The sequence below is a fragment of the Pan troglodytes genome, chromosome 13, assembly GCF_028858775.2.
Source record: "Pan troglodytes isolate AG18354 chromosome 13, NHGRI_mPanTro3-v2.0_pri, whole genome shotgun sequence".
Taxonomy (NCBI): Eukaryota; Metazoa; Chordata; class Mammalia; order Primates; family Hominidae; genus Pan; species Pan troglodytes.
Genome location: NC_072411.2, coordinates 34,673,873 through 34,728,196, shown reverse-complemented (window position 1 = coordinate 34,728,196; position 54,324 = coordinate 34,673,873). Strand labels below are relative to the sequence as shown.

General features: G+C 44.5%; 2 protein-coding genes and 1 long non-coding RNA gene across 5 annotated transcripts; 1 reads left to right on the top strand and 2 right to left on the bottom strand.

Annotated features, from left to right (window-relative positions):
• The first annotated feature begins 505 nt into the window (after positions 1 to 505).
• Positions 506 to 31,032, top strand: LYPD1 (LY6/PLAUR domain containing 1). 2 transcript variants are annotated; one of them, XM_009443343.5, is made up of 4 exons: positions 930 to 997; positions 1,125 to 1,163; positions 2,505 to 2,642; positions 29,602 to 31,032. In XM_009443343.5, exons 1-4 carry the CDS (start codon positions 937 to 939, stop codon positions 29,835 to 29,837), a joined length of 474 nt encoding a protein of 157 aa, XP_009441618.1. In that variant the 5' UTR covers positions 930 to 936; the 3' UTR covers positions 29,838 to 31,032. The 2 variants fall into 2 exon arrangements, with proteins under 2 accessions (XP_016805210.1, XP_009441618.1); XM_016949721.4 differs by having other exon boundaries at positions 506 to 1,163.
• LOC107973774 (uncharacterized) lies at positions 4,046 to 14,759 on the bottom strand. Of its 2 annotated transcripts, none has more exons than XR_001716205.2 (5): positions 13,937 to 14,759; positions 13,235 to 13,291; positions 12,111 to 12,203; positions 10,463 to 10,631; positions 4,046 to 4,376 (listed from the first exon to the last, which is right to left on the bottom strand). It is a non-coding gene; the product is annotated as an uncharacterized LOC107973774 (long non-coding RNA). The 2 variants fall into 2 exon arrangements; XR_001716204.2 differs by having other exon boundaries at positions 14,368 to 14,759.
• On the bottom strand, positions 30,278 to 30,751 carry GPR39 (G protein-coupled receptor 39). The gene has a single exon (XM_054679004.1). The coding sequence runs from the start codon at positions 30,749 to 30,751 to the stop codon at positions 30,278 to 30,280; it is 474 nt and encodes a 157-aa protein (XP_054534979.1).
• Positions 31,033 to 54,324: the final 23,292 nt, after the last annotated feature.

Below are 54,324 nucleotides of genomic sequence, written 5' to 3'. Positions count from 1 at the left end.
AAGCAGAATGGAGCCGGCTGGCGTTTGGGAGACAAGGAATGGAGGAGAACAACCCTCTTCTTCACCCTGATTTGCTTTCTGGTAGGACCTCACGGCAGGTGTCCCCGGCACGGCGTTCTCCTAGGCTAGGCGACCAGGGCGGTGTCAATGCACCCTCCAGCGGTGCGCGCAGGCGGGAGAAGGGAGGGCGGCCCGGGCAAGTGAGACAGTTAAGGCAGTGTCCCCACCACACCCCCACCCAGACTGGCCACGCCGAGCTGGTTCTTGACAGAAGGCCTTCGCGGAGGAAGAGGGGGCACAGCTGCACAGGACACCCTACGGAGCCTGCGGTCGTGGAACTTTGCCAGGCGCACGGGAACGAGCGCCCTTCCTGTCAGCCTCCCGGGGCGCCAGGCTCCAGCGGCCCGCAGCGGGACAGCCTCAGTTGTGTGGGCTGGACCCAGTCGCTGGGGTACTGACCAGTCCTGGAAGGCGCAGAGGACGTGGAGTGGGGAGGCTGCGTTCCTACGTGCGAAGGGCCAGCCGGGCACGCAGTCCTCAGACCCTAGTCCGCACCCGGCAGGTCCCCACGGCACCTGCTGCGCCGTCCTCGCCGCTCCCCCAACCTCCCCACCTCAGAAAACTACCAGTTCTCTCCCGTCCCCCGGCGCCCCTTTCCCAGGAACGTGCGGAGGCGGGTGAAGAGGAAGACAGGAAGGGGGTGGGGATGTGAAGCGACCGTCCCAGCCTTCCCCGCCCGCCACCCCCACCCCAACTCGGCAGCCGTCACGTGATGCCTGGAGTGGGAGGTAGGGAGAAAAGGCGAGACTTTTGTGGGTGCTCCGGATCGCCAGTAGTTCCTTCGGTCTCAGCCGCCAACTCCGGAGGCGCGGTGCTCGGCCCGGGAGCGCGAGCGGGAGGAGCAGAGACCCGCAGCCGGGAGCCCGAGCGCGGGCGATGCAGGCTCCGCGAGCGGCACCTGCGGCTCCTCTAAGCTACGACCGTCGTCTCCGCGGCAGCAGCGCGGGCCCCAGCAGCCTCGGCAGCCACAGCCGCTGCAGCCGGGGCAGCCTCCGCTGCTGTCGCCTCCTCTGATGCGCCTGCCCTCTCCCGGCCCCGGGACTCCGGGAGAATGTGGGTCCTAGGCATCGCGGCAACTTTTTGCGGATTGTTCTTGCTTCCAGGTGAGAATTCCCAGAGGCCAGCAGCCTGGGCCAGGTGCGCACAATCCATCTACCCGCCAGCCCTTTTGCCCCCAAGGCGCCCACCTCGGGGCCAGCCCTGCGCTGGGGCTGCCCAGCGGGAGTTGGCGGCCGCGACTGGTGCCCCGGGGCGCGAGGCTGGGAAAGTGTCCAAGTCCCGCGCTGCAGGAGGAGAGCGGGGAGCGGCGGGTTTGCGGGACTCCGGGCTGCAGCTTGTCCGGCTGCACCGTCGGGAGAAGCTGGGCTTGAGAGGAGGGAGGGTCCGAGCGGTGCTGGGTTCTGGGCGAGGGAGAGGGGGCGACATCTCCCGAACCCTGCCAAGTTGTCTGGCGCCTCCGGCACCCCGTGGGAGTGGCGCCGCCGACAGGTGAGCGATGCGCGAGGCAGCCTGCGGCCACGCTGAAGCTGGGTTGCTGCGCTCAGAGTGCGATAGACGTGGGGCTGCGGGAGCGCGGGTAGTTGGGTCTAGACAGGAGCGCGTACACCGAGAACAGCCAGGCTGAAGCGTCCAGAGGCGCAAAGGTCTCGCGTCCTCTCTCCAGTTCGCCTACTGGCTCCTGACTAAGCTCTGCAGAGCTGGAACCCCGACCACCGACCCTAGTCGAACGGTTGTCCTGAAAGCCGGGGCCTGGAAGAAAGGGCTGCGGGGTCGGGGATCCAGGGTGCGCGCGCTCACAAACGCCGTTTCCCACCCTCTGTGGCCATTCGGGTCGCCGCGGGGACGGCCCCGGAGAAGGGCCGCCGACCCGGGCTCGGGGACTTGCGGCGCAGCAGCGCTTGGCGTCTGGCACCTCCACCCTTGTTCCCAGGTGGTCGCTCAGGGATCCTCAGAGCCCTGGCACAGAAACGCTGACTTTAAAAATTAAATAAATAAAAACTGAAAAGACGTCTGCGAATGTAATCACGAATGGTGCCAAAATAGTAATTAAGTAATTTGTAACCAATTAGCAATTAGGCAAATCCTTTGGCTTAGGCTGGAGCTAACGCACGTCTCCAGAGCTACTTCGCTCTTGGCGGTGGTACCGTCCCCACCCTCCCTTCAACTTCTTGGGAAAAGGCCTGGGGTGGTAATGGATGGGCGCTTTGTGTCTAGAGCCGGGGTCCAGGGGTGGCGGGCACTATTCCACTTTCTTCCGTAGGACCCTAGGTACCCGCGCCGCCCCCTGCCGGTTTCAGCCACATCCAGCCCTACCCGGAGACCCAGGAGTGGTCTAAGCCTGCCAGAGGCTGGGAGCCGCCTGGCTCTGAGGCGTGGGATGGTCGTGATTTCCGGGGTGGGCTCTGTGGGGGCCGGATCTGAACCCGACTGCGTCTGTCTCGCAGGCTTTGCGCTGCAAATCCAGTGCTACCAGTGTGAAGAATTCCAGCTGAACAACGACTGCTCCTCCCCCGAGTTCATTGTGAATTGCACGGTGAACGTTCAAGACATGTGTCAGAAAGAAGTGATGGAGCAAAGTGCCGGTAAGAGCCTGGCAGCCCTCCCCCTCGCTCTTAAGCCTGGGCTGTGGGGTGGGAGTGAGGGGGCCATTAAATAACAAGAAAAAGGACTGACTTTGATTTAATGCCCACACACTGGTTATCGCAGATTTAGTTTTACAGTGCTGGGAAAATGAAGAGTTCCAAGTTACTTTAATCTCATTAGAGTTAATTACCAAGGCCTCTCCCCAAGGGTCTTGGGAGGGGAAGTGCATTTAAATTAGTGGCTCTCCTCTTTTTATTTACTCCCTTCACCTCCCTATGCTAAAAGCTGATGGAGGTAGAAAATATATGGCTAACCAGCCCTGGCTTGGGCAACTAGACAGTAGCCTGTGAGCATTGTCAGCCTGAAATATGGAGCTAGTTGAAGTTCCCAGAGGTCAGAGCTTGAAAAATGTGTTTTGTCATAGAGGCACACCATATTTCCTTGAAGAACACTACAGGATCTTTATTTAATTTTAGAACTAATGCATCAACTTCCAGGCACAAATTGCCAAGATCTTTCAAAGGAATGCCTTTCTCAGCCCTACCAGCTTAGCTGCTGGCTGGCTGAGAAGAAGTCCTGAGCATCCTGTGGGGGAAGGGGAGGTCTTGTGGGATAGCCCTCACTCCCTCTAGTTGACCAAGAATCTTCTCGCTGAGGTAGAACTTTCCAACCCTCTCCTCACCCCCTATCCCAGCTGTCTTATCAGAAGTCAAAGTTCCCCAAAGTATATCTGGAACTTTGGGAGAATAGGTAGAGCTCTTACTTCAGTTTCAAGGTCAAAACCATAAACACAGACCTTGCCATTTTAAGGATATTAAAAAGATGGGAAATAGCATAACTTGATGGCTGATAGTGAATGAACCAAAGCCCCCACTTCCTTTAGTTCTGTGAACTGCCTGCAGAGCCCGGTGAAGTGATTAGAACTGTTATCTGATTCCCTTTACCCACTGGCAAATCAATGCAAGGACTCTAGTTTTAAAGCCAACACCTTGGGAAAGTCATTTCTTCTCAGAGAAGGGCCTGGAAATGTCATATTGCTATCCTCATGGTTATTTGGAAAGCAGATGTTAGCTTGACACTCTGCTGTGTTGTGTGTGTGTGTGCAGTTGTAAGGGCTGGTTTGTATAGGTCATTATTTGTTGCACCAAAATCACTCTTCTGGGAAGCCTGAGACATACTGGCTCTCAAGGGTAACTTGTCCCGAGAAATGCAGTAAACATTATTTTGGCACGTGGGATTTGGGCTATTAATGATGCAAACCAAAACAAACTTGGCGATAATTCTTTAGTTAAGATTGATAGGGATAATTTGAACAAATGGGATTTTTTTCTACTTGTGTTTCTTTCCTACGTTTTACCTGAGCAAAGAATTTACTGCCTTTCTACCAGAGGGACTGCTGTGATTTTAGTCAGAATTACTGTTAACACTTTATTGTTACTTTCAAATATTTGCAGCTTTCTTGAGACAGTAGTTTAGAGCCAGACAAAATGAGAATGTACTGTGGACACGTTAAGAACTTCTTCAGAGTCCACAAGGCCACTGCTTACCTGGGTGTCGTATTTTATCACCTGGGATATGGTTAAGAAGGGGATGTAAGCTAAATTTGAGTCAGAAGAGGTCCTTTTTCTGAGACACATTTCTTCTTCTCTAAAAGTGTATCTAAGATGAATACCACACACTCCATTTTCAAAGTGCTGTTTTTCATCTTGCTTCATTCTGTCCTCAAAACCACTCTGTAAAAGAAGCAGAGCAGGCATTTTAACTTCCATTTTATCCACAGAAACTTCAGCACAGACTTCAAGTGCCTGGCCTAAGGTTGCTCGTTTTCTATAAGCTCAGACAAGGTAGGTACCTTGTCTCCAAACCAGGCCCCTCTGGCCACAGGTCACAGCCCAACAGGTAGAGACAGAATCAAGTAATAAGGCAGTTTCAATTGTGAAGTTTGACAAACAGAAGCAGTTGATGAACTCAAAGGAAAAGATTATGAAGGGAAGGATGCTAGGTCGGGGTGTGTGCACATGGAAGCAAGGCGTTCTAAGCCTAAACTCCACAGAAACAAGCCAAACGGATCTGTTTCTGCATCAAAAGAGCAATGTCCAGGGGGGCCTTATACCTCCAAGGCACTTCCATTTTTATGTCCATGTACTTATTAGGGACCAATTTAATTTTTTGCCAACGAGGATAGAGAGCAAACCTAAAACGTTAAGTGAACACAGTTGTAGTGTAATCATCATAGTAACAAGAGCTAACTGTTGTTGAGCGCCCGAGGCATCTGACTCTTTTCTGTGGGTTGTACATATAGAATCTCGTGAAATCTGGTGGTCCTCTTTCAGGATCTTGTTTCCTCATGCCACAGCCAGTCAGCATGTAATTCTATTACATGGTCAACATCTCCTCTCCAGAGAAGGTAATGCCTGTTAAATGATGCTATTAAGAATTGAAGTCAGAATTTCTTTCAAGTTTGATCAATAACATATGTTGTCCTGATAATCTCAGCATACTAGAGCTGAAAGAGCCCAGTGACTCCTAGTTAAAGATGCATGTTGGAATCTTGCTGGGAGTTTTGTTCAACTCCACATGCCTGGGTCTCTGCTTAAAGAAGCCCATTTCATAGATCTGTGGTATATCTGGCCATGGGTCTTTTATAAACTTCCCAATGATTCTGGGGTGACCCAAGTTGAGAACTGATCTGGACAAAACTTTTTGTGTTACAGAGGAAGAAAGCAAGGTCCAGGAAAATTAGATGCTTGGTCCAAGTTCACCAGCCAACTGTTACTAAGAGGCGCTTGAAGCCTGCTTCTCAGGCCAACACCTTTGCTGTAATACCACACAGCCAGCATGTAGTAAAATATCCTGCCAGGTCTTCCTGAAAAGATAGTCCAGGCAAAGTTCAAAGAGCTTAGGCCATTTTTCATATCCACCAAGTTCACCTAACAGTCCAGGTAGACAGGCCATGAAGTGGATGTCAAAAGAATCTGAGAACCAACCAGTGAGATTTTTAAGTTTGAGTGCTATGTGGACTGGCATTTTTTCATAGATGTGGAAAAACCAGGGCTTTAAATCGACTAAGAAAATTTAATGAACTAAGCCAGTCTGACATTAAGCAGTAACGAAAGGTGTTCTCTTTCCAAAAAATACCAGCCATGCAATATGCATAGGCCTTCAGTTTTCTGGACTAAGTCTGTAAACTCAGCTCTTAAAAATTTTGAGGCAGGTACATTTAATTTTCCATTGGGAAGTACGTTTGAAATTAACCTTTACCTGTTCCCCAGAGTGACATTCCTATTAGGTGCTGAGATTATTATCCACCACTCTTGTTCCCTTTGGTCATTTCTGGAATAATAAGGTACTGGCTGTGGGGAAGGGAAGGTTCATTTCAACTTCTTTCATTGTCCTTACTAATTGATATTTAAATATTTGCGTAATGAATGACTTGTTCTCACTAACTCTGCACTTAATGAGTTGGTGTCTATTTACTAGCACCCTTGATAATGACACTTCTTTTGCTCTTGCTTGTCATTGCACTCTGCAAAATATTTCAAATATTGATTTTCATTTCAGAATAGAAGCCCCCTCCAGTATGAATTTTTAAACCAGGGAATAAAGAATGTGAATTTGCATTTGTTTGACAGTGCAATCTTGTAATTAGAGTTTTTCCTCTTGACTAGATACAGTGAAAGGGGCATAATTTAATTTTTATAGACTAGCCAATTTCTGCCCTTAGTAAAATATAGCTCTGTCAGTGAGCAAAATGTTACAGGTTCTCCTAAACCTTATTTAAAAGTTAAATGCAGTATATTGAGAGAAAGTTCACGGTCTGAATCAGTAACCTAATCGATCTCTTCACCCATCCTTTGCAACATGCATTAATCTATTTGTCTGTTTTGCAATACAAGAGTTACTGATTTATATGCCATGTTGCATCTACATTATGACTGTGTAAGTAATGGCTATTTTCCTTTTGGATTAGTTAGTTGCTCATTAAGTTGGGCAGGGATGGCTTCATATCTTGGATAGTTTAGTTTTACACCTTATTTTCTCATGAGCTAACTAAGGGATAGCAACAGAGGACTAGATGTCCCAAAAATGCTTGGTCATCCACTCTTAGTAGAAAGAAGTGGAAAATTAACCACAGCCTGTGTTTTCTTAAGTCTATGTCTGCTTAATTTCCCCGAGATCTAAAATAATAGGCTCTAGTTTGGCCTTGGGATGGGCTTGGCAGGAATGAGGCCCAGTGCTGCTAATCATAGTCCCTTTATTCCTGTATTCCTGTCATAGTCCCTGTATTCCTGTATTCTTCTGAGTGCATGCACTCAAGCTCAAATGCCTGTGCACACACATATGCGCATGCACACACACAGTCATATATTTGTGTGTGTGGATATACTTTTCCATTTTTGCCTGTATATATATTTGCATATACCCACATATGCAATGCTTGTAAGAAAAATGAAAATATTGAGTTAACCTTTACAGATACTGAGATCACAAATTCCTTAATCCATGCTATGTTGTAGGCATGAAGAACATTTTCTAAGATTTTTTTATTTTATTTTTGCAGAACAACTTTGTTAGAAGTAGCAGGGGTCTCCGCTAATCTTCCAGCGTCCTCCATTTGTCCCTGTCTCTCCTCCTCCTACCAGGCCTCTCCTGTTAGCTCTCTTTTAGACACCCCATCTGCAGTCCTTAATTTCTCACTGTTAACCCCATTTTGAATCAATCAGATGGGCTATGGAATATGCTCTATGAATAAAGTGCAAAACAAAAACAAAGTTCCACATTCTATCTTTGGCAAAGGAGACTTCAACAGCTTAAAAAACTTTAAAATGAAGCTGGGCACGGCGGCTCATACCTGTAATCCCAGCACTGGGAAGCTTGAGGTGGGTGGATCACCTGAGGTCAGGAGTTCGAGACCATCCTGGCCAACATGGTGAAACCTATCTCTACTAAAAACACAAAAAATTAGCTGGGCGTGGTGGCACATGCCTGTAATCCCAGCTACTCAGGAGGCTGAGATGTGAGAATTGCTTGAACCCGGGAGGTGGAGGTTGTAATGAGCTGAGATTACTCCACTGCACTCCAGCCTGGGCAACAGAGTGAGACTCTGTCTCAAAAACAAAACGAAACAAAAAAACCTTTAAAACATATTTGGATATCAAAAAATATATCTTCATATATTAAAACCAGCTCCGCTAAAAGGGTTTCCATATCAACTTCAATGAAGTTAGGAATTACACAGGAAGGGATTCTATTCCGTGAATGTTCACATCCCTACCTCCTTTCCTTTCCAGACACTAAAAGAACAAACACCTTGCTCTTCGAGGTGAGACATTTTGCCAAGCAGTTGACCACTTAGTTCTCAAGAAGCAACTATCTCTTTCATGTGCCTTCTGAGGAAGTATTCAGAGGGGGAATATCAAATGTCTTTCCCTTGGACTCTCCCAGTGAGTGAAGTATTTGTTTATGTTAACTTTCCAGCTGAACAAGCAGCTGGTGCTGACCTCCCATCTCCATAGATGAAACATTTGAAGATTGATCCAGCTCTCCCATAACGCTAATTCCTCCCACTATGATTGCATGAAAGCTGCTGTCATTGATGGTTTTCCTAATGAGTTTAAACAGAGAGGCTTCAAAGCTGGGGCATTTTTCCCAAGTGAAAATGAAACGAAGTATGAAAACAAAACATACCATTTTCTTTGAACTTTGAAAAGGAAATCTGCCTCCCTTACATACTCCTGAAACAAAAATTCTGAATCTACAGCCTTTGAGAGAGACAGTGTACCCGTGCCCGCCCTCCCTCTCTCCCGCCCGCCCTCCCTACCTTCCTTCCTTCCTTCCTAATTGATCAACTTAGGTTCTAATGTCCAAACTAAGCAAAGGTTTATTAGCACACTGTGCAAAAGGACTCAACACTTCAACCCCTATTTTTTACTTGTCCAGTAGAAAGTGTATTGGCTCCCTTAGGGGAGAGAACCCCTATGTTCTAGGTTCTTCACATTTGGTAACTTGAAAGAGTTTACTTAATATCCCAGGGGCTTAGCCTCCCCCCTTGTAAAATGTAGAAACAGGCTGACTGTTTTCTTATGAGATACAGCAAGAGAATGAGAAATGCGGTCAGTATAACCATCTTCAAGGAACCAGTGCTAGACATGGAAACCTGTCTTGATGCTCACCAGGAGTTGCCCCATTCACTATCCATACCTGCTTCTGAAGGGTGGCCCAGATATTATAGTACAAGTTACTTTGTACACTGTTTCTATATTTCTCAGAATGAGGGAGTCCTTGAATTCAGCCTTTAGTTCCTAACAGTAGTATCCTCATAGTTAATTTAGAAGGTTCACAAAGAGATAATATCCCCACTTGATAGTTGGTGAATCTAAGACACAGAAAAGTCAAGATCACACAGCCAGTGGGACAGGAATTCAAGTACCTTTCACTTCTCCAGATTTTTTTTTTCCCCCGCTATGGTGCCATTTTCTATGTTTTCCCGCTTTTTTTGTATTTTTAACAACAATTATATTGAAATATAATTCACCCTTTAAAGGATGCAATTATGTGGTTTTTCGTTTATTCATAGAGAAGTGTAACTATCACCACCAGTTCAAGAACATTTCGTCACCCCAAAAGAAACTTTATTTTATTAGCAGTCACCCCTCATTTTCCCCTTTTCCCAGCCCCTGGGAACCACTAATCTGCTTTCTGCTTCTATGGATTTGCCTATGCTGGACATTTCCTGTAAGTGAAATCTCATACTGTGTGGCCTTTTGTGGCTGGCTGCTTTTGCTTAGGATCATGTTTTATGGCTCATCCATACCACTTCCACTTTTGTTTTGTTTTGTTTTTTATTCCATAGGTAGATGTGTCCTTCCTCTTGCTGGGGCAGATATCTAAAAAGAAAGCTCAGGTTTAGCAGATCCCTACCTTATGGAATGGGATAGAATGAGATGGAATGGGATGCAGCATGGCTGTGAATCTTAGAACTCCACTGGCCAATTAGCCAATTTGCTGAATTAAAGTAACAACATGTGCCAAGAGCAAGCCATTCCAGTGAGTTTTTGGCAAAGGAATTGGTGTTCATCAAACATCTGCTTGGTGCCATGTACTGGACTGTCCATTTTTGCCCATCTATTATATAATTCATCTGTTTTCCCTTGAGATCTTGAATTAGTTTCTTTTAAACACAGGAATCCTCAGGCACATGGATGGGCTATTCCTGAGGCCCCTGTTGGTGGTCCCAGATGCCCAGCTCCACATCTGGCCTCACTCTTAGGCCACTGTCCTCAAGAATCCCACACCTCTAAGGCTAGAAGAGACCCTAATCTCTCTGGTCCACACTTTCACTTTACAGAGGAGTACACTGTGGTGCAGAAAGGAGTTTTCTTTCCTGGGGGGCTTAAGCATCTTGATAAGTCCATTTCTCTCTCTTCCCTTGAGAAAGCTTGAGGGTAAAGCAGGTTGAGAGAGGTTGTGGAGAAAGGTTTTGGTTAAAGAGATCAGATGCTGGCATGATTTGGTCATCTACAATGAATACCATGTCCATGCACAAGCCTAGCTTTTGTCCCCCAAACCAAATCATTTGATTACAGCCTTTGTATAGGCAGAACTCCTTACTCATTTAACTGTGAGACATATCTTTTCTTCTCTGTTAATTTTTTCTAGAAGACTAAGCTGGATTCTCCCTTGCTTTGTAGTTTTCATGGTGGTAGAAGTGACTATGTTTCAGGGAGCTGGAGCAAAGTTGCTGGTAGAAGACAATGTGTTTCCTACCCTGGGAACACCAAAAGAGGCCATACCTGTAATGCAGGATTTTCAATCATACCTGGAATGAATCAGCCAGCAAATAAAAGAACTATGAGATGTGCCATTAATTCTTTCTAGAATTTGACTTGTGGCTACATCATGATTCTGAAACTCTTTTCACAGGCCAGAGCTGTAGGGTATGTTCTCTTATTAGTAAATTGCTTCCAGTCTTCTGATTGCTTCCAACACTACAAAGCAAAGCAGGAGATGGACTGAATTAAGTGTTTTAGATAAGGTGAAACCATAGAGAGTTCGTAATAAATTGCTTTCTTAGGATGTGTTTAAATAGAATAGAGCAGCGATGGCTCAAGCTATTGATTTCAAGGGGTTTATGACTTTGCAAACCATGAGCAGGATCAGATGCAAACGTGATAAAATTGTATTATTTTAAGGAAGTTGTGATACTCGGTCCAGTGCATTTCATTTCTCACTGGACATGGACAATAGCTTTTTATGTTTTTCTATTTCTTGGACTTCTTCGTGAGCGCAGTGGAATGACTGGGGACAGTGCTGGAGGCGGGCGGCGCCAGGCACGTGGCTCTCAGCCTGCAGTGGTCCATGCATACTGCACACGGGTTGAATATGAATGTGCAGAGCAGTTTGCGATGCCCTCCACGGAGGCATCTTCAAAGAGCATCAGCAGAAGCAGGTGTATTAAGTGATGCTGGGCAAGGGGGTTTATGCACTGTTCTATTACTTATGCAAAATGTAGCAAACCACTTGGGTCTCCAGTAACTTCAAAGAACCTGTTCAGAAATAGCTAGAGCCTAGCGGGTTGACTAGTCTGCCACCCAGTGAAGACATCCAAAGTGGGAGTGCAAAGGGGTCTCAGCTCCAAAGCCAGCTCAAGATTCTCTCAAGAGTGTCTGTGCCTTCAAAGGGAAAGGCAGCCAATAGGCCGGAGCCACACCTGGAGGCTGATGAGTTAACATTCTCTGAGAGGCAGGACAACTTTCCACTCAGCCTGTCACTGACTGTTGCAAGGGAAAGAGGGATAAAGCAAGTCAGGAGACATTCTGCATAAGAGTGAGTTAAGGTCCAGAAACAATTTCATCTTTGTTCAGTGTTCTCCAGCCAGCAGCTCAGTTTGCCTGGCATCACATCCTCTCAGTATTTTAGAGTGTATTTTCCTAATCAAATTGAACTACAGCTTCATTCACGGCTTTCATTTCTATATACAAGATCCTGAAAGGATGCTGTTGGCTCTCTCTCATGCACACTCTCTCATGCTCTCTCTCTTTTTCTCTCTCTACCTCACCTTCCCTCTATCTTACACAGACACACACACTCACTGGTATGGAGACACGCAATAACTATTTGCTGACTGCGTATATTGAAGAAATCAAGTTTCAAGCTAAAACAGATAGATTTATCACCATTTCAAAATATTATAGCAGAGATGAAGGAGCTTAAATGTTTAGCATAAGAAGAAAAATAGAATAAAGACAAGTTGAATATACCTTTTACTTTTTAGTTAAACTAGAAATAGCTGACTTATGCCTGTTAGTGATAGTTGTAATTTAAGGAACCACTCTGAAATGTAATCCACCCCTGGTTTTATAGTTCTTTTTGTCAGCTTGCTTTTAAGGCTGACCTGGCTTTGCTTTGAATAGGAGTGTTTTCAAGAAATACACACACACACACACACCTCTACAACACCAGCTTACATGGTGGTTGAGGAAGCTGGGGTCCAGGTTACCGCTGGCCAGTCCTCAGCTGGAACTCTGCTACCTTGGAATTCAGCCTTGGTCATCAGCTCCCTTGGGAAGAAAGAAAATCCCCCCACATGGTTTTATGCCCCCTAGTCCTCACCCACACAGAAGATGCAAGTTACAAATACACACAGCTATGTTCCACAAGACACAGGCAGTTAGACTTTCAGCTGAGGGATGTACTTCTAAACCATTCAGTTTGGGCAAATTAAACCACAAAGGGAAGCAAACAAACTTTGTTTTTACTTTCCTGCTGTCTGCTTTGCCCTTACACTCTTTCACTGGGCTCTAAGAATTCAACTAATTGCTTGTATTCTTGCCCCCTTTGTTGAATATCATTAATATCACTGTCATGATATTGACAAAACCTGGCATCATCCTCAGGTGGAAGGCCAATGCAGCTATGGTTGCAACAGCTCCTAGGCATCAGGCAGCATTTTCCATCCCTTCATTAGTCTCTGGGGCAACACTTCCTAACAGAATTTACCAGCCGTTACTGCTGCCCCCGTCCTTTCTGTTCTTGCCTCCACCCTAGACCTTGCTTCCTGTATCACATAAGAATGTTTTTGGCTGCAAGTAGTAGGGACATAAACCATAAAGACATTTCTTGTTTATGTAACAAGATAGTTTACATAGGTGATCTTGGGGTTGCTCCTACAGCCCAGTGATGTCATCAAAAACTCAAAATTTCTCCATTTTTCTTCTTACTTCCCTAAGCATGTTGGCTTTTTGTCCTCAGGTTTCTTGCCTCTTGATCACAAGATGATCACTGTATTCAGGTTCAAGGGAAGGGATGGCACCAAAGAGCTTGTGTCTTAAGCTTTGCCTTTTAATGAGAACGCAAAAGTGTTTCCAAAGTCCCCCCAGAAATTCTCTTTACATTTCATGGGTCAGATCACTGTCCCATGGCCGCTAGTAGCTGTAAGGGTAGTGACTGAGTGGCCAACTGTGATTGTCTGCCAAATCAGCTTTTGAGAAGTCCATGCACAAGATTAGAAAAATTCAACAAAGTACCTCCAGGGACCCCTGGAAAAAGGACAGGGATAATTTTTCTTTCCTGAAAATCACCATTATTTTACCTCAATTGAACGCTGAAATGTATAGTCAAAGGACCTTCATCCTGGATCACTGTCACCCTTTGGAAGAAAAGAAACACATATACTAACAAATGTCCTGAACTTTAACACAAGATGTACATGACATTCTAGAATTCTAGTTCATTGAATGCTGAGATACAAAACTATAACTAAATTTTAGTGTGAGGACATCATGTTCATGGTGACAAATATAAGGGTGCTTTGGGTTAAGTGCTTAGATGTTCTCAGTTCATTCCATCTGGAAGTCGTTATGCCACCAAGGACTCTCTCTTCCCTACATTTGGGTGAATTTGTATGCAAGAAACTGATTAAGAATCTTTAGGCCCCACTGTGTTAATCTTACCATTTGAGAACAATAATCAGAAGGACATCAAGGTTAGAAATGCAACAGCACAGCTTCATAAATCATTGAGGGGGCACTGTTAATACTGAGATAATAAGTCATAAATATCTGTTCCCTCAATCCCCCATGGCAAACTGGAGAACAAAGACACCAGCTAAGGGAAAGCAAGTGACTGCGCAGAAACCTTCCTCCCTCAGAAAGTTATAAATGAGCAAAGAAATCCAAGTCTAATGCAAGACTAAAGTAAAACCAACAATTGGTATCATACATTGTGGGTTGGTTGGTTGCTTGCTATAATTAAGTTGACATCAGTGGTTAACAGCCTTGAAAATTAAACTCACCAAAAATCTTTGAAAAGGGTAATCAAAGTCCTCTGAATAATGAACTTAATGCATCCCTGTTACAAGGAAAACAAATGTGTTCTTGGGTTATCTTGTTTCATGTCTATTTCATTGTGGATGTGGCTGTTGTTTTCAGAAACACATTTATTTTTACCCTTAGGGATCATTGCAGCCCCTTAATATTATTCTCAATTTTCAGTTCTACCAGCTAGGCCAAGATGGGCTCAACATCAGTATGAATATGCAGTGTGGAACTTGGCACTTCCTTTCTTTTTCTCTTTTTAAAATGAGTTGTTAGCATTCTTGTTGGGTTCCTGTGGCCATCTGCAACTCAAATGGAGGGGGCTTTTTTGGCCTTTAAAATATTCACATTCATGGCAAAGCAAAAGTACTTAAGAGCCAGAGCACAAAATTCTCCAGAAAAGAACTACCTTCTGGATCTTCTCTCTTTATTCCTGATAAACGGTGCTCATCGTGGCGGCAATGAGGCAAATGTATAGATAAGCCTCTACTTTCCAAGTCATTTTCATTAGAATGCAGAGAATGTCAAAATTCCTCACACAGTGTTCTTTCAGACAAAAAAAAATACTTGGATGCAGATCGAAGATCTTTTTTCTTGCAGTTTCTTTGAGCTCAGTGAAAATGCTTGTAGTTCATTCCAATTACCCGTTCCCCAAGCATTTTTCTTTGAGGAACTGTTCCTAGTCCTGCATAGAATATTTATTGTGATGTAATCGTAACTATGGTGTAGTAAGTGTTGGTTATTTTTCCAGTAGGGAAGTCTCACTCCCAAACAGGCATTCACACAAGTAGCAGTTTGCTGGAAAAGTTCGTCTTTAAAGCTACATTGCATAACATGGGTAAAAAGTAATGGACTATTAAAGGCTCTGTTTAGAAATTTCTGTCTTTGTACAGCAAAAAAGAGCTGAGGCAAAGGAAACTATTGGAAAAGATAGATGCATAATGGTCCACAGAAAAGAACTCAGTCTCCATGCCTCTGTTTTTAAGACCACTGGGGCAGAGGTTAAAGTGAAAAAACTGGAAAAATAATTCATTTTAAAAGCATACTTGTAGCACGTCGTTTGTAATAGAATTGTAGCTTCAAACTCTCTGAGATTGCCGGAAGTTGTATGTATATCCGTAGGGGAGTGGAGGGGGGTGACAGATCTTCTTTTGGTCTCAATACAACCAAGAGGCTTAATACTTCTAGCAGAAAAAAATGTTAAATGATGACCGTTTATGATCCTCAAGGTCCAGGGACTATTTGTAGGAGAAGATTAGTTTAGAAAATGCTTCTCGGCCAGGTGCGTTGGCTCACGCCTGTAATCCCAGCACTTTGGGAGGCTGAGGTGGGCGGATCACGAGGTCAGGAGATCGAGACCATCCTGGCTAACACGATGAAACCCCATCTCTACTAAAAACACAAAAAAATAGCCAGGCATGGTGGCAGGCACCTGTAGTCCCAGCTACTTGGGAGGCTGAGGCAGGAGAATGGCGTGAACCCAGGAGGCAGAGGTTGCAGTGAGCCCAGATGGCGCCACTGCAACTCCAGCCTGGGCGACAGCCTGGGAGACTCCGTCTCAAAAAAAAAAAAAAAAAAAAAATGCTTCTCAACCCCCCAGAGAATCATGGCTTTAGAATTAAATTCCAGGACACTGTGCAAACTGGGACAAATGGCACCTACTGGGGTCTAATGAGTGTCCAATGGTTATCAACCTTCTTTCTCATCCAGATTCTAAGGAAATTATGAAATAAAACAAGGAACGAGGCAGATGAGGCCTGAAATATCACCATTGCTACTGAGAAAGTCTAAGTTGGAGGGAATAACTTGGGGATGGGGGTCAAATGAGCTTTCAAATTGGCATCTCCAAACTGGCTGGTTGACCCAGTCATAGACAAGACCAGATATGGGAAGTTTCTTGCCCTGAGAAGCAGGGCAGAATACCTGTTTGCTATGAGTCACTCAATTTCAAGAAGGAACAGGAAAGGGATAAGCAGCGTGTGCCCAGTCTGTTCTTTCCAAATTTACCAATCAGACACATCACTCCACCTCCCTTAGGGCAGAGAGAATTAAAAAGGGAGAGAGAGGCCGGGCTGCATGGCTCATGCCTGTAATCCCAGCACTTTGGGATCACGAGGTCAGGAGATGGAGACCATCGTGGCTAACATGGTGAAACCCCGTCTCTACTAAAAATACAAAAAATTAACCGGGTATGGTGGCAGGCGCCTGTAGTCCCAGCTACTTGGGAGGCTGAGGCAGGAGAATCACTTGAACTTGGTAGGTGTAGGTTGCAGTGAGCCGAGATTGCGCCACTGCACTCCAGCCTGGGTGACAAAGCAACGCTCTGTCTAATAAATAAATAAATAAATAAATAGGAAAGAGGCCAGGAGTCACACTAATTGACTCCTTGTTTCCTTTTACATGGATGGATGTTGAGACTGAAGAAAAAACATTCCTTCAGTAATGTTCTCTTCCCATCACAATGAAAACCAGTCATTTCAGGAGCCTCCAAGCCCTTTGAGGCAAGAGTTAAGCAGTTAATAGCACAGATGGTTGGGGCTACATCTGTCACCTACACACAGACTATGCACTCACCCTATTACTCAGCATGAGAGTGGTCAAGCGTATTTCACTGCATTTGTTGGGGGTACGTGTAGCACAGAAAGAACATGGAGATTTTTCCCACATTCATACCAATTTTTTTTTTTTTTTTTTTTTTTTTGAGACAGGGTCTCACTCTGTTACGAGGCTGGAGTGCAGTGGAACAATTTCAGCACACTGCAACCTCTGCCTCCCAGGCTCAAATGATCATCCCACCTAAGCCTCCGGAGTAGCTGGGACCACAGGCAAGCGCCAACACGCCCAGCTGATACCAATGTCTTTTAAAAAATGTTGTACGTGGAAATAAATTGAGACTTATAGAAAAGCTGCAAAAATAGTGCAGTTTCTACATATCCTTCCCCCGTCTTTGGCCAGTGTTAACAATCTACATAACCGCAGTACGATGATCAAGGCTAGGAAATTAACATTGGCACAGTACTGTTAATGAAACCATGCTTTGTTTTGAGATTCCCACAGTTTTGCCTTTTTCTGTTCCAAGATCCTATCCAGGATCCCACGTTGCATTTGATTGTCATGTCTCCTTCTCCTCTAACCTCTGACAATGCATCATTCTTTCCATGTCTTTTGTGATGTTGACACTTTTGAAGAGGACTGGTCCAGATTTTTGTACACTGTCCCTCAGTTTGGGATTGTCTGCTGTTTTCTCATGAACAGATAGAGGTTTTGCATTTTTGACAAGAATCCTCAGAAGAGATGCACCCTTCTCAGTGCACTGTAGCAAGGGGCGCATGCCGTCAATGTCTTACTGGTGATGTTAACTTTGATCGCTTTTGATTCAGATAGTATCTGCTGGGTTTTTCCACTGTAAAGTTACTATTTTTTCCATTGTAATTAATAAATAACTTGAGGGAGATACTTAGAAACTATATAAATACACAGTTTCTCCTCCAACTTTGGCCAATAATTTCAGTGTCTTTTGGTGGATCTCTCCCACATCATTTGTTACCATGGTGTTCTAATCTTAATTTCTATTTCCCTCATTCCTTCTGCATTTATTAACTGGAATCCTTCTGTAAGAAAAACCTGTCTCTTCTGCACATATTTATTTACTCATTTATCTATGTCAGCATGAACTCATGGGTATTTACCTGATTGGATGGGGTTATAATCCAATACTATCATTATTTATTTTGTTGCTCAAATTGCTCCAGCTCTGTCCATTGGGAAGTTGGAAAGTCCAACCAAAACTCCAGCTTTGTCCACTGGGTCATTGGTCCAGAAAGGCAAACTGAGGCTTACAGAAGTGAAGTGTATTATCTAAGGAAGTGGCTCAGGGAGAATTCCAGTCTAGGTCTGTTAGACTCCAGGGTTCATGTTCTTTCCTCAGGGTAAGGAATTATTTCAGAATTAGAATGAAGTATGGACATGAGCTTCTTTAGTTTCCTCTATCCCATTAAGTAGATGAGGATCTACTTAATGATAAGGCCATTAAAGGAGAGGATCATGGCTTCTGGAAACTCCAGAGCTTGGTGAAAGAAGTTCATAGAAAACACTGATCTTCAAGCACATTTCTTTACATTCCAACATTGTCAGTCATTCTTCTCAGGTCATCTTCATGGTGAAGCTATTAACAATTTCAGTTCATTATTGAAACTTCCATTGCTTACTTTATGACCAAATATCATATGGATTTGCCAACTATGAATGGAATTTTTGAGCCTAAAGTGGTTATTTCAACAGGTCAAGAAATAATATATCAAAGGAAGAACTTAGTAAGTGACATGGCCATTTCAATTCCCAGATTATCTCTTTGGCAATGAACATTTATTTGAAAATGGTATTTCTAAAAGAAACAAAATCAGTGACATTTTTCTTCTCATTGTCAAGTATTATGTTTTTAGGAAGATGTATAAAACCATAACATTTCTGAAACTACAACTAGAAAATTATGATTAAGTCCAGGGAGGGAAAAAGTTACCATGTCAACATTTATCCTGTGCACCAAAAGGCTCCTCTGCTTCTTGAAAGCAGAAAATAAGAGAACGATGGAGTCCAAGCAACACTCCAGATCTACCATGGTTAAAATGAGGACATAACAGGAAATAAGACCTGCTGAAACTTTCATTTTAGAGGAGTCCTTGTTTATAAATACAAGGTGGCTCTGGTTTATGTTGGAGACACTCCTAAAGGCAGCCACGCTGACACAGAACCTCAGTGCGTTGGGGAGAGGGGGTCCTGTGCTGGTTTCCCTGCAGGGTTTTGGCTTCAAATAGAACAGGACTTAAAACGCCTAAATGCTAGTTTTACTCAGCAGGCCTGTATCCCCCCCACACTGGAAACAGCCCTCAGGTAGTGGCTCCAGCTTTGCAGCTTTTCCTATGTTCTCCTGTTTTTCCGTCAAACTGAGCTGTGTCCCCTGCTAGAATGTAGCCCCTCTCTCCATTACTGTGGATTCCAAGCCAATTGCAGGGTTTGGGTCTGCTATGAAGGGCAGGCTTTCTGTAGAGACAGTTCAGGTTTTTGTTTGTTTGTTTGTTTGTTTTTTGAGACGGAGTCTTGCTCTGTTGCCCAGGTTGGAATGCATTGGCATGATCACGGCTCACTACAACCTCTGTCTCCTGGGTTCAAGCTATTCTCCTGCCTCAGCTTCCTGAGTAGCTGGGAATATAGGGGCCCACCACCACACCCAACTGATTTTTTTTAGTAGAGACGGGGTTTCATCATGTTGGCCAGGCTGGTCTCAAACTCCTGACCTCATGATCTGCCCGCCTCGGCCTCCCAAAGTGCTGGGATTACAAGCGTGAGCCACTGCGCCCGGCTGAGACAGTTCAATTTTAATACATTTTAAAACAAAGAGATAAGACTCTACAAATCCTATAAAACTAGCGAAGGCCCTTGATAGAGTAGCCTTGACACATGTGGAACTCAGAGACCCTTTTTGATATCCCTCCAAAAGCAAATGTTCTGAACTGTGGTGGCTTTTCTCATGTAACTGCAGAGGAAAGATTGGGTGGAAGGGATCGATTTCATAATGTAAAGGTGATCAGATTTTGATAGAACAGAGGTCAGCAAACTACAGCCCTGGGCCAAATCTGGCCCACTGCCTGTGCTGTGACCGAGTTGTGCTGCCCTCCCAAAATTCACGTATTGCAGTCCTAATCCCCAATGTGATGGTATTTGGAGATGGGGCCTTGGGAGATAATTAAGGTTAGATGAGGTCACGAGAACAAGGCCCTGGCCTGATGGGAACAGGGTCTTTATAAAAGAGGGAGATTTACCTGGAGAGAGAGAGGGAGAGCTCGCTGTCTGTGCACACACAGAGGAAAGGCCAGGTTGAGGACACAGAGAGAAGGGGGGCACCACAAGCTACGAAGAGAGCCTTCACCAGAAACCAAATTTCCTGGAACCTTGATTTTTAACTTGCAGCCTCCTGAACCATGAGAAATTCATTTCTGTTGTTTAAGCCACACAGTCTCTGGTATTTTGGTATGCCAGCCTACGCAGACTAACGAAGTGTATTTCTGTAAATAAAGTTTTAGTGCAACAGCCACACCCATTTGTTTATGTATTGTCTATGGCTGCTTCTGTGATACAGTATCAGAATCCAGATATTGGATTCTGACAGCATTTGGCCTGCAAAGACCAAAATATTTGCTTCCTTTTTTTTTTTTTTTTTTTTGAGACGGAGTCTCGCTCTGTCCCCCAGGCTGGAGAGTGCAGTGGTGCGATCTCGGCTAACTGCAAGTTCCGCCTCCTGGGTTCTAACCCTTCACAGAAAAAGTGTGCCCGCCCCTGGAATAGAAAGTTACTGTATACACTGTAGGTTTTGAATATGAAAAGCCACCTCAGTGGGATATTAAAGGGCCAAAGGGAAGAAACCGTCTTAGTGTGCAGTAGCCCAACTAGCAATGTCACCTGCAGGAGTGTCCTGGACTTCTCACCTGGTCACCCCACCTATGAGCTCAGTCGTGTACAATGAACACATATGCCCTTGACAGTTGAGTCCTTGGAGGGCAGGTACATAAGGGAAGCCTGTCCTCTAAGGGGGCTGATAGAACAGGTCAGTTGTGACAGTGGGGTTAGAAAGGAAATGAGGGTGATGAAGAAAGAGCCTGGGAAGCAATGAAGAGGAAATGGACTCATCTCTCCCTCTCCACAGCAGTGGATCATCAGATGGTGTCTCAGGCTTCCCCAAGTTCCAACCACAGAACGGGAGCCAGGTTGTAATGTATAATGGAATCTTTGCTGTTAGAAAAAAATACTTCTCCTTCGATAAATTAAAACTTGCAGTTATAGTCTGGATGTGCTCTCTCCCTCCCCAGTGAAATAATTTGGAAGTTTAGGTGACCTGTGTTAGAACCACCTGTAGGTCCTTCTGGGAATCTGTATATTTAAGGAATACCCAGGTAATTCTTCTTCAAGGAATGAATGCCTGGAAAGCACCCCTTGAGCAGTTCTTCCCTGGTGGAGTTCTAACACTGCGCCTACCTGGGGACTGAGTGCACCTTCACTAAGGGACTGCCTTTAGTGAAGTACGTGGCAAAGAACTTTGATGAAGTGTTGTTTCCAAAAGGATGGCACCGCATCAGTGACTTGGTACACTAAAGAGTTTTTGTACCTGTCTGCTGCCAGACAGGTCAACCTTCAGGCTTCTGGGTCAGAATGCTGGCCTGGGAACCATGTTCTAACTCTCAGTAATGTGGAATTCCAAAGCTGAGACCACTGCTGTGCCAGACTTATTTCTAGCAAGGTTGTTGCAGGTGTTTTTTATTTGGCCCACTCAAGCTGTGGTGACCCAGCTGTGTGTTAGGAGCAAGCAGAAAGAGCTGGATTCAAACAAAGAGAAAGCATCATCTTTCTTCTTTCTCCCGTGTAATCAATAATTCAGCCCTCTAAAGCAAGCCAGATGCCTGATGAAGTGCTTGCTGCAAGGAAGAAGACAGGGGCCATTCAGCATCCACATCAACTTCTAAAACCTCTTTCTTTCTCCCCCCTTCTGCCTCACCTCTTGGCTTGCCTCTGGTCGTCTTCCACCTAAATGCAAAACTAATGCATCTGCTAAGAAGTGGCCCAAATATAGTCCAAGAGGAACAAGGATAGAGTGTTTAAAGCTATGGGGGAAAGTGGAGTCAGTAATTTTAAATGTCAGCAAATCAGTCTTTATTGACATTACCATCCCCTCTGAATTAAGTGACATGGTGTATGTGAATTCAATTAGCAACTACTTGTATGAATGAAGGGCATGAGTCAGAAAGTGCTCCATGAACCAACCCACATCATGGATCTGACTCACTTGCTAGAGGCTTCATATAATTCATGGCTTTAAAAAATATGTGCGTGTATATGTGTGTGTATATATATGTATTTTATATATATATATACACACACGTATGTATTTTACTTCACATTGCCAAATTGATCTTAAATTGTATGGAAACAATCATCTGCTTGAAGTTTTTCTATGACATTTATTAAATTATTAAATATAATGGACATTTGCTGAACATTTACCAAGTTGCAAGCATTATTCTAAGTGTTAGGGATACAAAGACTTTCTAGTGACTGATATTCGGGGAGTTACTAACAGCAGAGTTTAGACAATGGGAAAATAGTAGAGTTTTGACAACAATCTGAACTAAATTTCTTTCATGAAACTTCTCTGGTAATAGTTAAGTTACCATCTTGTGTGTGGACAAGGCTCCTAAAAGCCAATCCAGTCAAAAGGTATATCATTTCTGACATGGAAAGTCATTTTCAACAAAATGATTAGAAGGAGCATGACATGGGAAAACAGAAGTCTTTGTCTGAGTCTGCAATTACCTTCGTTAAAAAAAAAAACGTGAAAGTGGCATTGCAGTTAACTCTTGGGAAAGGAAAGAGTACAAGATTGCGAGACTGTTGTAAAAGAATTAGAACAGTTGATGAAATTCTGGTTCTTAGACTTGATGGAGGATTTACAAGTGTTCCTTTTATGACTGCGCTTCATAACTCACATACATGTTGTCAAATAATACATAACAAAAGAATCCCCCCAGGGGCTTTACTCCTATTAGTCCATTTAACATGGAAGGATAATTTCTAATGTCTGTAAAACAGGGAGAACACACAATGGCACAGAAGTATTTTTGTGCCATCGATTTGGGTGCATTTCAATCCAAATTTATATTTAATTCCAGTGTGTAAGGTACAGAGAATCCAGTGTTTTTCTTTATTTCCATATCTACCTTTTCAGCAGAACTGCTGAGAGTGTAAATTCCTTTATATTCTGATTTCTTGGGTCCCAGGGAATAGGTACAATGGCTGCAGTGGAATGAACTGCCTGGGAAGTAACCTCAGTATTTTGTTTATCCTTTCCTTCATTCCTTGGCATGCCCATCATTCACATCCAAATAAATAAGGCAGATTAATACGAATGACTTCCTCAGGGAGAACAATTTGTGGTATTTTTAAAGCAAGCACGCATAGCCACCCATCTCAATCCAAGAGCCCCCAGGAGGCCATCACCTCTCTAAAGACTTAAAGAGGATTAAAGTTTTAAACGCTGGGTGGCTTGATTAATTTGGTGATAGTGGGTGGTGTGTTCCACGGGCACACTCCTGGTCTGCGGATTAGAGCCGTGAGAAATGACTTGGTCTTGGCAGGACACATCTCTGTGCCTCTGCAGGGTGGGGCGGCTGGGAGCTGGTCCAAGCTGGGATTATCCGAGCCACGTTTGATGGACAGCTCTTCATCTACCAGTTGAGCCTTCTAGCTCTGGGTCTGCATCTGCGTTAACTAAGATCAGAGCCTCTCACAGTTCTGCCTTTGTCAACCAAGGCCTGGAGGTGAATTGTAGCTTTATGTAAACTCTGTTACCCAGGCGACACCAATGTAGGAATAAAATCCTACTCAAAACCAGTCAGAAAAGCACTTCCAGACCCCCTTCAAATAACCCCCTTTCCTTCTGTCGTCTTCTCCTTTTCCTCCCTTCATTTACTCATTCATTCCTTTGGTAAATACTTGTGTCGTTATGTGCCAGGCACTGTTCTGATTGCTGGAGCTTACGTTCTATTAATAAAGACACACTAGTAAAATCTGCAGTGTATTAGAAACGATTAAGAGAAAAATCATGCAGGGATGAAGGGCAGGAAGCATCTCTCAGCTCTTTGGGGAAGTCTCCAAACGATGTCCCCCCCTGTTCTTGGTCATGACCTTCTCCTACCCTAACCCGGCAGTGGTGGTTTCTGAGGCCAGCCATGAGGGTTCAGGGAAACCAGGCCCATGTCCAGCTAGAACCCAGCCATTCCTTCCTGCCCATGTTGCTGCTGCAGTTGTGCCGAACCGTGGTGTTCTTTGCCAAACCTGTCTCATGCTTCAGAGATGCCTCATCGTGTTGTGGACCCGTCAAACTACCACCCAAGGGACCACACTGGTGCATTGCCTCTGGACCTCTTGCCATGATATGACTTAGAGATGGCAACTCATGCACTTACATGTGTGCACACACATCCCCCTGCAGACACACCACTGGAGCACGTATTATATTGCTTTGTGGTTTCTTTCTTACATAAATGGTATACTTAACTATCATTCTGGAACTGTCATTGAGAACCTTCCAGATCAGAATAGAGCTCTGTACTTTAACTGCTGCTTAATATGTATAGTATAAATGTACCTTTCCCCTATTAAGGATGTGAAAGTGTGTTTTGTTTTGAAGGTACATGGTGAGGAATGGGACTGTTTTATTTGTGCATTTTGAATTATAGATCCTTCTGACTGCCCTTATGCCAGTCTCTGCTCCCACCAGCAGTCCATGACAAGGCCCTTGTTTTCCTCACAGCTCCTCCTCCCTCAGGCCCAGACCTGAGCTCATGGGGTCCTGGTTAAAGGAAAAGCAGAGAGAACCACAGGCACAAATACCCCTGCCCCGTGACCCTGAGACTTGAGCTTTGGGGCAGCTCCTGGTGGCTCTTTTCTTGAGAGTGGTCATTCCCTAGAGCCCTCTGGTGGACATAGCTAGGAAGGACCTTGTACTACACAGAGAAAGAAGCCATTTGAGGATGGTTGACTGCGGGTGTTTATTTACGTCATTTTAAAAATCATTCTTCTCGTGGTTCTGATTTTAAATGGTAAGAAAGGGTCAAAAGCTTTTTTTCCCACTCCTATCCTGTGGCTGCCTAGAATCTCACGCCAGAGACAACCAATATTATCTCTTTTTTTGTGTATTTTTCCATAAATTTTTATGCATATGCATGTAAAATGTGTGTGTTTAATTTTTATTTTCCCCAATGGATGCATGTTATAGCATGGCAGGCAGTGTAGTATAATGGTTAAGAGTACAGATTATAAATCCAGATCTCCTGGGCTTAAATCCCAGCTCCACAACATATTACCTGAATGGACCCTAAGCAAATTACCTAACCTATTTTTGCCTCAGTTTCCCCACTTGCAAAATGAGGATTACTGCTAGAGTTACTACAAAGATTAAATGAGTTAATATTCATAAAGCTCTTAAAACTGCATCTGAAGCATAGTAAGAAGCATAAACTCATTTGTTTTTTTTTTTGTTTTGTTTTGTTTTGTTTTAAAGGAAGGAGGAGGAAGGGAGGGAGAGAAAAGGAAGGAGGGAACTTCCAGACATACTTTGCTTTGTTTTTAACTCAGTATCATCTTCTATGGCTTTGTGGAATTGCAGTGTGCAGATAAGACACTGGAAATTTACCACTTCCCTGGTGATGGATAGAGTGATGGTCTATTCTTTTGCCATGACACTCTACTCTACCATGAATAACTTTGTGTATAGTCGTTTTGTATGTATGTGAGTATGTCTGTAGGGTACATGCATAAAAGTGGAATTGCTAGGTCACAGAGTATATGCATTTGCAATGTTGATAGCTATTGCCACATTGCCTTCATGGAAATTATACCTATTTACTCTCCTAACCAACAATGTGGGAAAGGGCCTTTTTATAAGATTCATGAACACAGTGTTTATAATAAACATTTAAATCTCTGCCCAAGTGATAAATAATAATGGCATCTCAGTGTAGTTTTAATTTGCATTCTTCTTATGATACGAGAGAGTATCTTTTCATGTGTTTCAAAGCTCTGTTGCATTTTCTGTGAACTGTCTGTTCATTTGCTTTCCCTATTTCTCTAATGAGTTATTTATTCCTTACTGATTTATTATTTATCCCTTATAGGTTTCTAGGACCTTTTTACATAGTAAGGAAATCTGCTTTGTGATTTGAGTTACAATTATTTTTTCCAATGTTTCACTTGTCTTTTTATCTTACATATAGGGATTTTATTAGGCAGAGTTTGTGTGTGTGTGTGTAGTCTAATTTTTCAATATTTTCTGTAATGGCTTCTGGGTGTTATGTCATAGAATAGCCTTTACAACTCTTACATTTAAAAAAATCTCCCAAGGTTCCAAAGTGTCATTTAGTACTTTTATGGGGGTTTTTTCCCCCAACATTTAAATCTTAGATCTACTTGGAATTTATCCTAAGAATGTGAATGGTGGAACTGTTCAGGAGTTCTAAGTCCTCACTGGGCCCTCCCCACCTGGCAGCATTCCTTATTTCCTTCCAGTGTGAGTCTTTATGCTACACCCCTCTACTCCTTGGTGCCTTCGACTCTCTCCTGTGGCTTTCTTCACCAGTTGCACTAGTGCAGGCAGCCATTCGTACCTAAACCCCAGGGCCATTTTCTTAAAGCTACCTAGCAGCCTGTGTGGTATTCAATCACATGTTCCTTACAAGGCAGCTCTCAGCATTCCCCAAAACCATTCCCGTTTGTCCCTGCACCTCCGTTCCCATCGCCAGCCTGCCTGCTGAAGTGCCTACAATGAACCTGGAAAGCTTTTCTTTCTTTATCTGAAGCCATGGGAGAGGTGGCTTATTTCCACTTCTTTCAGACTCCAAACATCAACCTTTCCGGTCCCTCTGCCCCAGCCTCACCACTCAGCCCCATCCCATGCCTCTCAAAGGAGGCACAGTGTTATCTCCACCATGTGGATTTTCATCAAAAGGATGAGTTAAATGCCTTTGTTTTCTGAAAGCCCTCTTTAATCTCGAATTTCCCCATTTCTATTAGCACAACACCTCCTACCTGCTTCCTCTGCCACTGCCCAGTTTAGAACTAGCACACTTTTTCTTCTTGAATGTCTCCAAAGCTAGCTCCTCCATACCCTGACACCAGCCAGTTGCCTGTCACTTACCTTGATGCCTAGGTCCACATTTCCTTTCATCCAGTTGGAAACATCTTTAATCACATCCAATCTCACCCAAAGCATCTCTCGTGCCAGTTTCCAGACTTAGATTTTAACCAAGGGAGGCTCATAGAAGCCCCCAGTTACCCTGAGCCTCATGACCCTCATGCCTCCTCAGGGTGCCTGGCCTGGAGCGGCCAGCCTGGCAATGGACACACCTATCTGACATCAGACACCTTTCTCCATCCTCCCTCTTGGAACATCTAGTAAATGCCCGTTATGGAGCTGTCAACCTTCCCCTTCAGAAAGCCTCATTGTGGTGCCCTCAGTTCCTGAACCACCAACTTGAGAGCTTGTACCTCTCCCCAACTTTCCTTATGAAGATAAATTGTTTCTGACTAACGACATGAGGGTCTCAGCAGTTGTAAAGATTATGGCTCTGTTAGTCCATCTCTTCATAAGGACATGCACTATTTATCCAACTAACCTACCTCATCATTGATCCTTAACCCTGCAAAGTTCGCCTTAAAAATAAGCTCCCAGCCATGTCACTAAATAAAAATGCAAATTGCAGAATAGCATATAGGATGTGATACTGTTAACAAATGTGTGCAAACACACGGACTTTATTTCTCTGTGGGCATATGTGTAAATGTACAGAAACCAGCCTGGAAGAAGGCATGCCACACTGATGACAGCATCTGCCTCTAGGGGAACACGGCGGAGGGCCTGGAACAGGCAGGGGTACTCAAGGTCCATTTTCACCTTACTGACTGAACTTTTTTACAGAGAAAAACATATTCAGTAAATATTTTTTTAAAAGTTTAAAAATTCACTTAAAGAAAAAAGGTCATTGTAGTGGAAGTGGCAAATAAATGCCAGTTAATGTTTTTCATACTTAGGAATAAAAAGAGTAGAATGATTTCCTAAAAAGGGCCATGGATGGCAAATGTAGAGACTATGGGAAATCTATAAATGGGCAATTCCCTGAAGTGTATTCCTTAGAAATCAAACAGTGCCTCCCACACATAGATACAGGCATCCTCTGTACCTCGACTTTATCTTACCAGAGCAGCCGCCTTCCAGGATTTTGTAATGGTCTTAGAAAATCAATCCCTACAAACATGCAGTTAGAGGGGAAAAAATGACATAAAATTGCATGTTTTAAGGTAAATCTAAAGTACTTCTTTACCTCCCACTTGGAAATTTTAGGCAGTTTCATTCTTCACTGTTTCTATAGCACCCAAAGTGGCAATTCTCGAGGAGGGAGCCAAAACCAAAACCACACCTGCCCACATACCTGCAGGAAATGAGTGGGTAAGGAGCCCCGGCTGCTCGTGGGATGCTATATCCCTCAGCTGTGCAAGGCAGCAAACAGGATTAAGACCTGTTAATTCTAAGTCTAGCTTTAGTATTAAACACTATCTATCCAAAAAAATAATTCATTGATATAAAATAGCCACATATGGCCGGGCGCAATGGCTCATGCCTGTAATCCCAGCATTTTGGGAGGCTGAGGCAGGCGGATCACAAGGTCAGGAGATCGAGACCATCCTGGCTAACACGGTGAAACCCCATCTCTACTAAAACTACAAAAGTTAGCCTGGTGTGGTGGCGGGCGCCTGTAGTCCCAGCTACTTGGGAGGCTGAGGCAGGAGAATGGCATGAGCCAAGATGGCGCCACCACACTCCAGCCTGGGCGACAGAGCGAGACTCCGTCTCAAAAAAAAAAAAGCCACATACATACACGACAAAAGCTATATCTATCTTCAGAGTAAACCCTCTCTCCCTAAAAAAATCCCCGCTATTTTTGTGGTTAATTAATTGGCAATCCAATTTACTGCTATACAGTAAACACCGTCTTGACAGCATGGAGCCAGAATGCTGGGTTCAAATCCCAGCTGCTCCACTTCCTGTTCATGTGACCTTGGGCAAGTTACTAAATCTAGCCCTGAGGCTTCACATCTGTAAAATGGGGGTAATCATGAGGGCCTCCCTTGTAGGATTGCTTGGGGTAGTGAAGAAGCTGACATGCTAAGGGTGTCTGAATAGTGCCTGGGAGACAGACAGACAGGGAAGCCCTTAAATAAGTTTAGCTGGTATTATTTGAATTGAATAAACTTCCACCTTATGATTGATTAAGACACCCTAATTTGATGACTATACTGCAGCTTGACAGGACACACATGCTCTTTGAGACAGGCCCCCTAGTCTTCCTGGGAAGCTTCTTTTTGCACCCAGTGTGTGTCATTGAGTGCTAGCTGCGTGGTACTGGCTTGGCAGATGGCTATGTGTCCTGACGACAGAGCGTTTCTCCTTAGAATAAGACTGTGAGGGACACACGGTCAGCCAGGTGTCCCTTCACTAAATCCCGTGGAAAACTCAGGGCCCATTCAGTAGGGATACATTTATTTCCCTTTGGGATTTGGTCTGTCTTCAAAGAACTCCAGGATTTCATCAATACATAGTTGAGAGCCAGCGCTCTGTGGCCGCTTATAAAGCAAAACGAGATAAAATCTAGACGCACTGCTTGTGGTCCTCACTGGCATGAGACAGTTTGAACCAAAAAAAAAGTAAATAAAAAGCTGTGTCTTGTACACAGTGTGAACTCTGACTTAAAATGTAAGTAAGTAAGTCTGTTTAACAGCTCTTTATTAACAGGTATTCACAGGTATTGGCATCTCAAATCGCTTTTGGAACAGTTTTGTTAAAACTAATGAAATAGTGCCTGTCTCTTTCACCATCTATCTTGAATATCAATGAGACAATCCCAAGCACTTCCCTGACCTCACCTAGTCTCTGGGCTGTGGGAGGAGTAAGGAAGAGCTGTCCGTTTGGATTTGGGCTGAGAGGGCCAGCTATTCTTTTGCCGGTGCACGTTAACTCAGCTCCTTTGGGTCTGTGTTACAGGGATCATGTACCGCAAGTCCTGTGCATCATCAGCGGCCTGTCTCATCGCCTCTGCCGGGTACCAGTCCTTCTGCTCCCCAGGGAAACTGAACTCAGTTTGCATCAGCTGCTGCAACACCCCTCTTTGTAACGGGCCAAGGCCCAAGAAAAGGGGAAGTTCTGCCTCGGCCCTCAGGCCAGGGCTCCCCACCACCATCCTGTTCCTCAAATTAGCCCTCTTCTCGGCACACTGCTGAAGCTGAAGGAGATGCCACCCCCTCCTGCACTGCTCCTCCAGCCCTCGCCCCCAACCCCCCACACCTCCCTGAGTGAGTTTCTTCTGGGTGTCCTTTTATTCTGGGTAGGGAGCGGGAGTCCGTGTTCTCTTTTGTTCCTGTGCAAATAATGAAAGAGCTCGGTAAAGCATTCTGAATAAATTCAGTCTGACTGAATTTTCAGTATGTACTTGAAGGAAGGAGGTGGAGTGAAAGTTCACCCCCGTGTCTGTGTAACCAGAGTCAAGGCCAGGCTGGCAGAGTCAGTCCTTAGAAGTCACTGAGGTAGGCATCTGCCTTTTGTAAAGCCTCCAGTGTCCATTCCATCCCTGATGGGGGCATAGTTTGAGACCGCAGAGTGAGAGTGACGTTTTCTTAGGGCTGGAGGGCCAGTTCCCACTCAAGGCTCCCTCGCTTGACATTCAAACTTCATGCTCCTGAAAACCATTCTCTGCAGCAGAATTGGCTGGTTTCGCGCCTGAGTTGGGCTCTAGTGACTCGAGACTCAATGACTGGGACTTACACTGGGGCTTGGCCTCGCTCTGAAAAGTGCTTAAGAAAACCTTCTCAGTTCTCCTTGCAGAGGACTGGCGCCGGGACGCGAAGAGCAGCGGGCGCTGCACAAAGCGGGCGCTGTCGGTGGTGGAGTGCGCATGTACGCGCAGGCGCTTCTCGTGGTTGGCGTGCTGCAGCGACAGGCGGCAGCACAGCACCTGCACGAACACCCGCCGAAACTGCTGCGAGGACACCGTGTACAGGAGCGGGTTGATGACCGAGCTGAGGTAGAAAAACGTCTCCGAGAAGGGGAGGAGGATCATGTACGCCCGGAAGTAGGACCTCGTCCAGTCGTGCTTGGGTTTGGCCGCAGCCATGATCCTCCGAATCTGGTTGGGCATCCAGCATACGGCCAATGTCACAACAATCAGCCCTGGGCAGACACGAGCAGGAGGGAGAGACAGAGAAGAGAAAAACACAGCATGAGAACACAGTAAATAAATAAAACCATAAAATATTTAGCCCCTCTGTTCTGTGCTTACTGGCCAGGAAATGGTACCAATTTTTCAGTGTTGGACTTGACAGCTTCTTTTGCCACAAGCAAGAGAGAATTTAACACTGTTTCAAACCCGGGGGAGTTGGCTATGTTAAAGAAAGACCATTAAATGCTTTAGACAGTGTATTTATACCAGTTGATGTCTGTTAATTTTTTTAAAATGTTTTCATTGGTGTTTGTTTGCATATCCAGAAAGCAGTTCATGTTATCCATAAATCTGGTTTTGTCTTTTTTTGTTTTAAAGATGTATACATACAGTATAGCTGCATCAGATAAAGCAGTGTTTGTATTTTAAAGGATGTCTGCACAAAGAAGACCTAGTGATATTTTTAAATCAAATGGAAGAAGTGTCCCTTTGGCAACAAAGCAGCATATTTAATGACACTGGTTTTGCATTCAGTTTCAGGGGAAGCAAAGTCAGAGGAATAGCCTGTCGCCAAGAATGTTTTTTGGACATATACATACTAGGTATGCACACCTATAATCATGATGCTCTCATATCTGCAACAGCACATGTGTTTCTTTTCAGACACTTTTAGATCCCTCATGTGGGGAAAAAGAATTATTCAGAGATGGCAAATATAAAACTTCCTTCTAGTTCAGCCAGTAACATGTTCCCTTCCTTTGCAGCACTGAGCTGTGCTGTCAACAGCCCAGAAGCAATCAGGCCCTAGAGAAGAGACCACTCAAAGGCCCTTCTGTAGATCAAATGTTTACTGCATGTACATTTGTTTGCATGCCCACATATTTGTATTCCAACTTAAGTAACCACCACCAGTTCTGCAATTCTGACTGACTGACAGAGATAAAGATGCTACATAGACCACAAAAAACTGAAATCACAGGTATCATGAGTTTAGTTACAGTGACAAAAGCAAAAAAGAAAAAAGGAAGATCAGGGGATCTGTGAAGTATTTGCTCTCTCTTTTCGTAAGGAGCCAAGACACCCACAGTAAATTCCCCTGTAGAGAGCTGCTACGTTAAAGCAGGATTTGCATTTTCAGAAATGCTTCCTTCCTCTCCTACATTTCAATCGTAGTAAGAAACATTTACTCACATTTTCAATCTTCTGATTTTCTAGAAACCCTAGGGAAGTGACGCTTGGCAATGAATGCTTCCTGCCTATGACCCATGGTAAATATTCTATTAATAAATGGGGGCCAGACATGGTGGCACATGCCTGATATCTCAACACTTTGGGAGGCCAAGGCAGAAGGATCACTTAAGCCTAGAAATTTGAGACCCACCTAGGCAACATAGCAAGACCCCCATCTCTACAAAAACAGAAAAACTTAGCCAGGCATGGTGGTACATACACACCTGTGGTCTCAGATACTTTTGGGGGGCTGAGGTGGGAGGATCACTTGAGCCCAGGAGGTCAAGGCTACAGTGAGACACGAATGTGCCACTGCACTCCAGCCTGGCTGACAGAGTGAAACTGTCTCGATAAACCAATAAATAAATGCTCCAGGAAAAAACAGCCACATTCACACATCCAGAATTGAGCCTCCTGTATGCACTGGCCTGAGTATTCCTTGCCTGCTGTTGGAGGGGACCCTAGCTGTGTTCAAATCCTCCACAAATCCATATGTGAGCAAGGAAGGCCTTGGAAACTCTTCTCCTTTGTTAATTTCCACAGGTTTCTCCTGTCAACTCCCAGCCTAAAACTTTGAAATATAAACCAATTTGTTTATTTTTTCCTTTGAGTTTGCTATCCTGAGAACATCCAGTAAATCTAAAACTAAAATAAGTGAACATATTGATCTGATGAAAAAATGGTTAAAAAAAATACCATCTTAATTCAAGAGTTTATTCTGAATCACCTAGTTACAGATGCTGGATAGGAACAACAACAGCAACAACAAAAATTTCTGATTTTAAAAAAATACATAAGAAATCCGGGACTTTTTTCCCACTTCGAGGAGTACAGGTGTTCCCAGCCACCTGTGCTATTCCAAATTCATCTTAAGTTCCTGCTCCTTGTTTGCATCTCATCCAGCTCTGACTGAGAGGCTCATCTCATTAATTGTGAAAGAACTAGGAAAAAGACCATACCTGAGGAAGCCACATATTTTCACAAAGTTTTGCATTTTTTTTTCTCTTTCCTGTCACTGAATTTCAGAGAACATGTACAACCATCTTCATCTGAGGAGTTATTGCCCAGAATATGGAAATTGCACGGTTTTAGATGTGAACTGTGCTACACCGTGGGAGGTTGTACTTTAGGCGGTGAGAATCCAGAAAGGCGATGAGAAACACCTTGTACTAACCATGAGCTGAACATAGCACAGCTTTTAAAGCCAACAGACAAAGGCAATGAGAAGATAAGGCAGGCTTGTGAAACAAGGGGAGAGAATGATAACATTGCTTTTCTTCTGCCCTGTCTTTGCTCCTCATTCTCTTGATCTGTTGTTTACATGACCCTTACTCTTCTGACAGCTTCCCACATGCACTGGCCTGGTGTCAATTGTCCTTCACTGATCATCCCATCAAAAGCAGCGGAGTTCAGTAAAAAGCAAGACCCAGCCTCCAGGTACAAGGCAAAGGGCAGGGGTAGATAAAGAGTTGTGGTGTTGTTTGTAGCCAGGATAAAATTCCTGCTCTGAAGTCAAAAATAAGTGGGAAGAAGCTCAGTGTGAACAAGTAACAGAAAACCAACTCAGAGTCACAATGATGAGGCAAAGAAGGGGAAGTTCGGTTTTCTGGGTGTAAAAGTAGGTAGATATAATAGCAAGGACAAACTTGTAGAACAAGAGAGACAAAGACCTGAATTAGAAATGCAGAGATTTTCATATTGTGCACCAGATGGGTGTTTTGAAATAACCTATAATAATGCAGAATATTTATTACTGAGTTTTTCCTAAGCCAGTTTCTGTGCTAAGCACTCTGCTAATTTCCCATGCATTTCTCACTCCTGACAACAACCTGGAGAGCTTTGACCCGGTGAGGTCAAAATAGTTATTCTCTTAATTTAACAAATGAGGAAGTGCAGGCTCAGAGAAAGTTAGTTGCCCAAGTGCAATAGCTAGGACACATCTTTGCCAGACTCCAAAATCCATGCTGTATATTTTTTTCTCAAAACACAATATTGTTTGCTATTCATACTTTCAGTTTGAAAAATACAGAAACACAAGCAAGAAAGTAAACACCATAATTCCACCATGTAAAATGGATATAGCACAGTGCTGTCCACTGGAAATACAGAATGTGAGCCATATATGTAGTTTTAAATTTTCTAGCAGCCACATTCAAAGAGAAAAAGAGATGGGTGAAAACAATTTTAATACTGCTATTTAATCCGATACACTCCTAAAATAATTATTTCACATGTAATTTCAACATGCAATCAATATAAAAATTATTGATGAAATGTCTTACATTTTTTAATACTAAGTCATTGAAACCTAGTATAGGTTTTACTCTTACAGTATGCCTCAGTTGGGAACAGACACATGTGGCTAGTGTCTACAGTATTGGACAGCACTCACTAAAAGAATCCTTCCTAGCCCCTCCCCAGAGCAGCAAGGCTCCCCCTCTTCCCATTCCCCCAACTGTCCCTTTAACAACCACATTCCAGAGAGTTATATCAAACCAAGGAAGCCCCAAGGAACCTCCCACATAGCCTGTATTTGTTACACTACAATGCAACCAATGCTGAATTAAATCTCTGAGTATGCATTCTCAGCTATAGCGAGGAACAGGGTTAGCCAGTCTTTTCCTAGAAAGCCTTCCATATAAGGGAACTCTAAATCATTTAAAACTTATATAATCCAGAAAACACAAGGATGTATTTTGCATTTCTCATTCTAAACTTTGCCTAGCTATCCTAGAATAATGCAGATCATGCCAACTACTTGGCAGGGCTGTTGGGATAAACTTCCCCTGCCTCAACTGGAGGTGGGGAAAATGGCTGGCGCTTTTCTTCCTGTGTTTTGAAAGATAGTTTTGCTCTAGGAAAATGGAGCATTAGGCATACAGGTACAGCCAATGACAAACATGAGACATGTACCAGTGAGCACGGTAATGGAGGTGAGCCTCTCAGGGGAAGAAAACCAAATTTGACCCCTTGTAAAATTTGTCATTTTATAATGACAAGTAATTGCTCATTTTTACATTAAAAAAAGTTTGTTGTTCCAGATGATACACTGTTGAGAATAAATACTGCATCCCAAAGTAACTTTCTATTCTGGCTGTTTGCGATTGGCTCTACTCTAGCCCAGCTACCCTGTGGCTAAGACAAAGCTTTAAAGTCTTATTCATGCCCTAATAGAGTGTATTAAAGATTTGACTAAATGCATGTTTGGCTGCAATCAATTTGGATTTGTATATCACATCTGGAAAAAATCTATAATTCTTTGGTCTGTGTGGTGTAATGTGCAGCCCACAGTTAAATAACTTTAGTGTGAACTTGAATGAAGATCAATGAACTGAACCCACTCACGTAAAGCAGGTAAACTGTTTTAACTGAATTACTGATAAATCTGTATTATACTCCAGACAGCCTTGCACTCTGGGCTATGAAATACCTTCTTATCTGGTTTTCCACATAAAGTACTTTCATTTTTCCTCCTTGATCACTACACTAAAATGACAAGAGCCATTAGATGATGACACAGATTCATTCTTGGCAGAGTCATGTTGTTTAAAAAACAGAAGTAATGCAGATGTCTAACAACACCCTGCACTGAAGCCTGACATTTCAACAGCATTAGAGGCAGCCTGCTTGGTTTCATCTTAAGTGCATTAAGCTCTGCAGACTGGGACATGGTGGTATTGATGTATCTGACACCATGCTCTATTTTCTCCCCTCTAACCTTTAAAGTCAAAGTAACTACTAGTGTGTTCCCCAGAATTCCATCTTAGAGTCATTAGAGATCAGGAGATCAAGAGGAGACCTTGAGACCAGCCTTGTAACTCCCTTGTCTTACACATGAGCAAACTGAGGTTAAGTGATTTGCCCAAGATCTCCTGGGGCCAGGGTGGTCATACTACTTAGAACACTGGATTCTACCCTCGATTGCCAAGCAAGCCCATTATTTTTTTTAACTGTAATTTTAGGGTTTTTTTCCAGCTTTAGACTCAAGTGCTGACCATTGACAGCATGGGATGCAGCAAGTGGCATGTCTATACAACACCTTTTCTATGCACTGTCTTACTTCAGTTTTAGAAGCAGGTCCTCCAAGAACAGGCATTTGGCAAAACTCTGGAGAACGTTTCCTGCTCAAAGGAAGGTAAAGTCCCAGCCCAAGGGAGCCAAAGAAGATTAAAACAAAATATTACTTCAGGTCATGACTTGGTGACCTAGCCTACAATGACTCCATCTGTCTATCTATCGTCTCTCTTCTATCCATTCATCCGTCCATCCATCTTACATAAGTACCTACTAAAAATGGATACTTAGCTTGTATTAAGCACAAAATATCTGGAAAGTTGATCGCCTCCCAAGCAAAGATATTTTGTGTAATTTAAATAAATTCCCAATATTAGCTTTTCTACTTACTGTTGGAGTCCCATTTTATGGAATCATTGAAGCCCTGAGGGTGCAGGGGTATGTTGATGATGATTTAGGATTTCTGTGATTATTATGTCTGCTCTGTCCTCCTCCTGCCTGTTCCTGTCTCTGTTTTTCAATTTCTCTCTAATCCTGACCATAGTGAGCAAGGGTTAGACATCTCCACCTCCCCACCAGCCCCCAGCCCTTATCCCCCTTTTATCCCCCCATTCAAGTTCTCTGTACTTTGCTTATTTACTTGGCAATTGCTTCTTGATGGCTGGGGCCTATTAAGGATCCTGTCCTAGGGACTGATGATACAAAGCTGAGCTGTACAAGGTGGCCCCAGCCTGGTTTTCTAAGGGCTAGGAGAATGGTCTGAGCCGAACAACACTGCAGCAACAAGAAGAGCTGGATAAACATTCCCACAGGCAAGAACATTGACACAGAAAGTTAAGGAGAGTAAGAGTCAGCCTGGAAAAGGGCAGCACCAGCAGAGACAGGGCATGAGCAGGGGATGGAGAAACACAAAGGCAACTTACCTTCTGTGAGCTGCAAGGCTCAGCATGGTTGCAACAAAGGGGTGGGTGGGGACAGTGGGAAACCAGCATGGTTAGAGAGCACTCCATCAGGCTTTGTGGACAATAAATTAACTTGCATGTAGTAGGGTGAGAAGCATCTGCTTGTCAACTGACATTTAAATAGCAATTGCCAGTGGAAAGTAAGCATATGGTTAGTTGAATGAAGAGCCAGAAAGTGACAAATACATCCAGTAAAAGATTTTAGCACTTTCTCAATTTATATGTTAGTGTTTGCAATCTGCTTCTGCAAGTCAGCTGAGATGTTGATCTCACTCACTGACCTTGTCTGACCTGAGGCGTCCAAATCAGCACCAACCTTGGTTTAGTCTTTAACGGCTGAGACAGAATTCTCAAAGGAGTGTTCCCTGGAACAGCAGCATCAGCGCCACCTGGGAACTTCTTAGACATGCAAATTCTTAGGCTCCAACCCAGATCTCCTGAATCAGAGACTCTGAGGGTGAGGCCCACATTCTGGGGTTAACAAGCCCTCTGTTGACTCTGCTGCTCACACAAGTTGGAGAACACTGATCTAAGAGAAGCATAAATTGAGGTGGAGCCCATGGCTCAGTGGGCACTGGTAGGGACCCTAGCACTGTCACTGAAGTCTTTAAAGCATCACGTTTTCATCAGTGTCTACAGTCAAAGCAGACGGTAGCTCCAAACTCTCTCCCTCTGGTTCCACTCCTAGACAACCGTCCTGCCAGTCCCACTTATTTCCACACGCAGCTCTTCCTCATCCTGTCTTCTTTCTTCTCCTATCCTTTCTCCCTCTGTCTCCTTTTCCCTCCCCTTTCCTCTTATTTTTCCCCACCTTTCCTTTTTTGCTTCCATTTCTTCTCTTTCTGTACATGGTTCTCCAGTATGTAAAGCAATCGCATCTCTTTTCTCTTCTACTTTTTCCCTCTTGCTCCCTACCCATCTTTGTTCAAGATCATCACAAATCAAGCCATGTGCAACCATTCCCAGCCCACACCTCTCCCTTCCCATTATTTATTCGGATCATCTTGAGAAGGCAATTGGGTCAGCTTCAAGCCAGTTCCTTAATAGCTAACAGGGAGGTGGCAGAGAGGGCAGTCTCCGCCCATTGCTGAGTTTGTCAACAGAAGGCAGAGAGGCATTGGGAGTGGCATGGATGGGATGCAGTTGACCATGGACTGACTGCACCTTCCCTGAGAGCTAAATCCAGGTACCATGTCCTCTGACATGGTCTAAGTCCAAGCTAGGACTTTCTTGGAAACTTTGCAATCACTTTTCTAGTGACCTGCAGCTTGGAGGTCTTCGTTTATGCAGATCTTCCTTCTTGCCCTTTTTCCCACTGAGGAATTTCTTTTAGAAGACAGAAGAACTGTTGGGATTTGGTTTTCAGAAAGGCGCAGGCCACAACTTCAAAATGATGTAAATGCCACAGATGGCTGCCTCTGTCCGTGAAGACAGATGGTTTGATGTCTCATCCTTGTTCCAGCTGTTTGATGGAGCCCAGGAAAGAACTCTCCCCAGTGCAACTCCATCCACCACGTTGAAGCCAGAGGCCTCTGAAATGTGCCACAGAAGCCAGATTCCAAATGGGCTGCAATTTGCTAAGCATTACAGCTATTTCATTCGGCTGTACAAGCTTCAGTACAAGAAGAAAAACTATCAATCACTACCATAACAAACACATATTTCTAAAATAGACCCTCCTGTCTGGAAGCTGTAGGACAGACACTTGCACTCAAAGTAAATGGCGTTTAGGGTCATCATTGTGGTGTAGTGCTCCTGTACCTTTATGATGCATGATAAATGATCAACTGGAATCTGCTAAATAAATATTTTTCTATGTAGATCTGAACTGTAAGTAGCTGTGTGGCTTTCCATGCAATCTATTCTCAATCCACTGATAGTAAGTCCTAAAATGTGGTGCAGCTACATAAACCTGTAGCTATCTCTCAGCCTGGCAGATGAAGCCAAATGCTACTTCTCTAGTAACACACAGCACAGAAGTGGGTGGTGGTAATGAGGAGCATGATGTCCTCCAAGCCCACCGGGGAAGCTGCAGAGCATATAATGAAGAAGCTTGCAGCTGGGGCAACCAAAACAGCAAGTCGATGCATACCACACAGGCTCTAGCCATGCCACTTATAAACACTGATTAACAGCTGAAAGGCTGCACTGTTAATAGAATTCAGCTCCCTATAAATAGTAGAGAATTAAAACTCTAGAATGCTGGCACTGAAAAGACCTCAGAGTTTAGTCTACCGATGAGCTAGCAGAATCCCCAGAGAAGTGGAATGAGGTGCCCAAATTCACACAGCCCATGAGTCCAAACGTGGGGCTTCCCAGGCAGGTGCTGTTTGCACTGGCCCAGCTCCCTTTAGAGCCTGGTAAAATCATGCAGCCCTCAGATGAAGCCAGCCAGTGCACTCAGCCAAGTCTCTCCTGCATGGGCATTTCAGGAGTGTGGAGACAAACAAGCATGCCTACAGACCCTGCTTCCCCACTGTCTCCTTTCCTGAGATCCCTGAGTGGGCTCCCAGACCCTGGGAGGACCAGCCCCCAAAGCCTGTGACTGAGGCAGAGGAGTGGCTAGCCAGGGCCTGGCCTTCCAACCCAACCTGGGGAGGCCCAGCATGGGTGGAGCACAGAGCTAAGAGCTTCCTCCATGGGAGTCTTTTTTACAGCTAAACCGGCCCAGAAGAGAGAATGAGGTATGAGCTAGGAGATAATATTGACCTATATTATCCAAAGGTGAAACCAGACACCAGCTACCACTTCTTGTTACTGCTATAGAATTGGCAACAAGGACTAAAGGTAAGAAAGTAGTTTCTGTCTACCCTTGTCTAGATATGGGGTGTACTCATCAACTCAGGCTGCCATAACAAAATACCACAGACTGAATGGCATAAACAACAGAAATTTATTCCTCCTAGTTCCAGAGGCTGGGAAGCCCCAGATCAACGTGCCAGCTGATTTGGTGCTGGGTGAGGGCTCGCTTCCTGGCTTGCAGATAGCCACCATCTCTCTGCATTCTCCGACATGGCAGAAGTAAGGGCATAGAGGTGGGGAGAAGCTCTCTTCCTCTTCTTTTATGTTCACTTGTCCTATTCAGAGTCCCACCCTTATGACCTCAACTAAACTTAAACAGTTCCTAAAAGCCTCATCTCCAAATACAGTCAGATTTGGGGTTAGGGCTTCAATGTATGACTTGAGAGGGACACAGTTCAGTTCACAGCATAGGATGGCACTCTTCTATGCCCCAGGCCCCATGATCTGCTAGGCCCCCTCCCCCATCTCTTTTCTTTAGCCTCCATGCCTCCACACACGCTGCTTTTTTGCTGAGACCACACCCTCCTCATCCCCTGCTTTTCCTCCTCCTCTCTTCCTTCCTCCCTATTCCTCTCACACCAATTGCCCACACTTAGTCCAGATCTTAGTCCAGAAGTTTCTGCTTAAATGTCACTCCTTCCAGGGAGCCTTCCTTGACTTCACAAGTCTACATCAAGTTCCCTTCTATGAGTTCACCAAGAATGTTTATTCCTACTCACATCATCATAACACTGCAGTATAAACTAGACTAGAAATTCAAGGAGGGCAACATGCTCCATCTTCACTGTTGTATTCTCAATGCGTAACAGAAAATGTTTATATAGTAGCTGCTCAATAAATGTTTGCAGGAGGGAAAGAGAGTTCCAGGTGAGGGGCTCTGGTGAACCTCTATGGAATCCATTTGAAGCCAGCTTCCCTGTCCAAAGAGGTCAGCATTAGCCCTCCAAGCTTGGGGCCTAGTGCCTGGCTCATTTCCATCTCTGTACTTAGAGGAAGAAAAAGAAAGAGTGGGAAGGGAGAGAAGGGATCACTTTCTCATCCAAACAAGACCAGCACCCTCAGCCCTAAAGGAGAACTAGACAGGGGTTGAGGAGTCTTGGATTCTGACAACTGCCTTCAAGGCAGGTGGCTTTAACCTGAAGCCCCCTTTGCTACTGATTAACCCTGAGTTCTCTACACTAAAAACTCATTTCTTTTTCTGTTTCTCTCTATGATGGCCCTATGGGGTACAAACAGAGTACATATGCAAGTCAATGGGTATAACAGGACACAGAAAACCCTGTTTACCAAAGACATATCAGAGGACATTCACTTATGCCAAAATAATTCATCTGAGGGGGGCCCTTCCCCTCCATGGACAATACAAGCCTTTGTCAGAGAAGCTGCAGGCCAGGACCTAGAGCATAAGGCTGGGGTCTGCTGCCAAAGAAGGAAATTTGTAGACAAATAATAAAGTACTTAGAGGACGTGTGCAGAAGCATGGAGGCCATTTTGACACTCTAAGCTGTGTGGCCTCGGGGAATAAAATCTGACAATTATAACCCTCAATTTCCATCTGGGCACAACTGGGTTGTCACAGGAAAGGATTTGGGAAGGACAAAACATGAACATGGCCAGTATTGACTCCCCTCCCTCCTTATGCCTATCACAGATTTCCCAACAAAGGATTCCTTGGACACCTCTGGCTTTGCCTCTACCTGACTGGAACAGTTCCACCCAGCACCAAGATGCTCAGCCTTACTCTCTAAAGTTCAGGCTCCTCAGGCTTCTGATCTGCAAATGGAGATAACACTAGCTGCCAGGAGGATCAAAGGAGACACTGAAGGGATAGTGCTGACCACAGTGACTGCTGTCAGAAAAGGACCACTGTCAGTTATGACCATCTCACCTCCAGAATCATCTCTACCTCTACCAGTACCACCACCAGTACCACCATCTTTCTTACCTCCACCTCTATCACCATACCACTGCTCCTACTATGGCCACCATCATCATCACCCTCCATCACCACGAACACCAACACCACTGCTACTACTGCCATCCCCACCATCATCATCACCTCCACCCCTACCACCAACACCAACACTGCTTCCACCAACATCATCATCTCCACCTCTACACCAACTCCACTGTTTCCACCACTGCCTCCACCTCTACCAACATTAATAACGCTGCTACCACACCACCACCATTATTATCACCTCCACCTATACCACCACCAATACCAACACCAATGCCACTACCACCCCCACCATCATCACCTCCACCTCTACCAACATCACTGCTACAGCCACTGCCACCATCTCTACCATTACTTCCACCTCTGTCTCTGTAACAATCATCAAGCATTCACCTCCATCTCCACCACTATCATTACCATCTCTACCAACAACTTCCTTTGTCATCATTATCTCCATCACCTCCTCCACCATCAGTACTCACCACCACCACCATCACTGTCACCAAGACCACTCCTAGAGGTCAGAGATCTAGGAGAAGGCTGACTAGAACCACAGGATGTCAGATACCTTCCAATCCTCAATCCCAAACTCGTGGATAAGGCCCAGAAAGAGTCAATGACTTTCTCAGGGTTATCCTTCTAATCAGTAGCAGAGAAAGGACCAGATTAACAGCCTGTTTAACAGCCCAAAGTTCTTTTCCACTACCTGGAAATGGAGCTCTTCCCACTCTGCCCTAAGGCCTTAACTCCTACAACACACACACACACACACACACACACACACACACACACACACACAGAGAGAGGTATTTGGAGTTTAAAGATAAGGAGTGGACAAAAAGTAGAGGATATAATAAAGGGGGAAATTGATAGAAGGTAGGATTACAACAAGAGGGAAAAATTCCAAATCCCCTGAGGACTAGAGCTCTGAGCCTTTCCCCAACTCCCTGTGCTCACACGCTTCCCATCCAGGTGAAATGACAAGGGGCAGGGATGCTCCAGAACTGCCTGGTCATCTGGTTAATTGGCCAAAAAGACCTTTCCACATGACCTTGACCTTGCTTCTTTACCCCCCATTCTTCAGGCAAAGTGTACAGTGGAGGCAGCAGTGGGGAGGTGAGGACTAGGATTTGGAGTCAAAAAGACCTGGGTTTGAATCTCAGCCCCACTACTTATTAACTATGTGACCATGGACCTATATCTCTGTGAAACTGATAAAATAATTGTATCCACCTCATTATCATATGTCAGGCACTGAGCATAGCAGCAGTGATCAATGGCAGCTCATGCTCCTTATTACACAATCCAATCATCTGCCCCAGAATAGAGGTAATACTCAGCTAAAATTAATATAGTACATATGTGACACTCTTCTGAGTACTTAACTTGCACTTGCTTATTTAAACCTTACAATAAGCTCCATGAGGTGGCCACTGCTGAATTCCAATGCCCTTATACAAATAGAAAAGTGGAGGCATGGATAGGTTAGGTGAACTGTCCAAACTCACACAGCAGGAAAGTGTCAGGGCCAGAAGTTTGACCAGGCAGCCTGGTCCAGAGTTCATGCACTGAAACACACAGCCCCAGCCAGCTGCTTTGTCTGGGAAGCATACCTCAGGAGATCAAAAGTCCAATGCTTTCTGAGTCTCAAATGCAAATTAAGGTAATTCAATTGAAATGGCCACAAGTTCAGGAATGAATTTCTTCCTGTGGGTGTCATGGTGAAGAACACAATGTCAGCTGGCAAGAAATAAAGATCCTCTCTGATGCCTCTCTGTGACAAGGAAGGGCCTTTTTACATGTAAGGGAAACACAATAAACTTTTCTGTTACTAAGAGAGAAGCTAAAAAGAAGCAAACTAGCTTTGAATAGGAGTCTGGCAAGCTAGATTCCTGTAGAATGTCTGCTTTTGATTGGATTTACTTTATGGAAAGCAAGAACTTCCACCCCACCCCCACTGCCAGGCCTGGAAACAGTCCTGGGGAAGGAAACTTGCCCATGAAAATTCATTTGACCGGGTCCAATGACTCACACCTATAATCCCAGCACTTTGGGAGGCCGAGGGAAGATCGCTTGAGGTTAGGAGTTCAAGAACAGCCTGGCCAACATGGCAAGCCCCGTCTCTAGTAAAATACAAAAATTAGCTGGGCATGGTGGTGCATGCCTGTAATCCTGGCTACCCCAGAGGCTGAGGTGGGAGGATTGCTTGAACCCAGGAGGCGGAGGTTGCAGTGAGCCAAGATTGTGCCACTGCACTCCAGCCTGAGGGACAGATTGAGAATCAGTCTCAGAAAGAAAAAAAAAAAAAGAAGAAGAAGAAGAAGAAGAAAAACTTCATTTAAAATGAGTCAAAGACTGTTCTCACTCATCATAGGCTGACTCTGCCCCTCCCCATAAACAGAATCTGGAATTCAGTTTCAAAATAAATTAGAAAATAAATTCCATTTCTTATTATCTGTTCATCTCATGTAAGTTAGCAATGAAATTCTCGGAATAATCTGCAGCCAAATGCCAGGACCAGAGGCAGAAAAACAAAATCAACTGATGGGAGAGATACTAAGAGAGGTGCACACAGGAGCCAGGCTCACACTGTGTTTGAATTAGAGCCGAGGGTCTCAACAGAAATCAGTAAAGCTCTCAGGAAGGTTGAGATGGTATCAGGCTTCTAAGATAGGGTTTTGAGGCAAGAATGATCAGATGAGGATGCCTTCCTGTTAATGATTTGAAAATGAAATTGCTGTTGCATGACATGATAAGAATAAATCCCTCCTGGTGGGCTTTTCTTTTAATAGGGGCGAAAATAACTTGGAGGAAATCGTCTTGCAAATTTGTGAACATTAAATATAATCTCTCCCATCCAAGTGCAGCAGTAAATGTCGGAGATGCACATTGTCGTACGTAGTAAGCACAGTACAGCGCAACAATGAGAACATCCTGCTTTAATTTTTAAAGCTATTCTTCATCTGTTATCTCACTTGATAATCACCAAATGGCAGAGCACCTCCAGGAGCTGCCCTCAGCTCTCTACCTCCCTTCTTTTTCCCTCTCCCTGGGGTACCTCCTCCATCACTCTGACTTGAAATACCATCTATACAATTCCCAAATCGACGTCACCAGCATCAGTAGACAACTACGGCCAGAACCCTGCAGCCAACTACTTACTCAACATCACAGCTTGGAGAGCTTATCTATACCTACAATGGGACATGTCCAAACTGAAATAATGATCAGCTACCCACCCAAAGCTGCCCTCTCTGCACTACTCCCAGTCATAATAACCTCCAATGCCATGCACTGAGGTTTTCTAGCTAGGAACCTGCAAGTCGTCCTGTTTTGCTTCTTCCCCTCTCACCCCCACATCCAATCGATCCCTAAGCTTGCCAGTTATACCTCCCAAATCTGTCCCTTTCTCACCATCCCCACTGCCACAACCCTAATTGGGGTTACTACCATCATCTCCTGCTTACACCAGGCAGAAGTCTCCCAGTCACTCCTGCTCAAGCCATTCTCCATACAAGCCAGGATTATTTTAAGTCACAGAAGAGTTCACATCACCTCCTTGCTTAAAACCTTTCGATGGCTTGTTATTAACCTTAGAATAAGGTCCCGAATCCTCAACAAGTCCTACAGGATCTAACCAGGCTTATTCCTCCAGTCTGTCCTTGAACTTCCTTCTTTCCTTGCTGTACCTGCTCCTTACACCCCAACCCTCTCTTGGTTCCTGGTGCCAGCCAACTCGCTCCTGCCTCAGGGCTCTGACCCAGTTAGTCTCTCTTCTCTCCTTGTTAACTCTTATTCATGTTTCACTTCTCTGCTGAAGGATCACTTCTTCCTGGAAGAAGTGTCTGAGACCTCCTTGTTAGGCCTTCCTGTTATAGGTCCTTATTGCCCTCATATTTCTTGGCTGTACTCTGTGTACTTGGACATAATTAGCTGGAACTTGTGTCTTGGATGTCAGTCTTTGCACCGCCATGTGAGCTCCATGGGGTTCAAGGCTGGATCTATCCTATGTCTACGTCTGTGTCTGCAGTGCTTGGCATAGTGTCTGGTTCATGGTAGATGAACAATACATTTATGAAGACCTGCCAATTTGATTCTCCCAACCATGCAGTGACAGAGCTGTTATCCCTATTTTTACAGATGAAAACAATAAGACGCACTATCATTGAACAAATTTGGTCCAGGTTGCAAAGAAAATGAGCGGACAGCAGCCTGAAAACTGGGAACTTCCAATCAAGGGTGTCCACCAAGTTCAAGTGCATCACCCCCAGCATTATGTCTCCATGTTTACCATGCTATCATCCAGAGATACAATCCCACACCCTCCTCCAGAGTTTAGCCCAGAGAGGGAAGCAAGCCTAGGGCCTTTCCCAGGACTGACTGAAGATTTTCATTCAACTTTTGTCTTTAAAGACTTAGAAAACTATGAGCAACATATTCGAATCACAGAAACTTGGGCTTTTAGACCAGGAATGACCTCAAAGATGACAGATGAGTTTCCTTGCCTGTAAATTGAGAGGTTGTCTTCAATTTCTGCAGCCCTTTTCAGCTACAAAACTCTAGTTGTTTAACTTCCCTAGACTGCAGGATCTACATCTAAAAATCATGAACTATATAAATCACATTACACATAATTCATATTATATGAATCAAATTAGACAATACACTTACACTTTTTAGAATTCCTAGATACATAGGTTCAAGGAATTATGATCACTGTCTTATGGAAAGTTCTCAGTCATGCCTGGACACCTTCACTCTTGCTACTCAGAGTGTAGTGCATGAGATATCCCGAGAGCTTGTTGGACGTGCAGAAGCTCAGGCCCCATCTTAGACCTGTGGTCAGGATCTGCATTTTAACAAGACATCCAGATGGCATGTGGCTTACACTACAGTCCTAGCGTCACAGCATCACATCTAAGCCTTTTGTAACTTCCCTGCTGCCTGTCCTCCAAGCCTTATCACCAGTCCCCATCTAAGTCCAGTGCTCCAGCTTTTTTCCAATGACTCTTAATTCCAGGACACTCCATGTCTCTGCCCAAGACAGATTCCAGGAAACTGCTACCAGCTCAAGTATCCTCTCCTCTGGGAAGGGCTCCCTAACTTTTTAGAACCTCCCAGATACTGTTTTTGCTTCCAAGACAGCACAACCACATGAGTGATGAATTTCCATGCCTGGGTCACTCTGAGCACCTGGAAGGCAAGGCCTGTGTTCCAGCACATGCCTAATACAACAGAGTAGGGACTCAATATGTGTTTATTGAAAAATATGGAAAAAACTGAATCTCATTAAAGTGTGTGCCAAGGTCTTATCCTCAATTGTGGACTAAACTAGAATCGATTGCACAAACACACACACACACACACACACGTATTACTATGTACTACTTTATTAGGGTAATGGTACTTAGAAAATATAGGGTGTTTATATTAGGGTAAGGGTACTTAGAAATGGGTAATGGTACTTAGAAAATGGTTTTCTAGGGTAATGGTACTTAGAAAAATGATTACAAACTTAAAGGAGAAAAATCAGTTATCCTCTTTCCCAATCCCACCCCAGAAAGATGTGCATAGAATAGAGTAGTTTCAGGTTGCTCTAAAGCCTAGATGGAGATAGGGCAGGAGGGCAAACGACAGCCCAATTATTTTCTGGAGAGGCTGCCTGCTGGCCCTGCATGAGTGAGGAGCAGGACTCCTCCTCTCTCCTGCCAGGGCCCTCCCAAACTTGAGAGACCACATTTAAGTCTGCTGGTCTCTCAGGTTTGATGTGACCCAAGCCTGTGGGCATTCTGAGCTGAGTCTGGGAGAGGATGGAGAAAGACATGGGAAACCAAATAACTCCTCCAAGCAAACCAGTGCAAGCCAGAAAGGAAGGCTGGGAAGCAGTGGGGCAGGAGCCTCAGGGCACCAGTGGGGCAAGTTCCAGAAATCTGGAACTCCAGGACATTAGGCTCCAGAAATTCTGGAACTCTTCTAGGAGTAATGCTTCCCAGAGCAAGGCTGTATTTGCTCAGGTGCATGTTTAGGGGCTGGGGGGAGTCCATGCCCTGAGATGCATTTGAGATGGAGAAAAGAGGAAACCAACATGGGGGTGGAATGATAGGAGTAGAGAACCACAACCAGAAGCCCAAAATATAACACCTGAACCACTTTGGGATGCGTCCACCTGGGTCATTGCTGGCACAGCCAGTCACCCGCCCTCACTTAATCACAGACTGGCCACAGTCAGCCTTGGAACACCTCATAGATTTTCCCAATCCTGCCAAGCTGTAAATGAGGAAAGGGGGATCCAGAGAAGGCAGGAAATTCACCTGAGGTTGTCCAGCTGGGCAGCTGCTAGGGATGGAGGAAAATCCAAGCTAGATCTTTTTCTCCTCCCCCACGGCCGAGGCTGCTTTCAACTTTATGTTTATGACTCACACAGCTCTGGGCACTGAAAACCCAGTTTCCAAAACAGCACTGTGCAGTGAGGGAGATTTTAGAATCAAGAGCCCCTGTTTATGAGCTAGGCCCCTTTATTTGCTAGCATGCAACTCTAAGGAGCAAGTTATGAACCCTCTTATTTTCATTTTCATTGATTGCAAAATTGGGAAACTAATATCTTCCATGAAAGATGACTGGAATCTAAAATGAGCCTGTACATCATTACTCGGCATATTGACATTTGATAAATATCATTTCTTTCTCTCTGCTTCCTAGAATCCTGGGTTTGAGGGAAAGACAAAGTAGTGTCTTGCCACCATCCTGTTCTGAGTTTCCGTGGTTTTCTGCACACTGTTGTACTTGGATGGTTAAGTAGACAGCAGTTTTCATGCCTGCCTAAAACTAATCCTCTCTTCCTCCAGTAAGAGTACCCGAAGTTCTGGGGAGCCATTGTCCCTGACAATCCCTCCAGCTCAGATTGGAGGTAGTCCTCGCTCTCTACACCCAGAGGTGGGTACACAGAGAAGCAGTGGACAATCAGGGACACAGGGCCAGTCCCCTCCGTGATGAACATGGGATCCAGATCAGGCCCGCAAGAGGCAACCTCAGGACATCTGCTGGAAAAAAAAAATATTCTGCTGGAGTTGCTAAACCAGGAAAACAAGCCTGTAACTCTGTGGCCATGACATCCCCAACACTGGGGCAGCTTCCCTGAAAAGCTCTCCTTTGCCAATGCACAGGAAAGCAAAGAGAAGACATTGTGAGAAAGAGAAAGAATTATTTCTAATATTATTTGAGCCTGGATCCTACAATCCTAAAATAGGATCTACCTATAGGCTTTTCAATTATATAAGCTAATACATTCTTTTTTCTTAAGCCAATGTGAATATGGTTTTCACTTACTTCCAACCATAGGAGTCTCAATTATATAAATGTCTTTAATGTAGTGGCCTGCGGGGAGGTTGTTCAGCCTCCTAAGGTAACATCACTTAGTCTCTCAGGGATAACCTGGAGGCCTCCAACCATAAACAGACATTTCCTTTTGCCCATTTGAACTGAGAGACTATTCAACACCACTCACATCACAAAGGAGTTTACTTACTTGAAGCCCTATTTCTCTCCTTTCTCTTTATTGACTAGAGAAACCCAATCATTTCCTTTCAAAGGAAATCCATACTTATTTACTTGTTTCTTGTTTGAAAAAAGAAAAAACCAGCTCTCCTTTCTCTTCCCTCAGGGGAGACATTTTTGGATGTAGAACTCAGGGATGGAAGGGCTGTCAGAGGACACTGTAGTGCAGCCTTATTATCTCGCCAATGTGAAAGCAGAGGCTGCTAGCTGAGCCACTATCATCAGCAGCCAAGTCCTCCAGCTTCCAGGCCAGGGCCTGCCCTCCAACCCCAATATTCCAGCTGACACCAATGCCTCCAATGACCTTGTACATGGTCAAAGGTATTTATGGGTTGATTTAAATATTAAAGACTTGTGAAGATGCCTTTGGAGAAAGCACAGTAGCCTTTGATTCTAGTCCCAGCTCTGTACTAACCAGCCGTGTCACCTTGGGGGATGTCATTTAACCATTTTAGGCTATGTTTTTTAGTTTTTAGTTTTTTTTTTTTGTTTTGTTTTGTTTTTTTTGAGATGGAGTCTCGCTCTGTCGCCCAGGCTGGAGTGCAGTGGTGTGGTCTCGGCTCACTGCAACCTCCGCTACCCAGGTTCACGCCATTCTCCGGCCTCAGCCTCCCGAGTAGCTGGGACTATAGGCACCCACCACCACACCCAGATAATTTTTGTATTTTTACTAGAGACAGGGTTTCACCGTGTTAGCCAAGATGGTCTCGATCTCCCAACCTTGTGATCCACCCGCCTTGGCCTCCCAAAGAGCTGGTATTATAGGCATGAGCCACTGCACCCAGCCAGGCTTGTTTCTTTATTAATAAAATTGGGGGGGTTGGACTAAGAGAATCATAAAATGTCAGAAGGTTAATGAAGCTAAGGCAGATGATCACAGACATATAGAAAACAGAGTGCTGAATCAGCAGCACAGAGGAATAAAAACTCATTCCAATGTTGGACTCTGAAGGTGAACATCTTCAAAAAGATGTAGGAAGAGAAGGAACTGAAAGCCCTATAAAGCTGTATACTGAAAACATGGCATTTTCCCCCCTTTTGTTCTCATATGAGCCATTGGTGCTTTCAAATTTGTCTCTTTAAATCTTCGTAAAACTGGAATGCACTATGTGCCAAGAAGTCAAGTTTGCCAATCTGTCTAGTGGTGCTGGTTTATAGCGCTTATTACAGCTTATTATCCACAACTCCCCACTTTGACGCCAAAAATTGTCCTGCAATCAGCAGAAAACTCATGGAGAATATATAAAGTATTCCTACAAAACAACAAGAAAAAAAGATAAATAATCCAACAGGGAAAATGGGCAGAAGACTTGAAAAGGCGCTTCACAGAGGAAGGAGGCCAGCTAAGTGGCCAGTCAACAAATGCCAGGATGTCCCTCATCAGGAGTCATCACAGAACTGCAAATTAACACCACAGCAAGACGTCGCCATGTACTCAACAGAATGGCCAAATTAAGAAAGGTAGAGGGGAAAAAGCCACATAGAAGCAAAGCAAAAAGCCACATAGAAGTAAAAAAGCCATGTAGAAGCAAAAAAAAAAAATGGAACAGCTAGAACTCCCATACACTGCCAGCGTGGGTTGTAAATTGGTGCAACAGGTCTTATTTTTTGATCTACTACAATGTGGCTCACTTTTCCAGAGTGGAAAAGTGTTTGACAGTCTCTAGTAGAGCTGTTCATGTGCAGAACCTATGACCCAGAAATTTGCTTCTAAGTATATGCAAAGAGAAAAGGGTAAAATATGTCCACCTAAAGACATGCACTAGGATCTTCAGGTCTATATTGATCCCCGACTGGGAACTACACAAAAGCTCATCAATGGTAGAAAACATAGACTAACTGTGGAATATTCACGCAACGACATACTATACACTGCACACAGCAGTGAGGATCAGCAGGCTAAAGCTGCACCCTAGAACATGAGCAAATCTCACAAACATATGTCCACTGAAGAAGGCAGATGCAAAAGATTACATTTTGTTCGATTTTGTAGAGAAACTACAAAAACAAGAGAAGCTAAGGTGTGGTGTTAGAAGTCAGAATGTGGTTACCTGAGAGGGAATAAGTACAAGAGGACACAAAGCAGAAATTTCAGGAGTACTAGTCATCTGGTTATGTGAGTATGTTCAAGCTATAAACATCTAATGTGTGCACTTTTCAGTATGTATGTTGTAAACTTTAATAAAAAGTTCAAAAATATTTCTTTCGAATTATTACAGCATTGATAATAAATGCCATGGTCACTATCATGAAGATCATATGTTGCATCTCTAACCGCTGCTACATCTAATTGTTACTGTATTTGGAGATAGGGTCTTAACGAGGCAATTACAGTAAAATGGGGTCATTACAATGAGCCCCAATCTAATATGACTTGTGTCCTTACAGGAAGAGGAAACTTGGACACAGACATGCACAGACAAGAGGGACAACCACAGAAAGACACAGGGAGAAGAGGGCCGTCTGTGAGCCAAGGAGAGAAGCCCCAAGAGCCAACCCTACCGACACCTTGATCTTAGACTTTTAGCCTCCGGAACTGTGAGACAATATATGTCTGCTGTTTAAGCCACCGAACCCACATTATTTTATCATGGTAGCCCCTAGCAAACTCATGTTGTCACCCAGGTTATCCCTGGCTTCCTTTTAAGCAGGTTACTGTGATGTAAATTAAGCCATTTCCAGGGAGGCAGAAGGATCTTGGGCTGCTGGTGGAGGTGAGGGGGTGGTCAAGGGAGTGGGGTGCTCCTCTACCCCAGCATCAGCTCCGGGCTGCTTCTGGCTTTCCCATCATTCCAAAATCTTCCTTGGCTGAACTAAAAAGGAGTGAGCCGCCTTCCCAAGGCAATTGTGCTGGCTCCTCCACCTCAAAGCAATCACAACAGAAGGGGTTCCAGGATTTTTGCTTTAATCATCACAGAAATGTTTCCAGCTAGAAGAGACAACAGAGATCATCTTACCCAGCCTTCTCATTTTGTAAATGAGGAAAGAAACATCCAGAGAAGTTAGGAAACTGGCCAAAGCCACACAACTAGTTAGTGAGGAGCCAGGTTTCCAGACTGGGGCTCTGAATGCTGAGCCATTTTTGCCTTCGCTTTTTGAAGGGCAGGACGAGGGAAAGAGATAAAGGGAATAGTTTAACTTCTTTTATAAGCTTTAACTTTATTCCTGACTTTTGAGGTGGCACCAGACTGTCCCAGTCTTCCTTCTCCCTCCATTCTTTTCTTACTCTTCTTTACTGTCCCTCTCTCCTTCCCTTCAGGCGCCCCTGGCCACAGCCCTTCTTTTTCAGATCTTCCTTCAACGGTATCAGGAGCGTGGAGTCCAGGGCACTGGGTTTTCCCAGCTGTGTGGCTTTAGGCAAGTCAATGAAACTCTGTGCTGGGCTTCCCTCGTCCATCCCAGGGGCTCCACGGCCTCTCTGGGGCTTGGGCAAGCTTCTTGAGGACTGAGCTCTGACTTTTTTTTTCCTTTTGAAGGGGCCTGGGGAGTCATGCCTTACAAACCATAAAATCTCATTAAATAGGTCTTAGTTATTTATTTGAGACAGAGTCTCGCTTTGTCACCCAGGCTGGAGTGCAATGGCATGATCTTAGCTCACTGCAACCTCTGCCTCCCAAGTTCAAGTGTTTCTCCTGCCTCAGCCTCCTGAGTAGCTGGGATTACAGGCACCCGCCACCACACCCGGCTACTTTGTGTATTTTTAGTACAGACAGGGTTTCACCAGGTTGGTTAGGCTGCTCTTGAACTCCTGACCTTGTGATCCGCCCACCTCGGTCTGCAAAGTGCTGGGATTACAGGCATGAGCCACCGCACCTGGCCAACAGGTCTTATTTTTTGATCTACTACAATGTGGCTCACTTTTCAACCTTCTTCTGGTATGGCATCACATGATGGGTGGCAGACCCCCTTATTTTAACTTAAGTATTCCTTTCTATCAACTCCAAATTTTTAGACAAAGCTTAACTCTTTCAATCAATTGCCACAAAAAGAATCCCTAAACCTACCTATGACTTGTAAGCTTCTGCTTCGCGGTATCCAGCTTTTTCAGGCTGAATCAATATATACCTTCCAGGTATTGATTTATGGCTTTACCTGCAATTTCTGACTCCATGAAATATATAAAGCCAAACTGTAACCCAACTGCCTCAAGTGCACTTTCTAAGGATTTCCTGAGACTGCTTCCCTGGTCCATGGTCACTCATATTGGCTCAGAATAAACCTTAGATATTTTGGTAGATTTTTGTTTTGTTTTGTTTTTGAGAGGGAGTCTCACTCTGTCGCCCAGGCTGGAGTGCAATGGTGCGATCTCAGCTCACTGCAACCTCCGCCTCCCAGTTTCAAGAAATTCTCGTGCCTCAGCCTCCACAGTAGGTGGGATTATAGGTGTGCGCCACCACACCTGGCTAAATTTTTTATTTTTAGGAGAGACAGGGTGTCACCATTTTGGCCAGGCTGGTCTTGAACTCCTGACTTCAAGTGATCCACCCACCTCAGCCTCCCAAAATGCTGGTACTACAGGCATAAGCCACTGCACCCTGCCAATTCTGGCAGACTTTGATTTTTCCATCGTCCTTCTCAAAGGTCTCTCCCCAGCCCAGGGGACCCCTCACCTCAGCAGGAGTACCCTCTGGGGCAGGAGAGCATGAGCAGAGTTAGGTGGACAGGTGGCCATCTCTATGCATATCCCTCTCATCGCCAGCCTGAGATTTGTGACAGGACCTCTCTAATGCCCCACACCCCAGCACCCTATGGAAGCTGCTGGAAATAGAGAAGACACCTTCTTACTTAGGACGAAGGAACCAGAAGGCTGCAATGTATTGCATTGCCCAAGGCCCAGCTTGGGGTTTTACAAATTCATGTCCTGCAATAACCTTGGAAGATGGACATCACTGAACCCACTTAACAGCTGGGAAACAGGTTTGTCCAAAGACACCAGCTGGATGGACTGGAGACAGGGTCTGAGCTGGAATCTCTCTGGTTCCACCATACTCAAACCTTCTGTGGCACCCCAGCTATCCCTACTTGCACCT

Bases quoted from the DNA above. Each gene is read 5' to 3' on its own strand.
- LYPD1 (XM_009443343.5), top strand. From the start codon at position 937: ATGCAGGCTCCGCGAGCGGCACCTGCGGCTCCTCTAAGCTACGACCGT. The intron at 1,164-2,504 runs GTGAGAATTCCC...TCTGTCTCGCAG, and splicing joins CGGATTGTTCTTGCTTCCAG to GCTTTGCGCTGCAAATCCAG. The intron at 2,643-29,601 runs GTAAGAGCCTGG...TCTGTGTTACAG, and splicing joins AGTGATGGAGCAAAGTGCCG to GGATCATGTACCGCAAGTCC.
- GPR39 (XM_054679004.1), bottom strand. From the start codon at position 30,751: ATGCCCAACCAGATTCGGAGGATCATGGCTGCGGCCAAACCCAAGCAC.